This window comes from Cupressus sempervirens, chromosome 10 (assembly GCF_028749045.1).
Source record: "Cupressus sempervirens isolate cs-2001-9-10 chromosome 10, ASM2874904v1, whole genome shotgun sequence".
Lineage (NCBI taxonomy): Eukaryota > Viridiplantae > Streptophyta > Pinopsida > Cupressales > Cupressaceae > Cupressus > Cupressus sempervirens.
The window spans coordinates 679928651-680000739 of record NC_143127.1 but is presented as its reverse complement, the minus strand read 5'-3'; the positions used below and the strand labels follow the sequence as shown (position 1 = coordinate 680000739).

At 33.8% G+C, this 72089-nt stretch overlaps 1 protein-coding gene and 1 pseudogene across 1 annotated transcript; one reads left to right on the top strand and one right to left on the bottom strand.

Annotated features, from left to right (window-relative positions):
* Nucleotides 1-30683: 30683 nt before the first annotated feature.
* Nucleotides 30684-33385, bottom strand: LOC149535640 (GDSL esterase/lipase At2g42990-like; annotated as a pseudogene).
* Nucleotides 33386-36413: 3028 nt separating this feature from the next.
* LOC149535639 (uncharacterized) lies at nt 36414-37399 on the top strand. The gene is made up of 2 exons (XM_089806164.1): nt 36414-36789; nt 36891-37399. The coding sequence occupies exons 1-2, from the start codon at nt 36414-36416 to the stop codon at nt 37397-37399; spliced, it is 885 nt and encodes a 294-aa protein (XP_089662290.1).
* The last annotated feature ends 34690 nt before the right edge of the window (nt 37400-72089 follow it).

Below are 72089 nucleotides of genomic sequence, written 5' to 3'. Positions count from 1 at the left end.
ACAACTCCATAGGTATGTAGGTCTGTAGCTCTACAATTCAAAGGTGTGCCAATAGTTAACTGCCAGTTCGAAAAATAACACTTTCCATGCATCAGGAGCGCATTCTAACGGTAGTTTAACTCTGACACATGCCTAGTGAAGGGCCAACTTCTATTTTTGGCACATCCACGCACTTCCACTTTGACTGATGGCTTCCTCCTACTTTCTCTCTCATGCTTCCTTATTTTTTGACATGTAAAGGGCTCATGCATCCAATTAATGAATAAAATATGGATGGAGTCCCTCTAAGCACCAGATTACTTGTTAATCTGTATATATTTAGTTTGTTTTAATGTTTTAAAAGCATTTTATTGCATGAAGATATCTCTCACTCTGAACACAAATTGAGGAGATGATTTCTTTTAAATACCCTACTATAAAATGTAAAAAGGGTCGCTGTTATTAGGCAATAAAATTATGCTTTTGGTGCTTTCATTTGGAATGTAGTCATTCTTGCCTGAATGTGTCATATTTTTATGAATTGTGTTCATGAGATTGTGATTGAGCCAAAGGTTTATTGCATTGTTTCCGTTTATGCAATTTTTTAGTTCTGGTGTTTGCTATAGATTTATGAATTCCACTAACATAATGAGCTTGAGAATAAATCATCAAACTATGCCTTCATAGCCTTTCGTTTCACATGAGTGCACTTTTTTGTGGCCTTCCAATTTGATAAAAGGTCAAATATCATACGATTGTTAAAGTTTCTCATCGATGATTGCATCTGTGGATTCTAGGAAGTGCTGCTACTATTTTCATTGGTTTCCTACTGATCTATTTGAAAGCTTAACTCGCAACATGTTGTTTTTTGTAGCTTATGTCCATCTAGGATTTCAATTATTTCAATTTCATGTTATTTACTTTCAGTTTTGTTATTTTCTTTACCAATCCCTTGTTAGAATATGAACTCATTTTAGTTGCACTGTTAGATTGCATTCATTAAAAAATCCAAAAAATACAAAAATATTGTTCTTTTGTGTGTGATTTTGAGACAACAAATAAGTTTACTTCATTTCGAGATCATAATAGAACCAGCAAAGACCTCCTCGTGAACAATCACATTTATCTTCAACTGAGCAGATTTTGGTATGTCACAAGACAAATACTAAACCTTGGAGTTGATCCCAAAAGATTAGCTTTTCAAGAGAGGAATTGCATAATGGATTCCTGCCATTGACCATGTGTAAAATGGCCACCCAACAGTTAGACAACCTAATTTTCATCCAATTCTAGAGGTTACATACAAGAACAACCTAGCATGAGCCCTTTCCATAATATCTCCAAAGTTTGTGATGGTTCAAGACATAAGGAAATGTTATAACTGTAAAATTGGAGCTATAGGTGACATGGAAATGAGGGAGGCATATGCAAAATTGTGTGATAATGGAATATTGAAGGAAGAGTACAAAATTGTTGAGAGGAAGGGTTTAACGTGTGCCCTAGAATTCTCTACCATGTTCAAGACAGAATGGATTCGACTACTGTTGAGCCAAATGCATGATGGTAGTTGATGGTTGGAGGATGGCCCCATCAAAATCACTAAGAGAATTTTACATAGATTAATCAAGTACCTAACCCTAGATCATCCAAAGACCCTTAGAAGTGATTCTAAGGAAGCAATTGAGATAAACACAGGTGCAAAATGGAATACGAGGGATGACAATTGAAAAAATCCAAGACCCTCTAGTTGACTTTTCTATTAGGGTCATTGCACACAAATTATATTAGTCCAGCAGACTCAACAATGTTCCTTGTATTTTAATACATGTTGGATACAAACTGGTGAAGAAGGATCATACATATGATCTTGCAGAGCTGCAACTACAATAGATCAATGAAAATCTAGCAACCATCAAAAGAACAAAGGAAGCCCAATGCAAATTTGGTACAATTTATATATGTATTCTCTTTTATGTTTAGAATGAATTCCCTTCTTTTGGTAAAGCGGTATGGAAGAATAATAGGTCAATCATAGCTCAAGTCAATGAATACATGGAGTCGATGGGAGCTAATTTGGAGACCTTGATGACTAGTTATTCTGAGGATTTTAAGAAATTAATGAAGTAGAGGCTCATAATTCCAGTTTCCTTAAGAGAAAAACATGTAAATGAATTTTTTTTTCTTGTAGATATATACTATACATACATACATACAAGTGGCCATACCAAGAGTGAGATGGTTGAGACCTCTTGGGTATGAAATAAACATAAATGAAGCATTAGCTGCAATAACTACTTTATTAGTAGAAGAAATTGACAAGGATGCACCACATTTTGGAACATATGAAATGGTGAGATCCAAGGTGGATATGGAGTTGAAAATTACCTCCACTTTGAAGAAGAAGGAAAAGCTTGTAAAGAAGTTGAAAGCCAAATTTGGGGAAGGAACTGCAGAAGTAGAGGAAGAAGATGAAGATGCTGAGGGTGATGAAGAGGAAAAAGATCAAGGGCCACTTGCCCTAACCAAAGGTATGGGGGACGATGTAGATGAAGAAGAAGATGCTGAGTAGGAAGCACCAAAGGCTGAGCCAAAGAAAAGGAAAGCTTAGAAGTAGCTAGTTGCACAACCTAAAGGGAAGAAGAAGAAACCTACAAAGCCAAGCCCATCCAAGCCAACTGCAAGAGCTGACATGAGGGCTATGACACAAGGGGCAAAGGAGCTGAAAAAAAAAAATTCAATAGAACAAGGAGGACTTGCAGAGCAGAAAAAGAGAAGAAAGTATGTTGCACCTCCAGAATCAGATGAGGAAAGAACATAGTCTGATGAGGAACAATTCAAATTGGTAAGACACTCTACCACATCTAAATTGGAAACTATTTGCAATAATATTAAAGATAATGCAAATTTATCTGGTCTAAAGACCATAGAATTTAAGAAGTTGTCAAAGGAAAAACAAAGCATAGTGGAAGAGTCCATCTACACTATGATGGCTAAGTTCAAGACCACCCCACTTGAACTAGACAATTCAATGCCTAAGGAGCTAAGCTCATTAGTTGATAATAAATGACATTATTGTCTCAAAATGGAGAAAGAAATAAAAGAGTCTACATTGGCTCATATAATGCCAAACCTTACTAAAGGTCAAATAGCAAAGGCTAGTAAGATGCATGGGGCAAAATTTGCACCCAAATACAGAGCCTTCAATATTTTCCAAAATCAAATTGAAGATGTTGTCCAAAAGTCCACACAAATGTGGAAACTAATATATGGTTTGACAACTATAAAGGAAGGGCAAGAAGACCCATTTGAGGGTAAATGATGGAGAAGAAGAAGAGAATGAGAAAGAAGAAGAAAGAGAGAAAGAAAAAGATGAAGAAGAGGAAGAAAGAGATGAGGTAGAAGAAAAAGAGACAGAAGAGAAGACAGTGGATGAAACACATGGTGAAGAGGCAACAACTGAGGGATAGTACGAAGAACAAAGTGTCCAAGACACCCAACTACCACCACCAAGTCCTGCACATACAACACCTATAGATACAGTAACTATACAGGATGTTCTTGACACTTCATCTCAAAGCATCAATCCTTATACTATAGAGGATCTCAAGAAGATCCTTCACTAATCGACATTACAAGCACAACTTTGCACAGATCCAATTTTGGTGAGTGTTGATGAGTTACAAAAAGCTATAGCAGAAATAATTAGGGAGAAAGAAAGAACACAAGATCAATCTACACAACATCCTATAGCTACAGTAGATCAACCCAAAGAGAAAGAAGTACAAGACAAAATTGCTAAGGTTGATTCTACAATAAAGGTAACAACAACTGTCAAGGAGCCACCAAAGGAACAAATAGGACAAGATTTTCCTACTGCACAAAGTTAAGGTGCACTTCCACAAATTTTTATCATTGATCAAGGCAGTAGAGGAGAGGAGCAAGAAGTAGAGAAAACCCCTAAGGAGCAAGAGGCAATACAAACATTGGTAAACTTACCTACCTTGGGGACTCCTAATAAGAAACCAAGAACTAATGCAGTACCATTATAGATTTCAGCACCAGGCTCGAGCACTACCAAGGTTGTAAGGGTACTTCACTATGGAGACCCTACACTTGATGAAGAAATAGTCATACCAAGATATGACTCAAGGACTATGAACCTGCAACAAATCAATGAAGTGCAAGAGGCACTAGAGAGGAGGAAGAGACAGGAGATACTCAAGAATGAGTATAGGAAAAAGCAAGCACTAGTGGAAATCAATGACATATTTCTTGATGCATTCAGCTTGCAAGTACCTAATGAAACCTAGCCCATCATGGAGAAATTGTCCAACATTTTAGACTAGGTACAAAATGAATACCTAGAAACTAATGTCAAATTATTAGAATGGTTGGAAAAGAAGTTTTAGATGAAAGTAAATGAAAAAATATCAAGTGAAATAACACTTTCACAAGTTGAACTGGCGAAGAAGATTGAAAAAGTGAAGAAAGTACTTGAGAATGTATTCTCGTTGTACACCAAGTTGTGTGATTCCTCATATTTCATAAAGGAAATAAGCCAAAGGATACTAAGCTTGGAGAAAAATCTAAAGATTTCTAGCACTTAGCTACTAAAAGATCTAGCTCAGAGTGAGAAGCATTTTGCAGCTACGCTTCACACACAAAAAGAACTAGCTATATTGACAGCTGAAGAGGCTAATATTAAGGCCAAATTGATGCAAATTCAATCCTCCATAACTCCACATCTGGAAGTACTCCATAAGGAGTAGGCCTATGTAGAAAATTTTCTAAAGAAAGATCCAAATCTTTCTACTTTAGAAGGTCTTGTTCATCTTGCAGGAGATACAACAATCCAACACAAGTCATTGGAGATAGCTTTAGATAATTGGGATGCTTCTCTCAAGATGATTATGGAGGTAAATAAATTTTTTTTGGCAAATTATTCTATTCATCCTTAGGACCCTTTGACATAAGTGTCAAAAAAGGGGGAGAATAAGAATATTCAATTCATTATTTATTACATCTAATAGAAAGGGGGAGATATAATGTTTTGAGGGAGATGTGAATAAGAATGGTTACATAATACATTCTTTGATGGAAGCAATAAAGAATATCCAAAGGGGGAGATATTCAAATTCACATTTTTAAGTAAGTAATAAAGCCAAAAGGATGCAAAATTGCAAGGAGATGTGATAGGAAATAGGGTAAACAAATATAGATAAAGGTAGATAAGGCAAAGAGTATCAGGTATATCAGCATGAGACATATTCAACACAAGAATTTTGGTTACAGGAATGGAAATGACACATTAGCTTAGGGGGAGTTACAAGATTTTGAGGTATACAAAATTTTGAATAATTTTTTGAAGTCTTGTATATATGCTGAATAGAATGTGTAGTATACTCATAAAGATCAAATTTATAATGTCTAGTTAAGTGTTTTTGCCACTCATGTCAGAGGGGGAGATTGTTGGTCTTAGAATAGTTTTGACATTTGAGTATCAGTACACTTCACCAATTCTCAAGACAGTGCTGAGTATAATACAGAAGCCGAGCTATAGTGTGTGCTGAGTCAAAAAATTCAATAGGTGCCAAGTGAACTTTAGGTGCCAAGCAATCTTTAGGTGCCAAGCAAAGTTTAAGTGCCAAGTAACTATAGATGCCAAGTAAAAAAAAATTACTATAGGAGCCGAGTGAGCCAATTTTTCTATATTTGCCAAGCATCAACAACTAGTATGTGCCGAGTAACACAAAATCAACATATGAGTTTGTACCTTCACAAAATTAGATGTAAACCATTTTTGGAGCGAACATGGGATGAATATCAAAGGATCTTGAGGATAAGATCAAATCTTTCACATTACCTATGCAATCAACATGCAACCAATAAGAAAAATGGAGAAGGCATGCAACCAATAGGAAAAGTGCAAGAAATGAGCGAGAAATGAAGATTTAATATTGATCATAGATTCATACCTAATCCTAAGTCTTTGAAATATTTAAAAGGAGGATGAAACCCCATTGTATGTGTGGATGAGAGAAGTCTATGGGTAAACTATAGTGAAATTTAGAGGGGAGTTTAAAAGACTTAGTGAAGAACAAAGCAGCAGTGCAAAATCTAGTTGATGAAGAACAAAGTATTAGAATTTCAAAGAGTGACATATAAAATCAATCAAGGATTAGAGTGACAGAGTAGAAAAATGATTTGGAATCAGAAATTGAAGATTGCAAAGCTCTTAGGTCAAAATTTTCTAATACTCTCTCACAATTGTATTAGATATGGAAATACTATGGACTTAGGTTGGCCTAGCATCCATTTGTAAATCCTTTAACAAGGTGCCATTCCAAGTGAATGTACAAAAGTCCTTTAATGAGGCCTAATTTTAGTAGGGTATTGAAATCCTTTAACCAGATCACTTTTAATAGAGTTTAAAGTCTTTAATAAGATAGGCCTTTCATAGAAAAAACCATTGAAGTGGTCAAAAATTGTAACCTTGAATAGTTACACATTGTTGCAGTGATATTTTGTGGGTGTCATCCCCACCCCAATTTTACCTTTTCATTTTGGAGGGTTTATGGGATACCAAATTTGTGTGTTTTCTATTTTCATGCATGTCTTTACTTTCATGTTTATTAGATAAGTTAGATGCATGAGAATGGTTTCAGTTAAAATAATTTGGAAAGGTTAAAGTTAGTTACTTCTGATTCACCCCCCCCCCCCCCCCCCCATAGAAGTAAATCTTCCCACTTGTTAATTCCAACAAGGGAGGGGAATTTATTTTTCATACCAGGATTGTAAGACCTTTGACACACAATCCAAGGTAGAGAAAATTAAAAAATTACAAAAAAAGAGTTTTGTGAAGTTTTTAAAACCATTGTGGTCATAAAAAGCATGCAATAGTTAAGTGCAAATTGTAACAGTCTCCAATCCACCATGGTAACCCTCAATAGTTAAAACAACCACCTTATAGACCACCACTTTGGTGCCACCCCATTGTCACTCTACACCAGTTTGATTCCATCCACACACCTCTACCATCGACTGTGCCACCCGCCCTCCACAAGTGATCCACTCTGCCTCTAGCTCGTGGTCATATGGGGGGCTACAGTCCAGTGTCTTTTTTTCATTTTTAGTCTTCTGGAGGCCCTAATAGTCTTTTCACTCTAACTTGAGCATACAAAGGTTATTTTTTGATAAAAAAGAAGAATGGAAAACATGATTTAAAGACAAAGATGATGGTGAAGTTATTTTTTAGATTTTTTTTAGCTTTAGTACCTAGCTTTTTGCTCGAAGTTAGATGATGCCTTTGATCTTTTAGGGGGTGTAACTTTCTTGTTTAGCTTCATTGTTTAATCAAAAAGAAGTACCATAAAGAAATTCTTGATAAATTTCCAGAATCTCTGATTTTTCACAAGTATTTTTACTAGGTATTTGTGATACTCAATTGAGGCATTTTTTCTCTATTCTTGTATACACATTCCTTTTGTAATTTTGGGTTTAGTCTTTTGCATTGTGGAGGGTGTTTTATTCATTATTTTATGTAAAAATATTAGTATATCCAAAAAATTCATTTTTTTTAAAACAATGGCTGAGACCTCTTCTTGTCTAATACTTCTAAACTCACATAACTATCACACATGTAAATCTTCTATGCAATGGATTCTCCATTTGAAGGGTTTGTGACCATGTTTAGATATAGTGCAATTAGTATTTCAAAGTCAATATTAGACTTTGTAGCACATGAATAAGATGGATGAAGCCATGGTTCTAATTTATTTAAGTATTTTAGACAACTTATAGTTCTATCTTGACGAGCATTCTACTCCTCAAGAAATGTGGGACAAGTTCAAGGACTTTTTTGGCATCATCAATAAGTTTAGAGTACTTTAGATTGAGGTAGAGATTACTTCTCTTGCACAATATTCTTTTCCCTCTAATGAAGACTTTCTCATGAGGTTCAAACAACATGGAAATTTTTTTATAGGGATGCATGAAAGAGAATACTGATAAGGAGTGCATCTATTTTATTCTATCAAATCTTTGAGGAAAATTTCAAATTTTCTCTTTGACCTTCCATTCCACTATGGATGCTTTGGGTCCCAAATTTACCATGCCCAACTTTGAGGTTTTTACTGATCATTTGACTCAAGAGAAAGCTAATCTCTCTCAGTTGGATTCTCTCATAGGCTCATATTCTTATGCATTAGTAGGTCGACCATCTCTTAGGATAAAGGAGAAGAAACAAAAGTCACATGCTACAAAGTCTTAGATTGATTCTATCCCTCACATCACATCAAGCCCACCTCCTCCTAAGTAAGATAAAGCAAAGCCAGAAAGACCAAAGTGTTCTTATTGTAATAAGCCCAACCATGATGAGTCATGTTTCTATGGGAACAAGTTATATGGCTATGCCAAATAGGTTTCAAATTTCATAGCTCTCCTTTAGAAGAGAGACATTAACATTCCTTCTACTTCTTGTAGATCTTCTTCATCATCATCATTTCAGTCAGATTGTAAAGATATAGGAAAGGGTCATCCACTATGTGCAACTACTACTCCACATTCTTCTAGATGGTTACTGGATTTAGGTGCTTCATAGAATATGGTATCTTCTTAGGATTTATTCTTTTCTTTGGAGGCTTCTCCTACTCTACACATTTTAATGGGGAATAATACTATTATGATAGTATGTGGAAACGTTTATACTAACATTGATGATGGTACATTTCATGATGTACTATGTGTTCCATCTTTATCCTCTAACCTTCTCTCTATTTATCAGATTAGACATGGTGGGAGGGGGAAGATAGCTGAGTTTGCACAAGATTTAGTAAACATTAGAGAGTGTGAGATAAAAAAATATTTTTTCTATAGGGACTGTTGATCATTCTTCCCTCTTATACTCTTTCTCTCATTTTGGTCTACCATCTCCATTATAAGAGACTCACCCTCCTTATTCACGAGAGGCTATTGAGGTGAAGTCAAGTTACTTGAACTTATGTGTTGTTCCTGAGACCAATATTGTGACTTCTACACCTCAAACTCTTGTTCAAATTACATCTATTATACAAGGTTACTCTTCAACATTTCCTACCATTATAGCTCTAGTCATTGAGCCACCTACTGTAACTATTAAGGATATATCACTGGACACACATCTCCTCTTAGATGATAGATTCAACACACCTATTATCCTAACTCCATTGAAGACTCCATTTTAAGATCATTATGCATTCTTCTTTGAGAATTAGCTAGGACTTCCAACTTCACCTTACATTTAGGGATTTCACCCTCCTTGTCCACTACATTTTCTTTCTTTTAGATTGGAGCCACATTGGTATATTCATAAAAATTAAGATTCTACTACTCAAGGGGGGCTATGGAGTTGCAAGCTTCTATCAAGGGGGATTTCATTGTACTCATGGTTTTGAGAGAGTCTCTTGAGACATATCATTTTTACCTTTTTATTTTTTGTCTCTTTTTGGAGTAGGTTTTTTCCCACATAGTTTTCCCTATTTCTTTGTTTATAGAGATTTGATTATGGGGTACCTCATTAGGCCTTATTGTTGGGACCTAAGTACTCTTTCAACACTGTAGTTCCCTTACTTTTTTTGCATTGTTTGTAGCTGTATTGTTTCCCTTTTTTTTTTGGGGGGTGGGGGGTGGGGGTGGGGGGGGTTGGGTTGTTAAAGTGAAGTGTTAATTTAATTTAATTCATTAAATTACCTTTACTCCCTTCTTAAAATTTCCCATTATGCACTTGTGTTTCTATTTAATAATTAATAATTATTAAATATCATTTACCTGTTAGGGACCTCTGTTTAGGTTTTTTGATCTCCTTATATAAAAAATGATCTTTTGTAAATATCTCTCATTCTTTTAGTCTGATAATAATTGCATATTCTCAAAGAAAAATTTTCACCTCTTCTTTATCTTTTTTTCTTTGTGACCGATTCTTACATGTAGGTATTCTTTGGGTTTTGTGAATTTTCTCAAATGCTTCATTTACTAGTAGAGGTCGATTGGGGGTTAGTATCTGAACCATTCTTATCAATTCCATGTTGATGTAAAGGGGAGGTGATGGTATCACTTTGTTTTTTATTAGGAGTTGATTCTTGAAAGTGTTAGATACATGGGATGGAATAGGGCTTAAGTGGCTAATTGTAGGGATAATCTCCTTCCCTTTTCATCAATAGTAGTGTCTTCATCATCATCCTCAATACATATTTTTCTATTGGCCATTTTTTTCCTTTTCTAAGGTGGTTTGGTCTTTCCACTACTAGTGGAACCTGAAGTAATAGGGTGGTTATACTTGGTAGTGGGATCTTTTTGTATCTGCTTCTTCTTATTATCAAAGGACCTCCTTCTCCCACCCTCATCCTCCACATTAGAGTCAGCAATCTATATTTACTTCTCTATTTTGATTTGTTTGAGGATTTGAGGTGGGGAGGACACAACCTCGATAGAAACTTAAGGAGTTGAAGTGGAAATAGTTGGGTTCCAAAATATAACTTGAACATTAATATACTAGGGAGGGAAAATGAATTTATGGAATTTGTAAAGTTTAGACACAAAATCTTGATGAAGGGAATCATAAGGTTTAAATATAGCTTCATATTTTTCTTAACGTTAAGGATATTATCCTCCATAGAATGCAAAATTAGGTAAGGGAATGAAATGAGGTCATAATTTCTAAAATGGTTTAGGATCAGGAAATGGTAATAATAAAAAAGTTGAAACCTTCCCTCCAAAGTAATATAGTGCATAATGACCTAACAAACCTCTTTTGAGAGATCTTATAGGGCCATTCTCATGAAACCACCATGGTCGTGAATCAAGTTCTCATTAGGGTAGAAGAACTAGTTGAGACTGGCTTTATCAAAGATTAGTTTTCTTTCTCCAATTTCAACCATCAATGGATAGAACACCCACCTTTGCAATGAATTCTTCATTAATCTTGAATGAGATCTGTTGTTCCAAGAATTGATAAACCACGTAGACATAACCTTTCTATATCCTTCAATGCACTACATATAAGGAAGTAGGGGTAAACGTATAAAGTTGTGTCACCTTTTAGGCTGACTTATCAGAATGACTGAATTTGAGTATTTCTATCTAAAAATCAATTTTGTTCAAACATATGATCTAGATAAATTCATTCTAGCTAAGTTATATATGGTCTCACACTTTTCCAATTGGAAATGTCTATTATATGCATGTTTTGTACTAGTTGGTATCCAATTACTAAAGAAATAAAATTATTTCAAAAAATGGCATTTCAATAACTCTTTCTATTTTTTAATGATTTTTTTAATAATATATAAACACCATTTTATAGAGCTCAAAGTCAAAAATATTTTCATATAGAGTTTATAGTGTCTTAATTAGATATAATATATTATAATTAAATAATTCTCCAAGCACATATTTTAACACTCCAAAAGATGCCGATTTTGAGAAAGAAAAAATATTAAATCATATTATTTAAAAAATAAAAAATTATATGAGGTTCTAGAGGAGAGAGTGCTCTTCTAGAATGCATAATTTTTCTTCCAGATAGAATAGATTTGTTTGGAAAAATGTGATGGGAGATAAAAACTATTGATTTTAGGTGAGTTAAAATTTAAAACATAATAAAAGAGAAAATATAGGTCTAAAGCTGATTTTTATTTTTGATTATTTTAGCTATATATGTTATCTATTACATAGTATGAGATCAAAGAGAAATAATTTTATTGCCATATAGTTTTTTTGGGGGAACTAAATCCCTAATTTTTAGCATTTTTATAAAGCTAAAATATTATCTATAAAGGTGAGGGAAATATATCAATTCTCATTCCAAATAATTATTAAAAATTATAATCCTAAAAGTCATCCATTTTTACACATTTTATTAGTTTACTTCATTTTCAACTTCAAAATAATAATGCCAGTTTCATGTCATTGAAAGTGAATAGTTATACTTTTGTTAGCCTTTTCCTTAACAAAAGGGTGGCATAGGTTTGTGCTTTTACCTGTAGAATGCCTTCTTTTAGGTAAGTCCATGCAACTTCATTGTATTGTTCAATATTATTTGGTTCAATGTGCATATGATTCATGACCATAACTTTTTCTTCTCTCAAATCCTCAATGAAATCCTTAGAAGAATCCAACATAGCCACACCTTCCTCAAAAAGTAGTTTGAAAATGGTAAGAGAAATTATAGAGAAACTTGTGATAAACCAACTCAAGAAACAAGTAGACAAATGATAATTTTCCAAGTAAAAATATTGAATCATAATATGAAATGACCAAAATTAATAATAAATTTGAGTACATACCCTACAAGGCCATCTACATATTCTCCTGCTAGTGATGATCATACCACTATTATTTAAAACTCCCATATTCTCATATTTGATATGATCCCACCAAATATTTCCTAAGGCAATGTTCATTTCTATGCAAAAGTCCTTTAGAAATTAATCACCATCGGTAATGCCTATCATGGTCTTTCTAAAATTATGGGAATTAATATGGTTCATGCCATCCTTTAAAAGGCCACCTATAGTAAAGATTACCCCAAAGATGACACAAAAGTAAAATAAATGATTAGTCCCATAAAAAATATTTATTTATTTCAAAACAAGGGAATGTATATTAGCTGGTAGGCTGTCAATATTAAGTCAATTACATGTGTCAACCATCTCGTACCTAATCATCACCATCACATAAGCCATCTAGTTTTCTTTCATGGTAAGTATTCTAAATGACCACTTTCGAAAACCTCATTATGAAGGTGTGGACATCATTGATTTTTGGGGAAACCTTCCAATTAATTTTATTCAACCCATTAGCCACCTCACTAATGAGTTCTGAGTCACCCTCAAGAAATATTTTTGAATTTCATGCTAGCTAACATATTTGATCCCCCCAAAATAGTCCTATAACTTCCACAAAGTTGCTAGTCTTTTCACCATAGTTACTAGAGTATACCATCACTATATTATCTTTCTCATCTAGAATAATACTTCTTGTAGTGAAAAGACCATTCCATGATGAACCATCAAAATTGAGTTTAAACTAGAATGTGAGCGGTGGCTTCCATTTCACTTTCTACCTAGAAAGGGCTTTGGAATTGACAAATTTATAGACTAGATCAACTATTCCCCAATTTCCAAAAATAGTACTCTAATTTAGAGTAGGGAGGATGTGAGGGGTCTTCCATATCCAGAGGGTGATGCATTCCCTTAAGAGATTAATGGTAATTTTCATAGTAACTAAGGGAGGAGAGGGCTTGTCTCTAAAAATGTAGTTGTTTCTTTCCTTTTATAGGTGCCAATACACATATGGGGGTACCACCTTCCACAGATTCTTAATATGGGGGTGAGTTGATGGGGCCTCCTATCCAGTGATAAATTTATGAAGAACACTTCTAAAAACTTACTAGACTCCAAATCTATAAAATATTCCCCTCCAAATCTCACTAGCATAGCTACAATGAATGAGAAGACAAACAATGAATTCCTCCTCCTTGTAGCATAGAACACATTGATTACCAAAATGGAAACACCTTCTTTTTATATTTTCAACCATGAGTATGCTTCCATGTAAGACCGCCCACCAAAATAAGTGAATCTTTGGGATAATGCATGGGTTCCAAACATGTTTCCAATCCATGTCATCCACTTAGTCAATAATAGTATTGTAGGTAGATTTGACACTAAACTCACTAGAGTCATTCTAGTCCCAAACTATAAAATCCTCAATAGGGAAGGCTGAAATCTGAGTTCATTTTATAATTCTTTGGAGCTCCTAGATAAGATTCTAGTTTTGAATGATCCGGTCTAGCCCTTTCCATTTCCTATTGCTATAGACATAGTTATTTATCCATATACTAAGCTAATTTATACAAGAATCCCTCAGTAAATTATATTTGGTTTGACATAAGGGAATTCCACTCCAATTGTCTTCTTAGAATCTAATGGTGCTCCCATTCTCAATCATCCATCTGACCCCCTTCTTTAGGATTTTCTTACTATTAACAATCTTGTACTATATTCTCAATCTAGTTAGGAGGTCAACACTAGATAAATGATACGAGAAGGGTGAGCCCCTAAGATATTTGGCCTTCATAACTCTACACCATCCCACCCTATTATTCATCAATCTCCAACCCACTTTAGCCATAAGATCCTAATTAATCAAGAATTCTTCTCAAGTTTAACCCCCCTTGAGAATTGATATTGTAGACCTTCTCTCAGTGAACAAGGTTCATCCTAGATTTCTCCTCTATTTTGGACCATAATTTCTAGAAGTATTGAACAAGGATAAGAAATAAACTATAATATCTTGTAAAAAGGAAAATAATAATTGAATTTTTTTTGCACTAGGGTGATCCCACAATACAGGGTGTCACTTTTGTGGCATGAATAGAATAAAAAATGGATGGAAATTTCTAATTTTCAATTTCCAATGTTCGCACAAACATTCCTTGCATTTATGTTTGTGTGAACATAAATAAATATAAATAGAAATGTTCACGTGAACATAAGCACTATAAATATTCATGCAAACATACAAAACTTACTATTTTCATTGTAAAATTTCTATTTTTTGAAAACATATGTTTGTGTGAACATATGTTTTTTTTTAAAACTTCGCTATTTTCTCTAAAAAAAAGAAACAAAAATAGTGTTTTGACCCTCAAAATTGGGATCAAATGATCTCCTACTATATATCAATAAATGCCAAATTGTGCCTCTTGGAGCAAGCTTTCCAATGACTACAATTTTAATAGGTATTATATTCATTAAGAATTTCAAAATGAGTTAAAGTCATTATGGGTTTATTAATTATTGAACATCAACTTTGACACTTTGGGAAATTTTTTGAATTAGGTCAATTTTTTTTAAAAAATATCTAAGAAATAGGTTACTAAGATAGCTTTCTATAAAAAAATAAAAATTTGATCTATGATAATTGAGTTCAAGTTTCCACGTCAAAATGAATTTATGTCTAAATTACGATTGATGTCACTTCAAAACTTCATAAACTATACAATATTCAACCAAATTGAATCAAACCAAATGCATCCTCTAATTATTGATGTTACCAATCCAACATCTAAAGAATTACCTCATTATCATTCTAGAAAAAAAGTTATGCTAGTCAAAATCACTGTCACTCTTTTAAAATATTGATTTTTCATATGTACCACTTTTTAGAGGAGAAGAGAAATTTGACTTCAATAATTTTTTTAAAAAAAATTAAAGAATATGGTTACAAAGTAGGAATAGATTACTAGAAATCATTAGTTTATGTCATCTTTAAATTATTCATAGTTTTAGAGATATAGTCACTCAAATGTTAGGTTTGTTTCAAAAATATTGATTTTAGTGTCAAATTTGGTCAAAAAGTGGCACCCACTATTGTGGGATCACCCAATAATAAGCACCTTCCTGTTTCATCCCACCAACTTCCTTTTCATATTTTCAACTATCAAATTCCAAAATTGGAGAGTGAACTCCTTGACAGCAAGGGACAATTCAAGACAAGTGTCTATAAGGTTAGCCATTTGGAAATTTAACTCCCTTATAATATGGCCTTGAAGACCTCTCTCAATATTTAAGAAATAGATCTTTCTCTTATGAAAGTTAATATGATAACTCGAAGCCTCAACATAAAAATCAAGGAGATCCTTCTAGAACCTAGCCACCCTAATTGTAGTAATTCGACAATGGCCTGTTTGGCTACAAGAATTGCTAAATGTGACATTCATCTATGTTGTAATAAGCTTTCTTCTAGTATTGATGCATTCTTAAAATAAGTTTTGGAATATCTTTTGGACCTATTTGATTTACCTGGAAGACAAGTTGAAATATGCATATTTAATATTTGGTTGCAACAATTGAAATAGGAATTGGAATAAGTTTTGTTTTAATTTTTTAATAATTAAATTATTATTTTTAGTTTGTTAATATTTTAAATAAATAAGATTTTTTCTTTATAAAAACTGGTTTTTAATTAATTTTTAAAAAGCCAAATTATTTAAATTAGCCTTTATTTTAATATTTTAAATTGACTTTAAAAGTGAAAGATATACCCCAACCTTTGAAATTCATTAAAATTCAAAGGACTTATTATATTGTATATTATGAATTTAATTTGTAATTAAAACAAATTATTTTAATGAGTATAAAATCAAAACTAAAATTATTTTATTTAGAAACATATTGAAGAAAATAAAAATACAAATAAGTTGAGATCATTAATATGATATTTAAATAATCTATTAACATAGGTTTAATTATAAGACTAAACACAAGATTTATTTGTAAAGATAATTTTATAAAAAATTAGAAAAGATATCAAATCTAATATTAGTCTTTTTTGTCATTTAAAAAAAATACATATTAAACATTAAATAATGTTGAACTAGTTTATATAATATGATGAACAGAGAAAATAATCCAAAAATGCATTTGAGTGACAAAATACAATCAAATAGCAATGTCACAGACCCGACAACCCATCAAATTGGGTCCATAAAAAATTGGAATAAGAATAAGTTATTCTTATTCCATCTTCTTTTAGGAATTCCACTATGCTAGTTTTGGGGTCAAATTAGGATAGATGAATTCTAATTCTAATTTTGTATTTTACAAACAAATGTCAAATTGGCGAATGTAGGTATTTAGATTTTCCTATTCTCGCCCAATTCCTACAACCATACGGGCCCTAAAAGAAAGTATCATCAACAAAGTACTAAAGAACCTCTAGGGGAAGGGCCTGATAGGTTTGATGCCTTTTATCTAACTCTATTGATCCATATCCTTGAAATTTCTCCCAAGAACCTCAACAAAAATGATATATAAGTAGGGGAAATGGAGTCTCCTTGTCTAAACCCTCTAGAGGAATCAAAGAACTTCCAAGGAATCCCAGTAAGTAGAATAGAGATTTGGAAAGAATTGATAATCTCCTTTAGCAAGAGAATAAATTTCTCCCTGAATCCAAGTCTAGCCATGATTTCAAATAGGAAGTCATATGCATTTGAAATATCTAGTTCTATTTCTATGCCCATGTTCTTACTCATCTTCATGAAGCACAAGACTTCATGAGAAGTAATAGTTGCATCCAAAATCTAGCACCCATGGACAAAGTCATTTTGAGATGGGCTAATGAACATGTCTAAAGCAGTTTCAATTGATTGACAAGGATTTCAGAAAGGAATTTGTAAACTATATTGCAGAGGCTGATAGGTCTAAAGTCCTCCATCCTAGTGAGCTCACCAACTTTGGGAACTAGAACAATATAAGTCTAATTAATCTCCTTAAGGAATCTCCCTTTATTTATAAAGTCTCTGGCTGCATGAATCGAGTCATATTTTATGATTTTCCAAAATTCCTAGAAGGAAGGGGGGAACCTATCTAGGCTCAGGGCCTTGAATTATCCCATTGAGAAAACCAATTTCTCCACCTCACTCTCACTCACTTTCTTGATCAAATTTTGATTCATATCCTCATCCACCACTAGGATGATGATTCATAAAAATTCCTTTCTCATGTTCTAATTAGATGGAAGGGTAGGTTGCTTGTAGATTTCTTGAAAGTATTTTGTATCCAAGTCTCCTAAATCAACTTCCTCAGTAAGCTCCCCATGGTTAACATCTAGTAGCTTGGTAATAGTGTTCCTCCTTTTATGTTTAGAGGTAAACCTATGAAAAAAGGTAGTATTGATATCCCCCTTAGTACTTCATTGGATATGGGATATTTTCTTATAGAAGATTTCCTCCCTCCCAATAAATTATTTACTCTTATTTCTTAATTCCATTTCTTCCTTTTTCAAATCCTCAGAGTAGTCCCCATCAACCATGACAATCTAAGTATTTTGAAGCTTCTTCTCAATATCTTTTTATCTAATAAAAAATATCCTAAAAATGGATTTCTTCCAACTACCCACCTCTCTTATAACATTATCTAATTTTATAGCTATTCTATACATAGATGTATATTCCACTCTAATGTTCTTCCACTTATTGATGCAATCCTTGAACTAAGGGTGCATGTGCCACATAATATCATATCTAAAAGGTTTTTAACCTGAAGAATACTGACTGGCCTAGCTAAATCGGATCATGGAAAGGTTAGAAAATCATCCTTGGGAACACATGGAGGGAGGAAAGAGGGAGGATATCCCAACCCATTGAGATAATAACTTTGTCCAATCTAAGCTAAATAAGATTATTGCCTAGCCTATCACTAGACCAGGTGTAATGAGTACTTATGAGGTTGATATCCAAGATATCATTATGCTTAAGGAATGCATCGAGATCACACCTAGTCCTCTATTCCACCCAATTTATCAAAGGGATAAAGAGGAGTTTTAGAGTCTCTAACATAGATGATATCACTACCCTAATGCAAATCAAATTTCCTAAAGACTTCCTCTCAAACTTGGAGTCAACTAGTCCCAGTGTTGGAGGCATAAAAATTACCTAGACAACATTTATACGATCTATTTTCAAATTCATTTGAGAATATGTCCTTTCCCAACACTGTATCAGGGTCCCACATAGTTGCAATACCTCCTGAAGCACCTGCCACTTCTTGATAAGAAAAAAATGCACCAAACCTGATGTAGGCCACAAAAATTTCAAAACTATTTACACTTATCTTAACTTCTAGAATAAGGAGAAAATCCACCTTATATTCAATAATATTAATATTATTCTTAGTAACATACTATTTTCTAGGGCTATTGAGCCCCATCACATCCTAGAAAATGATATTCATTTCCTACACCTCTAAATGTCCTCCAAGGTAAGTTGTGTATTTTGAGCTATGTATCTTATTGCTGCTTTGGTTCTAAGTGCTCTCTGTGAAGGTGTAACCATTTTATTTTCTTAACCCACATCAACTGTCTATTCTCTATGGGCCTTTCTCCTTGCCATTTTCTATCCCTTAGAATGATTACCCATACTACAAGTAGGGGCTGAGAAGTAATCAAGCTTGGTATGGATGGGAAGAAGACTTCCTTTTTGATTGGTAGAGACACTATCTAGGAGCTTATAGGTGAAGCACTATCTCCCCACATCTTTATGCCTAATTTCCTTCCATTAGGAATACTTAACAAGAAATTTGTCCCATTTTGAAGATTAGTAGCACCCTTTGTTAGGTTAACATCCAAGGGGTTCTATCCAGAGCCATGAGGAACCACTTATTTCTCCTCTATACTCATGGATTGGTTAGTCAAAGATTTCTACAATATAGTCCTTTCTACTATTGAACCCTCCATGCATGGTTCACCCTCCTTAGTGATTTCACCTCCCTCTAACTTAAACTAAGACTCCTCACCCCCTTATTTTATAGGTGAAGAGATAAGCTTGACTAAACCTTTAGTGAATGGGTAATTCTTCATCCCCTTATTAGTATTTGTATCCCCATTATTCTCCATAGGGGGAGGTGTTTGAACACCATCCAAAAGAGCTCCATAGTTTAACCATTCTCACCACTTTATCTTCTCCTTATCTTTCTTTTATTTTTCATTTTCATGGTTCATTAAATAATCATAAATAACATGGCCATATGAAGAGCACTTCCGATAGAAGAGAGAAGAATTCTAATAGACAATGGGTTGTGTTCACATTATCCATATATATATATATTTAGACCAAAACCATGGGTATGGTTTTTTTAATAGCCATGTTAACATAAGATCTTGTAAAAAAAGTGGATTTTCTCAAAGTAACATTATCTATTCTAATGAAATGGCCAAAAGAATCCCAATCCATCTAAAAACCTTCTCATCCCAGAACTCTAGTGGGAGACTATGGAGTCCAACCCAGGCTAGCAACATATAAAGAAAATCCACTGCTAGATTAAAACTAAGTTTCCATTTATCAAGGGTCAAGGTGTGGTTACCTAGTCCCCATGATCTCACCAAAATAGAGAACCTATCCTCTTTCGATGCAAAATTGATTATGAAAAGGCTTCTTAACATTGTTGAGACATTGCGAAAGCCCTCAAGTCTCCATTTTGATGAGCACCATTTATGAACCATTTTGATGGAAGGTTGAAATGTAGTGAAATGACCCATGAAGGATTGAGAAAATCCTAGTGAAATATTGTTGACCATCATGTTAGGAAAACTAATCTTAGGATCATCTTTCCCATGAGAGATCCTAGATGCCTCTTCGAAAGAAACAATAGACTTGAGACAAAGAAGAACATTTTTCCATCCTAGTTTGGGTATCTCCACCCTCCCTAAGTCAACCTATGACCAAGTTTACTTGGGCACCAAAACACCAAGGAAGGATGAAAAATTGTGGGGGGGGGTGGGGTCGCGAGTAGTCCTAGAAGAGGAATCATGAACCCTAGAGCCCGAAGGGATGTGACTAGGTCTGAGGGAGGGAAACCTACAACAAGATCACACACCATGGGTGAGAGTTGTAGTGCACATTCAAAATGACGAAGTCTCTAATTATTCCCTTAGAAATGATTGTTGGTTTCTAATAGTTGATTTTAAAAAAAATTGTTATACCTCTACAAAGACAGATCTAGAATCAAAAAATACATCAAAACAAGCATTCTCAACTCAAAATAATGAAATCATAATAATAGCTTTTAGTTTAACTTAATATGACTAGGAAAAAGGCAATTATGTTGGAAGTGAATGTAGAGGCAACGACTAAAGTCTTAGATGGGTATAAGACCATTGGATGATTATGTTTGGGAAACCAATGACCAAGAAATTAGATAATTTGAGTATTGTAGATTGTTTGTTAAATGATCGATATTCTCTTAAGAGGAGGAAAAAAAAAATTATTTTGGCTATGTTATATATGGCAAAACTAATCAAAATTAAGTGAAAAAGAGATCACTGATTTAGTCACTTTTAGAAAATGGATTATAGACAAAATGATTAGCTCCTTCAACACAATCGAGGAGGGATTCAAATAAAAGAAGAAAAAATGGAGGAAAAGAGGAAAATTTGCATATCTTTTCTTAGAAAATGAAAGAGACTCCTCTAGATTGGCCTAAAATATATGCCAACAAAAGAAGGGGTCTTTCATGGATACCCTTTTAGATCTTAACGAGGAATAGATGGATAATTTTTTTCCATCTATCTAGTTTTGTGTGTCTTTGTTAGTATTTTGTTTGTCATTATTTTTAAGTGTTTTATCATTTTAATTGATTTAAAGTATTGTGAGTTCACTTTGAAGTTCATTTTGGGCTTTATATTATGGGTTTAGGCCCTTTTCTAATTGAATTAATCTTAACAGGGGAGTGATCTAATACTTTTTCTATAGCGATATTGTTTATAATTTATTTCAGATATATACCTTAGGCTTTAATGTGAATCTAGATCTTGTATTGCATAGTTTCTAATCATTTAAATTTATATTTTTTTACTCGATACTTATAATGAATCACTATGTGTGAACTTTGTGAAATTAGTGGCAAACACATATGAATGTTGGTGATTACACACTTCACATATATACACACATATACATAAGTATGCATGGATATGCACACATGTATTTGGTACTATCATAGATCTAAACATTTGATGCAATTCTTTGTACATGGAAATATTTATTTAATAAATGTTTCTTTATATATTTTAGGAAATAATAGATATCTTAAAAAAACAATTGCTAGTTTTCTAATTAGTAGTCCACTATAATTGATAACTCTACCCCTCTTGGAATTTCTTCCAATAAATAGATGTTGTAGAACTAGTGAAAAACTATACATTTAAGGATGATTTTATCTCTATCTTGATGATAATTGTAAATTTTAAAGGTACTTATACTATTGCATTCACTTCCACCAATTACTCAATTAATTTCTATCAATTATATAATTTTATTTTTTTATTTTATATAATTAAATGGTTATAGTCATTGTTCAAATTTTTAATTTTATGTATTTTAATAAAAAATACTATTTATTTTAAATCTATTTGTTAAAAAATATTGTGCTATAGGACCCATTTTTTTGGGGCTCCATCCATAATAAAATATGCATGCATGGTAATTGTCAATGTAAATTTGTACATTTTATCAATCATTAGCTTTACATTAGATAGAGGTGTTTAAGGAAAATATTTATATGTATCCATGTTTATAGTCTATATAAATATATTCCTTTCACAATTGTTTAGTCTTTAACCATGAAATTGGTGTTTGACAAAAAGTTTTATAAATGCTATTGGCTATTCGAAATGCAAATTTGTCTCTTTTATCAATTATATGCTTCGTGTAATAAAGAGGTGTTGAAAACAACCTTTATATGTTTCAATGGTTATTCTCAATGTAAATTTATCCTTTTTATCAACGATTTGCTCCACCTAAGAAAAAGCAGTTTGAAAGTTTGAAAGTGCATCTTTATAATAAAATACATTAATTAGAATTTAAGAAGATTTATTTCCCCAAAAAATAAATATTAGATCGATGTTGATTGAAGGTTAGCTCCACCTTAAAGAAATGTTTAAATAAAATTATTTTCATAAATTCCATCTAATACAAAGTTGTTGAAAACAAAAAATGATTTATCTACCCTAAATGAAAAGATAGGTTGATGCTGACTAAAGATATGGAGGTTTCAAAAACACAGAGTGGTAACTGCATATAGATTCGCCAACTAATTATTTTGAATAGAGAATACAAATGATATATCACTGCATATAAGAACATACATTGGTGCTGGTAAAAAATATGGAGATTTTGGGAGCACCCCGGTGAGTGTGTATATGTGGAGTGGATTGGATACATTGGAATGTAGATGAAGTGGAGGGAGGCACTGAGATACATTGTCCACCAAGAATATAATTACAACCTAAAAAAATTTATTGCTAGATGAGAACTCTATTCAGTTTGAGGGCCAACATCTCAAAAGTAGATTAAGCTTTCCCTTAGAGCAGCTTTGGTATGTTCTGCTGAAGCACAAGGTCAACAACTATCTTATATGTGGCTTCCGTAGGATGAACTGAATCCCAAAAAATGCTGGTTGATGTATTTCTCCAAGTAAATGTAGTTTTTGCATTACAAATGGGCCCGACCTCTATTAATTTTGTTCCACAGAAACCCTTATTTGTTATCTCCATTTCTACAGTAGGAGATATTTTAAGTGCAAAGCATTATTTATGCAAATATGATAAGTAGGAGATATTTTTTATGCAAAGCGTTATCTAGATTTAACTACATAGTTTTTAAGTAGTTTCCTAGTCCACCCAATTTATCAAAGGGATAAAGAGGAGTGTTAGAGTCTCTAACATAGATGATGTCACTACCCTAATTCAAATCAATTTTCGTAGACACTTCCTCTCAAACTTGGAGTCAACCATTTCTAGTGTTGGAGGCATAAAAATTACCTAGACACCATTTATACAATCTATTTTCAAATTCATTTGAGAATACCTCCATTCCCAACACCTTATCAGGGTCCCACATAGCTACAATACCTCCTGAAGCACCCACCACTTCTTGATGAGAAAAATTTGCACCAAACTTGATGTAGACTACAGAAATTTCAAAATTATTTACACTTATCTTAACTTCTCGAATAAGGAGAATATCCACCTTATATTCAATAATATTATGCTTAATGTCATACTATTTTCTATGGATATTGAACCCTATCACATCCTAGAAAATGATCTTTATTTCTTACATATCTAAGTGTCCACCAAGGTAAGTTGTGTATCTTAAGCTATGTCCCTTGTTGCTGCTTTGGTCCTATGTGTTCTCTTTGAAGGCCTACCAATTTTATTGTCTTAACCCACATCAACCTTCTCTTCTCTATAGGCCTTTCTCCTCACCATTTTACATCCCTCAAAATGATCCCCCATGGTACAAGTGGGGGCTGAGAAGTAATCCTAGCTTAGCATGGATGGGAAGAAGCCTTCTTTTCTAATTGGTAGAGACATTGTTTAGGACCTTATAGGTGAAGCACTATCTCCCCACATCTTTATGCATGATTCCCTTCCATTAGGAATACTTAACAAGAAATTTGTCCCATTTTGAATAGCAATAGCACCCTTTGTCAGGTTAACATCCAAGGGATTTTACCCAGAATCATGGAGAACCACTTATTTCTCCTCTATACTCATGGAGTGGTCAGTCAAAGATTTCTACAATAAAGTCCTTTCTACAGTTGAACCCTCCATGTGTAATTCACCCTTTAGTGATTTCACTTCCCTCTAACTTAAACTGAGATTCCTCACCCCCTTTATTTTATAGGTGAAGAGACAAGCTTGAATAAACCTTTAGTGAATGGGTAATCCTCCATCCCCTTATTAGTATTTGTGTCCCCATTATTATCCCATAGGGGGAGGTGTTCAAACACTCTCCAAAAGAGCTCCACAATTCAACCATTCTCACCACTTTACTTTCTCCTTATCTTTCTTTTATTTTTCATTTTCAAGGCTTATTAAACAATCATAAATAACATGGCCATATGAAGAGCACTTTTGATAGAAGAGAGAAGTATTCTCATAGAAAATGGGTTGTGTGCACATTATCCAGATAGATTTTTAGACCACCACCATGGTTAGGGTTTTGTTTATAGCAACGTTAACACAAGATCTCATAAAAAAAGTGGATTTTCTCAAAGTAATATTATCCATTCTAATGAAATGGCTAAAAGAATCCCCAAGGTTAGACTTTTGGATTTTCTATAGTGGTATCTCACTGATGACTTGTGCCCCCCTAGAAGAAGGCCTTCTTTGCCTTCCACCTGAGTTGTGCAACAAGAGCCCAAAGTCAATCCCAGGGAATAGTAAAGGTTCATAGGGTCTTTTTGTCCAGGTGTCAGTAGTCCGCATCTTCATAGACATGTCTATTTCACTGAGTCTCTCTCCAAGATAGTGCCCAGATTGTTACACCTTTTGGGCAGGTCAAAACTTACCTAACAAGGAATTTCACTACCTTAGGACCGTTATAGTTACGACTGCCATTCACTGGGGCTTTGGTCACTGGCTTCCCTATCATTAGGTAACCAACTTCCTTAACCTGCTGGCACTAGGTAGGTATCAGCCCCCATAAAATGTCTTACAACTTTGCAGAGACTTGTGTTTTTGGTAAATAGTCACCCAGGCCTGGTCACTACTACCTCCTTTGAGGAGGCACTCCTTTTGCCAAAGTTATAGAGCTATTTTTTTGAGTTCCTTAGAGAGTGTTATCTCATACCCCTAGGTATTCTCTACCTACCTACCTATGTTGGTTTCAGGTAGAGGTACCCATTTGTTGAAGGTTTTTTGAGCTTTTCATAGGAGTATGACATGGGTTGCCTAGTGTGTTGTCTATCTTTTTACTTTTTTGATGCCACACTAGAATTTGGACATTGGCTCTAGGTATTTTCTCTACCACATTCTAACCCCACTTTTTTAGGGTCACCTTCTAAGCTTAAACTGTAAAACCATAATTAAGGTGGCTAAGTTAGTCTACTCCATCCGTTGGGACCAACAAAGGGTAGTACATGAATATTAGCTTGTTGTCCATCAACTACGCCTTTCAACTTGATCTTAGGCCCCGACTCACCCTTCATGGATGAACCTTGTGAAGGAATCCTTAGGCTTTCAAGGCATTGGATTCTCACCAATGTTTGCGTTACTCAAGCTGACATTCTTGCTTCTGCTTCATCCAACTCTACTCACACAGATACTTCTCTTTGAGGCAGAATGCTCCCCTATCGATGTATTTTTTATTACATCCCATACCTTCAAAAAATTGCTTAGTCCTGATCATCATCAATGCAAGAGTGCTCAAGCAGTAAGCTATTACACACTCTTTCAAGGATCACTGCTTCTAGGTGAACTTGCTGACCGTCTTTGCACTCCTACCTCCTTCATCACTCAACGATCATTTAGGGGCCTTAGCTAGTGATCTGGGTTATTTCCCTCTTGATGATGAAGCTTATCCCCTATCATGTCACTAAATGACCCCTTTTTATCTCTGGTATTCATAGTTTGTCTCCATTTGGTATCGCTCATGCAGCCCACATCAAAACAATGCTTTACCCCTAGAAGATCCAGTCAACCACTGTACCTCAATGCATTTCGGGGAGAACTAGCTAGCTTTGGGTTTGAGTGGGATTTCACCCCTAACCAAAACTCATCTGTTAATTTTTCAACATCAGTCAGTTTGGACCTCTACTTAGCTTCACCTAAGCTTCATCCCGGTCATGGATAGATCACTCAGGTTTAGGTCCATAAGTAGTGACAATTCAATTTCCCTACGAAGACTCACTCTTGCTATGGTTCCAGTGGGTTCCCTTAACCAAGCCACTACTTATAAGTCATCGACTCATTCTTCAATAGGCATGCAATCAACTCTTGCTTGATTCATTTGATTTTTGTCAAACAAAATAATTTTTTGCATTTCATGTTCGTTGTTTCTACCAAACAAGTGCATTCATTTTTTATTTTTTTGTTTCTGTCATAATAAGGAATCAAAGTAGGTCAACTCCTCCCACTACTTGAAAGTATTATGGTTTAATATTCTATTTCAATCCCTGTCGGAGGTTCTTTTCACCTTTCTCTTATAGTACTATTTTTCTATTGGTCACCCAAGAGTATTTAGCCTTGCAAGGTGGTCCTTGCTGATTCACAAGGGATTCCATGTGCCCCATGCTACTCGAGTTAGAGCATAAACTGTCACGATGCTTTCAACTACTAGATTTTCACCATCTAGGGTGTTGTATTCCACTATTTCAAATGGACTTCGCCTAGCAACATGGTGCTTAGATTTCTCTCCCACAACCCCATTTTAATAGTTTAGGCTGATCCCATTTCACTCGCCGCTACTATAGGAATCACTTTTGCTTTCTCTTCCTCTAGCTACTAAGATGTTTTAGTTCACCGGGTTGTCCCTTGTCTACCAATGGATTCAACAAATAGTTAAAAAGGTTAACCTATTTGGGAATCTCTAGATCTATGCTCAATTTCCACTCCCCGAAGCATTTTATCAATTAACATGACCTTCTTTGTCTCTAGGTGCCTAGGCATCCATCGTACACCCTTAGTTTTTTGAACCTTGCTGCTCAAGGCCATCTTAAGGAGCTACTAATATTAAAGACATGAAATTATCTTATCAATGTCCATGAACAATAAAATAAATCATAGATAAAACTATCGATTATGACTGATCCGCTCTGCAGAATCATCATGGGGTGGAGATAAGCAGACTCAAACCATTGGCATCCACCATAGGGTCAACCACTATTTATCAAACTGTCTTGATTAAGTCTACCATAGAAGGTCAACAATTGACAATAGCCTTCCCCTCAAACATAGCTCACAATTTTCATTGTATTGTGCTCTCCAAAGAGCAAGTCCTCCCAAAAGCAATAAGTTGTTGACCCTAGGAATTCTTGAAGTTCTTAAGAATTAAAACTTTGGAAGAACCAACAACAAAAAGATCTTCTTTTTTCCACCGACTCTTTGGTCTTATCTTAAAAAGATTGCCCTTCTCTGACCCTTCCTACCCAATCAAAAGGGACATCTAATGCATTTGACTTCTCAAATCAGGGTTTGTGGTCGGTCTATGACCAATGGATGATGAAAGCATCCTTGGAGCGATCTCGTAGTTCTATGGGGTGGAGATGATGGGGTCACATATAAAAACCTTCTCATCCTAGAACTCCAAAGGGAGACTATGAAGTCAAACTCAAACTGGCACAAAATGAAGCAAATCCACTACTAGAATAAACTAGGTTTACATTTAGCAAGGGTCAAGGTGTGTGTACCTAGTCCCCAAGATCTCACCAAAATAGAGAACCTATCCTCTTTCAATGTAAAATTGATTAAGAAAAGGCCTCTTGACATTGTTGAGACATTAAGCAAGCCCTTAAGTCTCCATTTTGGTTGAAATGTAGTGAAATGATCCACAAGGTTTGAGGAAATCCTAGTGAAATATTCTTGATCATCATGTTAGGAAACCTAATTTTAGGATCATCTTTTTCATGAGAGATCCCAAACACCTCTTCCGAAGAAACAATAGACTTGAAACCAAGAAGAATATTTTTCCATCTTGGTATGGGGATCTCCACCCTCCCTAAGTCAACCTATGACCAAGTTTACTTGGGCATCAAAACACCAAGGAAGGATAAACCATTGTGGTGGTGGGGGGGAGTAGTTCCAGAAGAGGAGTTGTGAACCCTAGAGCTAGAAGGGATGTTAATGATGGTCGATTGTAAATAAAGGAAAAGGTGTAGTCTAGACATACCTGCACTAGGTTTGGAAGATCACACACCATGGGTGGAAGTTGCAGTGCTCATTCAAAATAACTGAGTCCTTAATTATTCCCTTAGAAAATATTGTTGGTTTCTAATAGTTAAAAATTTTTTTTATTGTCATACCTCTATAAAGACAGACCTAGAATGAAAAAATACATCAAAACATGCATTCTCAACTCAAAAAGAATGAAATCATAAAAAGAGCTTTTAGTTTAACTTAATATGACTAGGAAAAAGACAAGTATGTTGGAAGTGATTGTAGAGGCAACAACTAAAGTCTTAGATGGGTGTAATACCATTGGATGATTGTGTTTGGGAAAATAATGACTAAGAAATTAGCTAATTTGAGTATTGTAGAAGATTTTTTTTTGAAATGATTGATATCCTCTTAAGAGGAGAAAAAAAAATGATTTTGGCTTTGTTCTATATGGAAAAACTAATCAAAATTAAGTGAAAAAAAAGATCGTTGATCTAGTTACTTTTAGAAAATAGATTGCAAACAAAATGACTAGCTCCTTCAACACAATCGAGGAGGGATTCAAATAAAAGAGGAGAATTTTCATATCTCTTCTTTGACAATTAAAGAGGCCCCTCTAGAGCTTTGACTTTGAAAGAGGCCCCTCTAGATTGGCCTAAAATATATGCCAACAAAAGAAGGGATCTTTCATCGATACCTTTTTGGATATTAATTAGGAATAGATGGATAATTTTTTTCCATCCATCTAGTTTTGTGTGTCTTTGTTAGTATTTTGTTTGCTCATTATTTTAAAGTATTTTATCATTTTAATTGATTTAAAGTATTTTGAGTTCACTTTGAGGTGCCTTTTGCACTTGATGTTATGGGTTTAGGTTCTTTTCTAATTGAATTAATCTTAACAAGGAAGTGATCTAATATTTTTTCTATAGTGATATCTTTTATAAATTTATTTCAGATATATACCTTAGGCTTTAATGTGAATCTAGATCTTGTATTGCATAGCTTCTAATTATTTAAATTTATATTTTTTTACTCCATACTTCTAATGAATCACTATGTGTGAACTTTATGAAATTAGTGACAAACATATATGAATGTTGGTGATTACACACTTCACATATATGCAGATATATGTAAGTATGCATGCATATGTACACACTGGGAGTTATATCAATATACTATCATAGATCTAGACATTTGATGCAATTCTTAGTACATGCAAATATTTATTTAATAAATATTTCTTTACATATTTTAGGAAAGAATAGACATCTTAAAAATAATAATTACTAGTTTTCTAGTTAGCAGTCGACTATAATTGGTAACTCTACCCCCCATGGAATCTCTTCCAATAAATAGATGTTGTAGAATGAGTGAAAAACTATGCATTTAAGGATGATCCTATCTCTACCTTGATGATAATTGTAAATTTTAAAGGTACTTATACGATTGCATTCACTTACACCAATTATTCAATTAATTTCTACCAATTCTATAATTTTTAATTTTTAATTTTTATAAATAAAGAATTATAGTTTTTGTTTAAATTTTTAATTATTTTTATGTATTTTACTAAAAATAGTATTTATTTTAAATCTATTTGTTAAAAATATTTTTTGTTATAGGACCCATTTTTTTGGGGCTCCATCCATAATAAAATATGCATGCATTGTAATTGTCAATGTAAATTTGTACATTTTATCGATCATTAGCTTTACATTAGATATTAGTGTTTAAGAACAATCTCTATATGTTCCATGTTTATAGTCTATATAAATATATTCCTTTCATAATTGTTTAATCTTTAACCAGGAAATTGGTGTTTGACAATTTTCTCTTTTATCAATTATATGCTTCATGTAATAAAGAGGTGTTGAAAGAAACCTTTATATGTGTCAATGATTATTCTCAATGGAATTTTTCCTTTTTATCAATGATTTGCTCCAACTAAGGAAAAGTAGTTTGAAATTGCATCTTTATAATAAAATACATTAAGTAGAATTTAAGAAGATTTATTTTCCCAACCATAAAATATAACATTTATATTAATTGAATGTTAGCTCTACCTAAAAGAAATGTTTGAATACAATTATTTTCATAAATTCTATCTAATAAAAAGTTTTTGAAAACAACAAAAATAATTTAATGAAAAAGATTTATCTACCCTAAATGAAAAGATAGGTTGATGCTGACTAAAGATATGGAGGTTTCAGAAACACAGAGTGGTAACTGCATATAGATTCACCAACTAATTATTTTGATATATCAGCCGCATATAAAAACATACATTGGTGCTAGTGAAAAATGTGGAGATTTTTGGGAGCACTCTGGTGAGTGTGTATATGTGGAGTAGACTTGATTCATTGGGATGTAGACGAAGTGGAGGGAGGCGTTGAGATACATTGTCCGCCAATAATATAATTGCAACCTAAACCAATTTATGCATACTATGTGAGAACTCGATTCAGTTTGAAGGCCAACATCTCAAAAGTGGATTAAGCTTTCCCTTAGAGCAGCTTTGGTATGTTCTGCTGAAGGACAAGGTCAGCAACTATCTTATATGCGGCTTCCGTAGGATGAACTGAATCCCAGAAAACGCTGGTTGATGTATTTTTACAAGTTATTGGAGTTTTTGCATTGCAAATGGGCCCGGCCTCTATCAATCCTGTTCCACAGCAACCCCTATCTGTTATCTCCATACCTGCAATTACAAATAGAAATTAAATGACTTCAACTGTCTCTAAGCCAAAACAAATAGGATAAGTAGGAAATATTTGTTACAGCAAGTGTTATCAGGATATAACTGTGTAGTTTTAAAGTGGAATTCATCAAAGTGAAGTATTCAGATTTCTGGAGAAGTCACCTAACCCACTACTATTAAAAGCGTTCGAGCTGGAGTAGTATTCGATGAGTGACCTCCCCAGAAGTTCTGGTGCTTCACCTCTGTGAACATCACCTATATCGAAGGAATGCTAAGTGTTCCATTTATTCTCATGAGAAATAGATTAATATGTAGAACACATCATAAATTTGATTACTACACATTTGAATTCTGATAGTAATATCAAATATGTTTGGATTTCCCAAATCTTACCAAATCTTACCGTATAATGAAGGATTATTTATGATGTCTAAGAGATAGTTATAGATATCAGCGTACTCCACTGTAATGCTTGGAAGACGAGCTTGCAATCCATTGAGGATTTTCTTATATTTCTCATTGTAGGAAGATGAAATATAATTGAATTCCTCAATACATCCTTTTATTTCTGGTTCCCCATGGAATGTTTTCTCTGCCGGCACGCATCCCAAGGGAGGGAGGCCAGCCACGCCCAGTTTACGTACCCCGAGTTTGTAGATCTCCTGTTTAAAAAATTTAGGGTTTTCCTTAAAGTTGTGTTGCGGGAAAATCTGTTCTATATATGGAAATGGAATTAGTTTTTAGTTTTACCTCAATGAAGTTGCTGCAGATCTGAAGTAAAAATTCCTGGTACTGTTGGACGGTAAACTGATTTCTTCTATTGGGAATATAAAAATAATTGAGTATAAAGTCGTTGGAACCTGCAACTAGTAGAAATATGGCTTCCTCAATAATGTTGGATGAATTCTCTACTCCCACCATATTTTCGAGGCGCGTCTTGTATGCCTTGAATAACTCAACTTGTTTCCACATTGGTATCGCACTCTGCAGGAAGAGCATACATTTTCTTCAAAACTGCTGTAAATAACTAGAGAGGAATGTAGATGTTGAAAATTAAATATTGGGATTAAAGTCGTTCTCTCAATTGCACTTGTGGCCACTTTGTCCTTATCTGGAAAGTTATAATTAATATATTGTATAACTAGATATTATGTTAAACATATAATACATCTCATTTTGAATCATAAAAAAAAATTATTTGAAAATCTAAGTTAACAATTTTTTTTTTATTCATTTAATGTTACAAAAACATATTATTGTTTTCAAAATTTGATATTTTATAGTTGAAACTAATATATTGATGTGGAGTGCATTTTTATAATTGATTTCATATTTAGTTTTTTCAACCCTTCATATATGATGTATTTATACAAAATCAATAATAATTATTTTAAAATAATCATATTATGAAATGAGTTAAAATAATTAATTTAGCATTAATCTAGCTAAAAAATTTGGAATATAAAAATCCTTGGAAGAAAGCTCTTATAAATTAAATTAATTCAGCCAATCTATATAGAGTATAAAATTTATAAATAAATAAATGAACCTTAGAAATATTTGAGTTACTAAAAAATTATTGTTTTTGATTGGCGAGAATTAATTAAATTTTTAGAGATAGTGAATGCAATACTTAATAATAATTAATAGTAATATTAAACTAGCATTCAATCTTTAAGTTTTAGACACACCATAGTCATAAATAATTGTGAAGACATACAATATTTTATTGATATTAATTAAAAGACTATCTAAATAATTTCATTTAAAAGTTTCTCCATAAAATGCAAAGACTGATATTACCTTATAAACTTTTAAATTTATAAATAATAAGAATACTTTTTCATTAGTTTTTATAGGAAAAAATGTAAGGAACGAAAAAAAATAGCAGAACCTAAACGACTAGGATTTCTTAATAGCTTCCCAATTATTGACTAGATTGTGTTAATAGCGTTATTATATTCATTATTATTTAAGCTCAAAAAGAAATTCAACTTCACCAAGAGAATAGAAGAGAAGATGTGATAACATGCAACAAGCTCGGAGGTGAGGTGGTCGAATCCAGTCCCTGCGGAAGCAAAACTTACGCCTGTGAGGAGATCTTGACTGCTGAGACTAGCATCCAAAAATGGTGGAATTGTTTCCTTCAACCCAAGACCAGAAGCTGCAACCACAAATTAAGTTGATCGATTTTACATCTAAAGATAATAATTTTGATAAAAATGATAGAAATAGATAATGGTGCAAAAGTTAACCAATAAAATCTGTTGCAAGTTTGCCATTAGAAAAGCGGCCATTTTGTTGGTGAGCAATGAAATCTTGGCCATATGGGGCGTGGTTGCCTTTGAAGATGGTGGGAATGAAGTTGTTGTTGCCAGGATCAACAAGCGAGTCTCCGAATGTGAAGAGAGCAGGGATTTTGGCATTACTACCATCAATGCCTGCACAGAATGAAAGCAGAATAAAGAGGAGCGTGCAAATGCATCAGTGAGAATTCAAGAGCCTCATCTTTCATCTATTGTGTTGAATTGCGTTGATGCTTGCTTTGCCTTTAAATTGCATGCGCTAATGTTTCCTATGGTTAGAGGAGATAATAAATGCATGTCTCAGAGCATAGCTTATACTTTGATTTTGATATTTCGATTAAATAAATTATTGTGGTCATAATTATTGAAGTATCGTGTTGTCTTTGTTCTTCACTAATTTTCTTCTTGTTCTTGTGCAATAAATTAGAATGTGGGACTCGCTTGGTCACCATGACATTAATGAGACCCGTCCAATATGTTTAAAGTGCGTCAAGTATATGGATTAATAAGATATGGCAAATGATTTTTTAATGTCAAAGAGGCATTCTACAATAGTAGTAGATGCACGAGTGTGTGAGGTGAATGGATGAAATGTAATGAAGTAGCATTCTAGAAATATCACCTTATAGTTACACACATATAAAAATAAACTTAAAAAACATTTTATGAAATTCTTTAAATGGAGAAGATCTTAACTTAGATCGGATGGTGGTGATGAAGAGAGGAGTAGAGAGTGTATGCAAGCAAGGAGTAATATGTGATTGATGAAGCGAAAGATAAAGAGCATATTAGAAGTTAGAGGAAGTTTCTGTTATCTCTGAACAGAGCAAGTGACCTATTCAGAGTAGTGAAGGGAAATAACTTTTTTATCTAATCAGAAGAGAGGATCAGTTTACAAGAAGAGGACTCAAAATCAGCTTACAGAGCATACCGAGAGTCAGGTACTGAATCAGTTCTAACTAACAAGGTGAGACCTATCAGTCTCAAACACTGTTAACAAGGTAGACCCCTCATAGGGTAGATCATTTATTGTGATCAAACATTGTAAGCCTAATAGGTTAACTTTATTAGTATAGTAGTGATGATTTGTGGGTGTCATCCCCACCCCACTTTTACCTTCACCTTGGAGGGTTTCTAGGTAACAAATATTGTATTATGTGTTTATTTTCATGCATGTGATAGATTAGATTTATAAGTTAAAACAAGTTTATTTTTACAAGTTTTACATGCACAAGATAACTAGTGAATGTGTGAATGAATGGTTGAAATGAAATAGTTCTTAAGATTTTGATTCACTCCCCCTCCCCCCCCCCCCCCTCAATATCTTGTTATCCTATTTATAATTCCATCAATCAATAATTGGTATCAAAACATTGGTTCTCTTAGAAAAATATTAATCACTTGAAGATTAGATCTTAGAGATGGAAGCTTCCAGACTAGACAACGTTATTGAGAATCAGGTGATTGTTATCCAACTCATACTATAGAAACTTGATAAAGAAAGACAAGATTTGAAGAAATCCCTAAAAAGAAGAAAAAATTTAACATGCTAACAAATTTTTGGATTTGATTGTGTATAGTTTTTTTACATCAACATTTCCGATCATACTACATGATCCATCATCAGGATGCTAGACAGAAAAGAACATAAAAAAGTTAGAATGTAGATCCAACAAGCTTTAAAAAGGGGGGAAGGGGAAAGGGAGGAGAGAGAGTTGATGCAAGATAACCCCAAACACAAATAAAAATAATAAATCTAGTGGGGGATACAAAAGCAAAAGTGAAAAAAGATAGACACACTAACAAATTAAGAAAGCTAGTGAGTCAAAATTTAAGTAAAGAGAAAGCATAAGGATAAAAGAAGAATAATTTTTTTTTGAAAGCTAACATAATCACACAGATGAATTAAAAGAGTTAAAAATAAATATAAAAGACGAAATGAGTAAAAATAAAGAAGCTAAAAAAATGTAAAAATAATAATAGAAAAAGAAAGCATCTTTGGATATGAGACTATGTAATATATATAGTAACATATATATACATATCCAACATATACATTTTATGTATATATTATATATATATATATATATATATACACACACACACACACACACTAGAAAATAAATAAATAAATATATATGTTATATACATACTAGAAAAATATATATATTATATACTTATGTATCAATGCCTAAATATGTACATATGTATATATATATATCCATATATAATGAGGAAGAGCAAATAGAGAAAATGTCTAACATATTTATATACCTATATGAGAAGTGGCCAAGTGAATGAATATGTGTGTGTGTGTGTGCGTGTGCATGTGCGTGTGTGTAAATGAGTATATATGAATAAATAATTACAAGTATGAGAATATATGTGCGTATATATAACCATATATATACAGCTTGTATATATAAAGAAGATGAGGGTGATAAGTGGTCTATGCAGCTCCAGCAAGGTCCAACCTCACCATCCATTCCATTCATCTTCTAGCCCTTGCTACTCACCAAAGTCAACCACGACATCTCCAATTTTGCTATGTATGAATGGCCCCCTTCACTGTGGATCTTTTTGGATGCAATCCTCCTCCAAACAATCAACTACAATATGGACACCCTAGTGTCTCATGTGTAGACCCCAGCCCATTGCAGATCATTAATGGTCTCCTTTTGTATCTAGGTGCATCCTCTTTAGTTTCACATTCTTTTAATGATTACGGCAGCATTTATGAGTCTGAGCTTGTTTCAATGCCTTCTATTAGTGTATGCAACACTCTTGTTAACCCTCAACCACCCCCCTCTATGAATACCTTTTTATGCACTAATTTTGATCTGACAAGCAGTTCCTAGAGCCAATCCCCACTCGTTTCTCTCCAATCGTCCCCCCCCCCCCAATGTCCCACATAACCTATCCTTGATGCTTTCTCAAGCTCAAGCTTGGATACACCATTGATCTTGGTCCCTTCTCATACAACTCCCCCTCGCCAGCCAATTTTCCCATCCTCATCTAAGCGTGGCCCCATTGAGAATTGGGAGTCCAAATTAGTGGTTAACGTATCCAGTGCCAACATTGACCTTCTCACTTTCAAGTTTGTCAAGTGTAGCCTTAATTTCTCTCTCTTGACTCGTACCATCCCACACATTAATTTTTTGGTGGATATTCAAAATGCTCTTCATTCTCTTCCAACCATTATCTTCAAAGAGACTAGATTGGATTGTGCCATGGCCCTTAGGAGGGCCAAGCCCCCTAAAGGAAACATTCCCTCACAAGAGTTCAAAGCCTTTAAAAATCTTGTTCGTAATTATGATCTTATTATTATCAAGGCTAACAAAAGTAATGCCATGGTGATTATGAACAAGTCTGACTATCTCTCCAAGATGTTGGACTTTCTCTCAGACTCTAGTAGCTACAAAGCTGTGGCTTTTAACCCTTGCGCTAAGATCATGAGGAAGGTCAAAGCAGCTATTAGTGGATCCTCCTTTGATGTTGCCACTAAGAAGCACTTGCTGCCCACTAAGGAGCTTACCCCCCACATTTATGGAGTTCCCAAAATTCACAAGGCTGATATTTTGCTGAGGCTCATTGTGGATGCTCATTGTGGATACAATAGGCTCCCAACCCACAATCTTGCAACCTTCCTTGCCAAATTATTATCCCCCCTTGTTGGAAATTCTGAAATTCTGATTCTTTTTTCAAAGATTCCAACCATTTTGTCCAATTCATCAAAGACTCTACATGTGATAGCAATGACATCTTAGTCAGTTTTGATGCTGTCTCTCTTTTTACCAAGGTTCCCATACCTGATTCCATTGAAATTGCTAAGAAGAAGGTTAGTGCTGAGGTAGTCTCTCTTATGGAGTTATGCTTGAGATCCACTTTCTTCTCCTTCAATGGTGTCGTCTATGAACAAGTTGACAATGTAGCCATGGGTTCCCCTCTTTCACTGGTCATTGCCAACTTATATATGGAAGAGTTTAAGGCAATGGCTTTACACTCTTTCTGCCTTAAACGCAAGTGGTGGAAACACTACGTAGATGACACCAATGTCTATTGGTCATATGGCCTTGACAAGTTGGAAGAGTTTCATGCCCATATCAACAATTTAGTTCCTAGCATCTCTTTCACCAAGGAGATGGAAGCTGATAACTACTTACCTTTCCTTGATGTCTTAATCCTCAAAAAACCTGATGGTACCCTTGGCCATTGATTTTTTTGAAAATCCACCAATATTGACCTTTATCTCCGTGCTGCCTCTCATCACCACCCCTTTCAAAAGGTCAAGATCCTAAAATGCCTAGCCTTAAGAGTGTTTAACATTTGTGACAAAGACAACTTGGACCAAGAGCTCTTGCATCTTCATCAAGTCTTCAACTGGAATGGATACTCAGACAAGAAAATCTCTACAACTTTCTACTTGGCCAAATCCTTCTTTCTTTCTTGCTCTTGTCCTCATCCCTCTATACTCAATTTGTCCCCTTTCATTTTGATTCCTTATATCGTGGATATTTCGAAAAGATCTCTAAGATTTTGGGCAAAAAAGGCATTTGAGTTGCCTTCAAGCCCTCATCCACACTCATAGGTTGTGTTCCCCCCATTGAAGACCCCAGAGATACCTTCTCAGATTCTAGGGTCTATAAGGTCATGTGCTCTTATGGGACCCCATACATAGGTGAAACCAGTCGATCCTTCAACACCAGAATGAAAGAGCATGCCACCGACATCAAGCATGAGCATGTCCTTAAGTCTATGTTAGCAGATCATTCTTCCTCTACTAAGCATCATATATGCTTAGAGAAGATGCAAATTGTCTTTAGGGAAGACAACTTTGCCAAAAGAAAGCTCAAGAAAGCCATTGTCATCAACGATAACTCTTCTAACCTCAATCATGATAAAGGATGGAGCTTAAGCAGTTCTTGGCAACCATTGTTATCCTCCCTATGCAAACCCCCCATCTCTTGACTCTCTTTCCTTGTCTCGTCTATTCTATGTTGTGCCTTTCATAGTTTTCCCGTTCCACTCTTTTTGCACCCCCCTCTCCTAGCTCACCTCTCCCTCACCTTGTACTTCTCCCTCTTTTACTACTTTCTTGGTTCTTTGGCCTTGTGAGCTTGTTGTCTTCCACACACACACACACACACACACACACACACACACACACACACATGCTTATGCACATATACATATATGTGTATTTCTTTATTTATTCACACACAAACACACATGGTTTTTTCCTTTTTATTCATTTATTTTTATAGATGTGCATTCTTATGTTTTTTATTTTTTCTTTTGCCACACTTGCTAGTTTATTGTTTTGCATGGGTGTTGACTTTTTCTTTGTTTTTTAATTTGTGGTTTTTCTTGTTTTAAGTGACCTCCTTTCTCCTATATATACATATGTATATATGTATATATATACATATATATGCATATATACTTACATACATACACACACACACATATATACATATAAATATACATACATTTATATATATACACATATATAGATGTATATATGTTTTATTCATAGACTCATGCATACATGTATACATGTTCATATATATATTCAAGTTCACTCATGTTCTTTTTACTCTCATCTTCTTTAGATATACACATTGGTATATATATGTACACACACACACACACACATATACGGGTTGCACATATATACATATCACCCTCATCTTCTTTATATATACAAGTTGTATATCTATGCTTATATATACACACATATATTCTCATACTCGCAATTATTTATTCATATATACATACATACATACACTTGTCCACTTTTCATATAGGTATAAAAATATGTTAGACATTTTCTCTGTTTGCTCCTCCTCATTATATATGGATACACACACACACACACACACACACACACACACACACACACACACACACACACACACACACACACACACACATATTTACATATTTAGGCATTGATACATAAGTATGTATATATATTTTTCTAGTATGTATATATAAATATAATGTATATCTATTTACACACAAACACACACATATTATACATATATACATAATATGTATATGTTGGATTTGTATATATATGTTACTATATATGTTACATAGTCTCATATGCAAAGACGTTTTCTTTTTTTCTTATTATTTTTACATTTTTTCAGCTTCTTTTTTTTTTACTAATTTCATCTTTTTTATTTATTTTTAACTCTTTTAATTCGTCTTTGTGATTATGTTAGCTTTCAAAAAAAAAATATTCTTCTTTTATCCTTTTTCTTTCTCTTTACTTAAATTTTGACTCACTAGCTTTCTTGATTTGTTAGTGTGTCTATCTTTTTCCACTTCTTCTTTTGTATCCCCCCTTAGGTTGATTATTTTTATTTGTGTTTGGGGTTATGTCGCATTAACTCTCTCTCCTCCCTTTCCCCTTCCCCACTTCCCCCCCTTTAAAGCTTGTTGGATCTGCATTCTACCTTTTTTATGTTCTTTTCTCTCTAGCATCCTGATGATGGATCATGTAGTATGATCTGAAACATTGATGTAAAAAAGCTATACACAATCAAATCCAGAAATTTGTTAGCACATTAGCATGGATTGTAGAAATCTAATAGATCTCAAGAATTAACTATCTAGGATAAACAATTTTCCTATGAAGAAGTTGGGATTAAAGGACTGTTTGAATAAATCAATCCAAATATCAAAGCATTTATAGATCTACATGAAAAGAAAAAACTCCTGAATGAAGAAATAAGAGGACTAGAAAGAGACCATGAAATTTAATTAGTAAGCTTATGTGAAGTGATTGAATAAAAGAATAAAGTAAAAGATGATAGGACTATTGCTGAGGAAGACAAAAGACTAATGGCTACTAGACTTGAAAGTGAATCAAATGTGTAGAAGCTCACAAACACACAAGTGGACATGATGAATCAATTGATACTTCCAAATAAGGAATTGAATCTAAAGGATGTGGAAATAAAAAATATCAAATCATAGGACATATTGAAGAATGAACTAAAAACTGAGAAAGAATCTATGGAGAGATTCATCAAACCAAAAGAAGTAATGAAGTACTTTGAAGAACTTATGAAGTCATTTAGCAGTACTGATGGATCAGGAAATTCATACACTAAGCAAGGAGAATCATCCAAGAATGGAGAGCTGAGGAGTACAAAGTCAAAGGACAAACCAACATGCTATCACTATGGAAAACTTGGTCATAATATAAACATTTATCAAAACAACCATGGTATGCAAAATCTTAAACCTAAGTTTACTGATTACTATTTTTACTACAAGAAACAAGGACATCAAATACATGAGTGTAGGTCAAGAATGATGAATGCATCTACTACACTTAGATTTGAGGGATACCACTATAATAGTCAAAAGTATGGACACAGAGAATATGAATGCAAATCTAAGACAAAACCTTATTGGACAAATCAAAGGCAGAATTATGTACCTAACAATGCATGTTCGAAATGTCACAAGTTGGACATATAAACAAGATTTGTAGGACTCAAGTGCATTCAACAAATCAAACAAAGAAATTGAGTGGATTGGAGGATTTTTTGGATAGTATGCAAGACTTGGAGGATTTTTTGAGAAGAAATGATCTGATAGATATTAATCTTTAGGTTTTTGCCTTCACCTAGTCTAATAACAGACTTGGGAAAAACTTGATTCAAGTTAGGCTTGACATGGCTCTAATCTCTTTTGGATGAGACATTCTCCAGCACATCTCCCTAATGACATATTTGAGCACCATTTTAGACCATTCTATGTTGCTTCTCTCTTGGACACAAAGTCCCACTAGATGAAGGCCTTTTAGGTATGAGATCATGTGGCACATGGATAATGAATTCAGATACTATATTGCATGGTGGTGGATGGATCTGATGGAAGGCATGACTATGTTCCATATTGCTAGAAAACTGGATAGAATCAGAAGGGAGGTGAGAGAATTGAGAAAATCCTCAATTGGGAATTTATCCAAACAAAAGAAGGCATTGAAAAGAAGTTGGAAGCTCTCCAAAATCAACTTACATAAAGCAATGCACAGATTGAGCAGCAATAAGAGGAGAGGGAGTGTAGAGACAAATGGAAAACCCTCCTAAATAGGGAGGAAGTTTTCTAGAAACAAAAGATCTAGGGTCTAATGGTTGAAGGAGGGACATAGAAACACGATGTTCTTTCATAGATCGGCCTCAAAAAGGAAAAGAGAAACACTATCAACATGTTGATGGATGATAATGATCATGAGGTCACTGCAATGGAACATATAGAAGATAAAGTCAATTCCTATTTCTAGGAAATATACAACCCTCGACTACCTAGGTTAATAGAAACTTACAAAGTGATATCCTAAGGTTGTTCCAAATAGTGACTAATGACTAGATGAATGAGAAAATGACATGCAAGGTTAAAGAAGAGTAAGTTAGAATGGTTGTTTTTAGTATGGATCAATATAAATCCCTCGATCTTGATGGGTTTCCTCCTGCTTTCTTCCAAGAATTCTATGACATTGTTAAGTATGACATCATCCATACTTCTCATGAATTTTTTTAGGATCGGAAAGTTGCTAAAGCAACTTAACCAGACCTGGGAAATGTACAAAGTTGTGTCACCTTTCAGGCTGACATATCAGAATGACTAAATTTGAGTATTTTTATCTAAAAATCAATTTTGTTGAAACATCTGATCTAGATAAATTCATTCTAGCTAAGTTATATATCGTCTTACACTTTTCCAATTGGAAATGCATATTAAATGCATGTTTTATACTAGTTTATATTCAAGTACTAAATAAATAAAATTATTTTAGAAATGTGGCATTCCAATAACTCTTACTATTTTTTAAGATAGTTTTTTAATAACATGTAAATACCATTTTATAGAGCTTAGAGTCAAGAATATTCTCTTATAGAGTTTATAGTGTTTTAATTAGATATAGTATATTGTAGTTAAAATATTCTACAAGCACATATGTTAACACTTGAAAAAATGTCGAATTTGAGAAAGAAAGAAATATTAAATCATATCAATTTTTAAAAAAAATTATATGGCATTCTAGAGAACAGAGTCCTCTTCTAGAATGTATAGTTTTTCTCTAGGTTAGAATAGATTTGTTTTGAAAAATGTGGTGGGAGATGAAAACGATCAATTGCAAGTGAGGTTAAATTTGAATCATTATAAAAGAGAAAATATAGGTGTAAAGCTGATTTTTATTTTTGATTGTTCTAGCTATATATGTTATCTATAACATAGTTTGGGATCAAATTGGAAATAATTTTATTTCCATATAGTTTTATGGTGTGAACTAGACTCCTAATTTTTAGTTTTTTGCAATAGCTAAAAAATTATCTATAAAAATTAGGAACATATACCAATTCTTATTCCAAATAAATATTAAAAATTATAATCCTAAACTTCATCCATTTCTACACATTTCATTAGTTTATTTCATTTTCAAATTCAAAATAATAATACCAATTTTATGTCATTGAAGGCGAACAATTATACTTTTTAAAGTCTTTTCCTTTACAAAAGGGTGACATAAGTTTGTGTTTTTACCCACCTTCATTGTTCTCATCCCTAAGACTGAGGACCCATTAGCCTTTGTAACACAATTTGTAAGGTTCTTGCTAAGGTTATGGTGAATCATATCAAGCCCCTCTTGGACAAATTCATTGGCCCCTATCAGAATGGCTTTGTGTTTGGGAGGCTGATTCTTGATGCAGTTATAGCAACCCATGAGGTAATACACTCTATGGAAAGGTCTAAAAACCCAGGTATGGCACTTAAACTAGATATTTCCAAAACCTATGATAAGGTCATGTGTGACTTCCTCTTTGCTATTCTTTCCAAACTTGGCTTTAATGAGAAGGTTAACATTGTTACCTCTGTTAATTTCTTGGTGCTCATTAATGGAGCCCACGAAAATTTCTTCTTTTCCTCCCAAGGTCTTCATTAAGGTGACCCCCTATCTCCCTACCTTTTTATTATTGTAGTGGAATTTTTAACTAGAAATTTAGTTTCTTTGACCAACTCTTGCAAAATTAAGGGCATTAAACCTACCTCTTGGTGCCCCCCACAAATCATTCAGTAGTTTGTGGCTAACATGTTCTTATTTGGTATCTCCTCCATCCATGAAGCTAGAGAATGGAAAGATACCATGAATCAGTATGTGCTAGTCTTTGGTCAATGCATAAATTACTAGAAAAGAAATTTTTTTTCTTTAACACCATTACCAATTTGAGAGAAAAGGTGACAGGTATTCTTGGTTTCTAGGGTGTGTCCCTCCTAGATACTTATCTTGATATACTACTTATAATAAAGTAAGTTTCCAATCAATATTGCAATGGTCTGGTTGAACGCTTCTAAAAAAAGCTGGTGGGTTGGAAAGGAAAAACCTTGAGTAATGATGGGAAACTCTAGCTTCTCTCTACCTCCTTATAGGGCATCCAACTTTATTTCCTCTTTATTTTCAAAATCCTATGTAGATTTAGAGATATTATTCAAAAAATCTAGTGAAACTTCTTATGGTTTGACACTGAAGAGAAGTTTAGAATGAATTTGGTTAGTTGGGAGAAATTCTGTCAACTGAAAGCTCTTGGAGGTCTAAATTTAAGAGGAATATGACACTTAAATAAGGCCCTTTTAACCAAAATTGGCTAGAAATTGGCAAACTCCTAGGGTACTTGGTGTAACATTATAAAGGCTAAATATCTTTGAAGATTATCTCCCCACCAATTCTCTTGGGTATGAGGGTGTTATCACCCTAGATAGACAATGAATTGCTTTCTAGAAACTTGAGCCAATGGAGTTGGGGCTTTCTTGGGAGCTATAGAACCTTCTCCATACCTATAGGATTCCCCTCACCTTGGTTGAGGACTCCTTAGGGTGGAAACTCACACCCTTGGGAGAGTTCACAGTTAAGTTTTCTTATCTTTGTTGTATGGGGGGGAGGTGGCCTAGGTTGATTGCAAAAAATCTTGGCACCCTTGGATCCTACCAGAGATAAAATTCTTTTGGTTGATGGATTTGTATGGGTCAATCTTCACTATTGATAACCTCCAGTGCAGAGGTTGTCAACTTGCTAACTACTACAGTTTATGTCTCTAAGATACAAAATTTATTCCACACCTTCTTATCCACTGCCCCTTTACAAATGTTTGGAGGGAAGTGCTTGCCTTATGGGAGGTCTAGTGGTGTATGGAGAGTGAGTTGAAGCAATTTATTCATTGGGATGGTCCACCTACTCACCCATACCTCATAAACCTATGGTCAATTATCTATGGTTGGAAAGAATTGCCAGAGGCAGGCCAAGGTTAATGAGGAAGCCAGTTTGCGAAAAAATTTCAAATTCAAGGAGGAACCGATGAAAATGTATAGAGGGTTTTCTTAAGACGCCATTCCTAAGCCTTGGGATGCCATCTACTATGAAATTATGTGGTATATCACCTTAGAGGACCACTTTTAGGTACTCTATTATTACCACTTCCCTATTTCGAATCACTTCAGGAATCTAGATCACATTTCCTTCCTACTTCTATTATTGCATCCATTAGAATATTGTATTTATAAGGCTTGAAGAAAACATGGGGAGGGTAAAAATTTATACCTTATCCATCAAGGGCTTATGAACAAACTATATATCCAACATCTAGCCCAAAACCTATTGCTCTTGGTTAACCCTCTAGCCTCTATCACCCCCAAGTCTCCTTGGACCCTGGCCCAGGCCCTAGCCACATGAAATTTAAGAAAACCCCTTGCCCGGAGGTCAAAATTGACCCTCAAGTTAAAATTAGCCTCTAGAGTCAGATTAAAAAACTAGGAAGGGTACATAGAGTGCTAGGAGATTCTTCCAAAAGTGATGTCAAACCTGCAAGAAAGAAGAGACTACCTTAGGATATCCTGCCTCCAACCCTCTTAGCCCTTTTCATATCCATGACACTCTCAAGTAGGGGAGGGGAGATATTACATCCCCAAGGAAAGAAAAAACCAAAGATGTTGGGAAGAAAGGAAAGCATAACCACAATAAGGTGAGACTTTAAAGGCTTTAGTAGTCTATGAGGGACCCAACAAACAATCAAATTGGTATCTGCCAGAGATTCAAAACTTTGGTTGAGTTTTCCACCAAGTTAATGAACTCCATGGCCAAAACCCTCTACTTTTTGTAGGTGAATAAAAAAGAGAAGGTCCTGGGAAAAGTTACTAAGAAAATCCAATCCATTTATGGATTTCTTGTGGAGGGCTGGCTAAAGACCATCCTGGACAAACTGGTTAAGGTAGATAGGGAGGATATGGATAAGGATGTGTCCAAGGAAAAGGAGGAAAAAAATGGTCAAAAAGAGGGTAGCTAGCCTTGGATTTAGTTTTTTTATGTTTTTTTTATGCTCATACCTATGAAATTTTTACCCCACATGGTTTTACATTTTATTCTTATTCTGATTAATGGGGCTAATAGCAGCAATTTTTTTAGGTGTTTTTTTGTCTATTTTATAGTTTTTTTTAATTTTAGTTTAAGGACTAATAGTATTGTTAATTATGCTATGGATATATCTTGTTTTTTGAAGTTTAAAGTTGGCATACGTTAGATGATTGGGAGGTAACCTCCGACTGATTCTTTAACCATTTTATACTTTGGGGTCATCCCCCCATCTTTTTGGCTACTATCTAATACTTGAAAAATAAATCAAACAAGAGACAAAGGTAAAGGAAAAGTATACATTGAACAAATAAAGAGGGAGATGAATAAAATAGGGAAAAAGAAAGAAGAAGATGAAAATAGTGGGGAAAATGGAGTTGAGGTCACCCAATCCAATGGAGAAGGTGATCATGTCATCTCAAACAAAGAAAAAAAGGTATGTATGGAACTATATACTCAATTGATATATCATACATTAGTTCCTTATGTAAAATGTGCCAAAGTTCATATCTGCATATATGAAGATGCATAAGAATAGATTTATGAAGGGTTTCCAAATATCAGTAAAAATTGTCTATGTTGACAAGCATTACAACATGGACTAAGTACTTCAGAAGTGAAATGGTAGAGACCGAGTGATATGGAAGAGATCGAGCTGAAAGGTAAAGACCTTCTTCAAAGACACCAATATCGACTGAGATAGCTAGCTTCCACCTACTTGAGTACATAACATTAATGGAGACCCTAAATCGATCAAGAGAAGGTACATATCAAAAATTTTAGACATTTATCATAACTTTCATACAAACTTTAAGAGCATAGAGCGATTTGGTGATTTGAGCAATTAGCAATAGATTTCAAGAGAAATTTGGATGGGAAGCATGAACAAGCGAAGATCTAAACCATGCTATGTAATTCCAAAGAAGAAAGAAGAGACTTCAAATGCCATCAAAGGATATGGAAGCTTCATCTACTATTGGAATGAGCCAAGAGGTTAGTAAAATCCAACTGGTGAAGAGTGATGCATGTCCTCTACCAAAGTTTTGTGCTATTCCAGAAACTACAATAAAAGGAGATTCAATGGGTGTGCTATCTTCGATGCCACGCAAAGTGATTATGATCCATGATGTGAGGAGCTATTATATGTGTAATATCTAAGAAGTAAGAGATTATGAGATCAGAGAAGCATATGAGAAGTTATGTAATGAATAGATCTTGAAGGATGAATTTAAAGTTTTTGGGAGGAAAGGTTTAACTAATTCCCTAGAATTTCCAAGTAATTTCAAAATCCAATGGATTAATATTATTTTGAGAAGAATCCATGATATGAATTTTTGGTTATAGAATGGACCCATGAGAATCACAAAGAAAATGATTCACAGAGTTACATGTTATCCAACCCTAGATAAGAAGAAAACCATATGATGTGTGAGTCAAGAGGAAATTGAGGCAAATCAAGGTGTCGAGTGGAATGGATGAGGTATGTCCATTACAAAATTTTTTGATCCACTAATTGAATTTTCTATGAGTGTTATTACTCAAAAATTTTACTAGTCAAGAAGATTGAACAGTGTGTCGTGTATGGTAGTGGATCAAGCATGGAAGATAGTGATGAAATATCATTAATATGATCTTGCTGAGCTTCAAAGAATGCAATTAGTAGAGAATCTATCATCTATTTGGAAAAGAAGAGAATTCAATGCATAATTTTAGATCCCTTGTTTTATGTATTTTATTTAATATCCAACAATATTTTCTTGGTTTTGGTGATGTTTTTCGGGAACAAAAAAAACCAGTGACAAGATAGATAAGTGAATACATTACTCAATTAGGAGAAAATTTTGAGAATGTTATGGATGCTTATTTTGAGAAACTCAAGAAAAGAATGAAGATTATGATGAGAATACTCAAGGAATTGATTATGAGGTATTATAATGACATATATTTTCTTGTAGATACAAATAGTACATTTATAGAGGTATTAAAGTCGAGGAAGGCTTGGTTACAAAGTTTTGATTATGAAATGGATAATGATTTAGTGAGTGCAAACATTGTTGTACTATTGAAAGAAGAAAAAAATAGTGAGACTAAATCTTTTGGAAGATATAAGAAAGCAAATGCCATAATAATTGTGAATATAAAGATAGCTTCCAAGGAGAAGAAAAGGAAAATAATGACTTCAGACCTAGAAGCAAAACAAGGCACCCAAGGAAAGGGAAAGGAACCATTACAAATTACACAAGTTCTTGGAGATGATGAAGAAAAAATAGTGGTGATAAGGAAGAGGACGAAGAAGAAGGAGACAAGGGTAAATCCATAGTTGTTGTTAATCCATTGAGTAAGAAGGGTAAAGAAACTAAGAAGAAGCTAGTGGCGACACCCCTCTCTCCTCCACCACCAAATAAGACAAGAACTAGGGCAACTATTAGTGCCAAGAAGTTTGTAAAGAAGAGAGTAGTAGAGACGACTGAGCCTAGTGCATCTAAACCAAAGAGAAGTAGATTGGTTAGAGGACCACCTAAAGGGAAAATAAAGTTTATTGATGAGGTATGTGCAGATCTAAGAAGATTTTAAGGATTAGTTTTAGATTTGTAAAATATGATACATTGGATAACACTAAAAGAACCAAAATTGAGGAGGCTATGGTAGAAATGGCTGCAAATAATAAGCTAGCTCCTAGTGAAATTGAGAAGAAAATACCCAAGGAATCATATGATAGACTTAAAAGAAGATGGAAATAGGTAGAAGAAAAAGAAGAAAAGACAAGGACTAACACTTTAGTCAGAGTTATGCCTAATCTATCCTAGGATCAACAGGAAATATTTTTGTCAAAATACAAGAATAGATTTGTTCTTAAGTATAGAATCTTTTCAATTTTATACAATAAAATGAAAGTTGTAGCATAGCAGGATGAATTTCTTTAGATAAGAATTTATGGATTATCAACCAAGGGAGTAGATACAAAGAAAGAAATTAAAATTGTGACCATCAAAGATGAACACAGTAGTGGAGAAAGTTCAGGTGTGCCGAGTCTATGAGGAAACATGTCACCGATATATGTCAACATTCCTAACACTCTAGAGGCTAAGAAATTAAGGCTCACAAGTACAAAGGCATAAATTGAGTTGAAGGACACAATTATGGTTAATCAAACTACGTAAACACCTCATATTGGGAAAAGTAAAGGGATGAGTAAAGCTCACCTAAGTGCAATTATTGTAGTCTCAAGCACTAAAGTATCAACATGATCAAGTGGTGAAACTCCCTCACCAACTCGTAGAGTAGTGCTGACTAGAAAAAATCCTTTGCTAAGTAGAAGAAACAAACTAAAGAATATCTCACCAGATATAGAAGTGAGTCTAGATGAAGTAATTGAGATGTCATAGGTATATTTAATGAATCTCACATTGGAACAAACAATTTTGTTAGAAGACATTTTGACAAAAAAGAAAAGACAAGAAGAGCTAAGAAGAGAGTACAAACAAAAGAAGGTACTTTATGATGGGAAATTTTTTTTGCTGATACTTTTGATATTCAAAATTTTAATGAAGAAGCCCAAATTATTACCCAACTTGTAAATATTGTTGAACAAGTAAATGATGGTAATATGGAATCCAATGAGAAATTAATGGACTAGTCAACAAGAAGATTCAAGAATAAAGTCATGGATAAATTTTCTATAACAATTATTGAGAAGAAAGTTCAATTGCAGGAGCATGTACAAGTTATGACCAAAGCTTTTATAAAAAGTACAACATTTTTTCAGATGTAACAAGATTCAAAAATGATATTCGGGCACAAATACACTATATTCAAGCTAAGATGAAGAGAACTAGCAATATTATTTCACAATTAGTAGGATCTAGCATTGACCATTACAATAAGTTATTCAATTCTCAAGGCACATTGGCTAAGCTTCAAACAACTAACAACAACATGAAATCTAAATTGATCTCTATTCAAGAAATGTTGATACCTCACTTAGAGGTAATGTTTAAAGGGAGATGCAATTAGCCCAGGATTTTATATAAGAAGATCACAATCTTTCAGTGGCTAATAGCTTGATTGAACTAGTTGCAAGATTATGGTTGTAGAATCACATTTAGGAAGCAACAAGATCCACATGGGATCATGCACTATCCATGATTACCCCAATTCATTAGAAATTTATTGATAAATATGGTTTACTTCTACCTATTCAACCCTAGTAGCCATAACATGCGTGTTCAAAAATAAGGGGAAATTGATTTGTTGAAGGGGGAATGAGGATTTTGTCATAGAGCAGAGTATGTGGATAAGTATCTATTCATTTTTTTGCATAAGTCATAAGACTTAGGGGGAGAGCTCATATCAGATTGCATTTTTAATGATGTAATGATAACAAAGTTTTTTTCCACTAATATCAATGGGGGAGATTGTTGGTATCTCTAACCATTGTTATCTATTAGTGTTAAATACTTAGTCATTCAGAAGGTAGAGTTAGATAGTCATCATTGTAATTGAGCTACTCTATATAGGCCGAGTCATGGACATAAGTATATATGTGCTAGGCTCTATACAAGTCGAGTAAGTGCATGGTCATCGATTATTTTCTATACAAGATGAGCTCAACACCCAATGATCATTTCAAATCATACAAGTGTTGAGTTACATAGTATGTGATGAGCACAATACAAACTGAGAAACAACAATGATGAGTACCAGAAAATAGTAAAGGCTGAACAATACAGAGTATACATAAAAGTTAGGAATGGTACAAATTTTGAGGCAAATCATTTTCAAGCTGACATGGAAGGAATATTTAATATATGTAGAGGTTTTTATAGAGAGTTTTACATATTTATAATGTGGACCAAAGATCCCTATATTTTGTAATCAATGATTTAGATGAAGAGGAAAATAATGGAAGTATCTAGAAAAATCTTTATGAAACTCTTAAAATGGAGAAGATCTTAACCTAGATCATATGGTGGTGATGAAGAGAAGAGAAGAGAGTGCATGTAAATAAGGAGTAACATGCAATTGATATAGTGAAAGGTCAAGATCAGATTAGAAGTTAGAGGAAGTGTTCTGTTATCTCTAAACAAAGAAAGTGACCTATTCAGAGTAGTGGAGGAAAAGAAAAGTTTTATTATATCAGAAGAGAGGATTTGATAAGACTCAAAATAAACTTATAGAGCATACTGAGAGTCAGGCACTGAATCAATTCTAACCAACTTGAGTCAGGCCTGAATCAATTCTAACCAACTTGAGCTAGGCACTGAACCAATTCTAACCAAATTGAGTCAGGCTAAATCTCTTAATAGAGTGGTTTTAAAAGATCTTTGTAAATATCCTAACAATTTCCTTACTCTATTGTAAGTGTTAAATCCTCTAACAAGGTGAGACCTAGTAGTCTCAAATGCTTTTCATAAGGTAGACCTCTCATAGGGTAGACTAGATATTATTCCATGATCAAACATTGTAACCCTAATGAGTTAACTTTATTACTGTAGTAGTGAATATTTGTGGGTGTCATCCCCACCCCAGTTTTACATTCAGCTTAGAGGGTTTCTGGGTAATAAATATTTTTTTATGTATTTATGTTCATACATGTGATAGATCACATTTACAAGTTACAACAAGTTTATTATTACAATTTTAACATGCACACGATAATTGGTGAATGTGTGAATGAATGGTTGAAAATAAGTACTTAAGATTATGATTCACCCCCCCTCTTAGTATCTTGTTATCCTGTTTATATTTCTATCAATCAACAATAGTAACATCAAAGTAACAAAAATGTAACATCATGTCCAAGGGATAGAGGAAAATGGTTTATGAGATGTAATACCTTACAAAAGTAGAAGGCAAAAAAAACTTAAACTTTAACCGAAAAGAAGATAACAATCAACCAACAAACCTTAAACCATTGACTCTACGTCTCACCAAAAATCTAACAAAAATGACCAACATAGATCCTGTCAATAAAAATGCCAAGAAACCTAGGTATCTCTCCAACTCCTTGAGCTTATATAGGGAAGAGGGTTGTTTGGTTGGACTAGAAAAAGTAGTATCACTTGACCTAATGACCTATTTAGAAGCCATATGACAAGCATAATATTTACTCTAAGCATCCTTCATCCTCTTTTTTTTGAGATTACTTTCTTTGAGCTCTCCTTAATCCCATAAATGGTAGACTCCATCCTCTTTTGTAAAACATTATGTTGAGGCACAATTAGTTTGAGTTGTTCCCATAGCTTATCTTAGAACTCCTTTATAGAGCCCAAAGCATCAATGATCTCATTCTTCTCCTCTTTGGAAGGGACCATTATGTGAATCTCAGAGACCTACTCTTCTAACAACTCCCAATTATGTATCTTATCCCCTAGGTCTCTTCCCACCTCCCACCAAGATCCATCTCATTTACCATTGGTTGAGTTCTCTTCCTTTAGTTCAACCTCTTCCAGGGATTCTAATTTATTATTTTTTTTGTAGTTTGTGTTTAAATAGAATAAGAGCCACTTGATAACTACCTTCCTCCTATTATAGAAACTAGAAATCTCATCCCAGTGTAAAGCTAGAGCCTTGATACAAATCAACACCTCTATCCTCCTTTCTAGGAAAAAGGGAAGGGGAGACAAAGTGAAGAATTTGTGAGTCTGAAAAAATAATTTAGATTAATATTGGGGGGGGGGGGGGGAGTAGTAATATGGAGGGAGTTAGGAGTAGAGAAATGAACATCATTTGTAATCTCCTAATTATCTCCCTTGGCCCTAGAAACAACTTAAATGCCTCATTGAAGGACAACTTGGTATTATGGGGGATTTACAAGTCCTCCATACATAAACTAGTTATAACTATGGTAATATCTCTATGTTGGGGTAATCACAAATTACACACTCCCCAAAATGACCTTCTCTTCTTTCCAAGAACCCAGAATTATCTGAGAAATGCTAGGGTTATAAACTTTCATGCCTTAAGAAAAGGACACCATTTTACCTTATTCAATAATATCCCAAACCTCGGGATCATTTTTATAATCTTCTCAAGTATCTAGTCCAATCTAATAGAGAACCCCAACCATCCTTTCTCCCAAATTGTTAAACCTATTTATGAAAACCCTGAACCTTCTTATCCAAGGAATCCACAAGGAATGAAAGTTACTTAACATAAAAAACCTTAAATTATTTTTTGAAACTTTTCCTGTTAGTCACTTGACATTGTGGTAAAGAGATGACATTTTCAACCATTCAGACTATTTCTAATTCCAAATTACCCACATAAGAAGCTGAGACCTCCCCCTTGGGTGAAAGCATATATCTGTATCACCTTTGGGGCTAACTTTAAGGTTTTGGTAGGACAAAATCTAGCTAGATGGGTTCCAGGTGGATCAAATCTAACTGAAACCATGTGGTACTAACTAGATGCCAAGTGGTGTGCACACATCTATAGGGATCCAACCATATTGGATCTGACTAGAACTGGTCTGGCCATATCAAATCTAGCCAAAATGACAAAAAATATATAAGCTACAAAAAGAGAAATGTGCTAGTCATTTGCATCATACAAGCTTGCTAGAATTATAGAGCAAGAGCTTTAGGAGTCATTCAGCTAGATCAAACATGTCAACAATTTCCCCTAATTTTTAATATGTTTTTGTTGGTAATCTGATTTCAAAAATCATTATTGAAGAAGAGAGACTATTGCAAAGAGGGAGGTTGTTGATAACGAATGTTTTCAATCATTGTTTTGTCACTGATGTCAAACTTGCTATTTGCTGGAATGACAATTGCTTATAAAATCCAAGTACTATCACTTAGGTGATTTATGAAGAGGATTTAATTAACAAGATGTTAAAAAAGAACCTAAGGGAAAGGTTGAGTTATGGTTTTGTAATGAAGTACATGGATTAATTAAGACAATGATAAAATGATGTATTGATAGTATGCTTGAAGATACAGAGGTTGGCCACACTTAGAAATATTGGAAGAACAAGTTGTAACAATATTGTCAACAAAGCTTGACTAAGTTCATTAGTGGGTGTCGAGCAAGCTAGTTCATGCCGAGTAGATTTTCTGTTAGAGCCAAGAAAATGCAAAATCTAGTATGTGCCAAGTGATATAGAAGGAGTTGAGCAAGTAATAGGTGCCAAGCATCAAAACAATTAGTGGATGTCGAGTGAATCCATAGCAGGTGTCGAGCATCAATAAAATGTAGTTGGTGTCGAGTAACATAGTATGTGCTGAGCACCAGAATTTCAATAGTGCCGAGCTGCTATATTATTTGAAAAGTCAAAGATTTGCTAGATTTGAGCTGACAAGTTGTTACCCTAAATTTTTTGAACCAGATGGAGGATAAGGATGATGAGCTGGTGGCACAAAATTTTAGATAAACTATTTTTGGACGAATTTAGTAGGATTCTTCATGATTTTTCTAGAAGGAACAAGATATGGGTTAGATTCATTGAATCCTACCTAATCCATTCGAACTAAAATTAAAAGTGGGAAGATTCAAGAGGGAAAAGGATTATAGACTTTTATTTAAGGAGTTACAGGTCAAGAAGCAAGAGTTGTTGTGGTGCCAAGTTGTAAAGTTGTTGAAGGGTGTTAAGGAGAAGGCATCAAGGAGGAAGGAACAATGTACAAAGACTCTACTTTGATAAGTGGCCATATAGGAGATTGCACTAGTACATCGAGTATGGAGACTCAAGGAGACAAAGCTTGAAAGGAGGACAAGCTGTCAGAACTGTAGAGGCGAAAAGCTAGGCAATCTTATGAGTTGAACATAGATCTAAAATCTATAAGTTAAGTTGTGAGTTATATAAGGTCAAAATTTCTTGTTGTTACTTTCTAAAAATTGTATTAGTTGGGGTAAAATCCTATGGACTTAGGTTGGTTTAATAGCCATTTTCAAATCCTTTAACAGGGTGGCACTCCAAGTGAATGTTCTAAAGTCTTCTAACCAGGCCCACTTCTAACAAGGTGGTTAAATCCTTTAACCAGGTCACATTTAACAGTGTGTTGTAGCCTTTAACAGGGCATCACTTTAGAAGAGTGAGAATTGAGTAGCATGTTACTGGTGGTTTTTCCCAAATTGGGTTTCAACATAAATCACTGTGTTATGTGTTGATCTTTCATGTGTTATTCTTGCATGTTGATTTTCAATAACTTGCTAAGTAAGAAAGTTTAAGCTTGGATGCATAAATAGTATAATGGGCTCACTTTACTTGGTGAAAAGTTTTATTAAGACATTTGGACCTTGAATAACTAATTCACCCCCCTCTTAGTTATTCTAAAGTATTTCTAACAATTGATATCAATGCCATCTACTGATTTAGTTTAAAGGTACTAGAAGCAAGAAGATTAAGATGTCTAAGAGAGAAGTTTCCAAGCTCAACAGAGATAACTTCATTGCATGACAAAGTCTAATGAAGATGTACCTTGGATAAATATGTGATCATGCACAAACTTCAATTGAAGTAGAACATGTTGATCTAGCTATACCCATTGTAGAAGATATGAAGAAAAAGGAGCACAATCAAGAAATGCTAGAGATTGCCTCTACCCTCAACTATGTTGAATTTGATGACATAAAGGGATGTGACTCTGCATTCAAAATGTGGAAAGCCTTGACTAATATTTATGGAGGAGATTAGAATGTTCAAAGAGAAAAAAGAGAAAGCCTCAAAGGAAAGTTTGATGACATGAAAATAGAGGAAGGTGAAAATGCTACTCAATATGCCTCTAGAATGAAAGAAGTAGTAAGTGCAATAAGAAGTTTGGGTGGTCATTTAGAGGATGACACTATTAATAGAAAATTCTTAAGAACCTTTCTTCCCATCTATGCTGTTAGAGTTTCAGCCATCCAAGAGTTAAGATGTGTACCAGGAAACACACTAAGTTTTGAAGGTATAGTGGGAAGACTCACTGCATTTGAGTTGTCCAACTTTGACAACTACAAATTTGAGAATCTTGAATTTGCTTTCAAAGCCAAGCTAGTATTGAAAGACACTGAAGAGGTGAAATCAAAGATGAAGAAAAAGGGAAAATATGCATCCAATGATAGCAGTATAGATGAAGAAGATGTGGAACAACTAGAACAATTGCTAGCTGGAAGATTTCATAGAGGAAAAGGTAAATTCAAAGGTAAGCTACCTATCATTTGCTTTAATTGTAATGAATTAGATCATATTGCTGCAAGGTTTACATAGAAGAGGAACTAAAAAGAAGGAAACAAGTACAAGAACAAAAATGAAGATGATAGTAGATATTACAAGGACAAAGGCAAAAGATGCTACATTGTTGAAAAGGATTTTGATGAAGATGATGATGAGGTAGTCTATGTAGCTATGAAGGATGAATCCGAAGAAGATGAGGTAACAACACTAGTAACCTGTGTGAACAAAAATGACAGGTGGATCATAGATAGTGGATGCTCGCATCACATGATAGGAGGATAAAGTAAGTTTATTACCTTTACTCAATATGATGGAAATAGAGTTAGATTTGGAAATGACGAGCCATGTCTAATCAAAGGAAAATGTTCTATTAAACTTATAGATAAAATTTCATTTGATAATGTATATTAAGTTGAAGGATTGAACTACAATCTAGTAAGTGTGTCACAGTAAGGCAATATAGGTTGCAAAGTAGAATTTGAGAACAAAACTACCAAAATCTATGACATTGATGGAAATCTAATAGGAAAAGGAGACCAAACTAGGAGTAATCTATTTTACCTAGATATGGAAGATGCAACCTATCTTATTGTAAAACTTGATGATGTATGGCTATGTCATAAAACGCTATGTCATGTCAACTTTGATAATCTAATTAGTATCAGCAAAATGAAGAAAGTTAGAGGTTTTCCAAAACTAAAGAAGCCTAAAAATAAAATTTGTAAACAATGTTAACTAGGAAAGATGACCAAGTCAAGTTTCAAAACAAAAGCCTACACCTCCAAAGAAGCATTAGAATTAGTCCATACAGCTTTATGTGGCCCAATAGAAGTACAAAGCTACCAAGGATATATATACATAATGCTATTTGTGGATGAATACTCTAGGATGATGATTGCCATGTTCTTAAAACAAAAATTTGATGCATTTCAAATGTTTAAGTGGTATTTGGCTAGGGTTGAGAAAGAAACTAGAAAGATTCTGAAGTGCCTAAGATCAAAAAGAGGTGGAGAGTTCACATCAAAAGATTTTGAGACATTTTGCAATGACAAAGGAATCAAAAGAAAAACATTAGCACCTAGAACTCCCGCACAGAATGGCATTGTAGAGAGAAGGAATAGATTAATGATAGACTATGCTAGAACATTAATGATGGAGAAGAATGTTGCAATAAAGTACTGGAGAGAAGTTATAAGCACAACTGTCCACACCCTGAATCAAGTTCAAGTCAAGAAAGGTACAAATGTAACACCTTTTGAATTATGGTATGGTCACTCACCCAATGTAAAAAATTTCAAAGAATTTGGTTTTAAATGCTATATTCTTAAAGATACTAGAAATGACAAGTTTGATTCAAAGAGTGACAAAGGCATATTCCTTGGATACTCCACTAGAAGTAAAGAATATAAGTGTCTGAATACTAACACTAACAAGATTGTGGAGAGTGCAAATATAAATTTTGATGAGCATGCAGAAGCTCAAGTTAATGAATCAAAGAAACTAGAGGAATATAGATACTTTGTATACTTCTATGAAGGAATGCCTATTGAAGAAGAAGCTGCCAATCAGGATGGGAATCAACAACAAGTTTCAATATTAGCCAAGTTACAACTAGTGGATGCTAAGATGCATTTAAAAGTTGAGTTATAGAATGATGATAATGAACATTCTGATTCTAAAATTAGTTCACATGAAAGAGATGATGAAATACCACAAGAGATGTGTACAGTGACTCTAAAGCTGAAAGATAAAACATGGAAAGAAGGATAGAACCAAGACTATCCAAGTATGTGAGAATACACCACCCTATAGAAAAAATCATTGGAGATAAGGAAACTAGACCAATGAAAAGGAATAGACTAAGGAATGAATCATGTTTGGTAAGCAAGATTGAGCCCAAAATAGTGAAAGATGTACTACAAGATGATAATTGGCATAAAGCTATGGAAGAAGAGATAGATCATATAGAGAAGAACAAAACCTAGACCTGAGTTCCAAGACCAACTGATAAGAATGTAATTGCTACAAAATGGGTATTTAGAAACAAGGTTGATGAGAGTGGTGAGACCACAAGAAATAAGGCCAAACTAGTCTGCAAAGGTTATGCACAAGAAGAAGAACTGGACCATGGGGAAACATTTTCCCCTTTTGCAAGAATGGAAGGAGTAAGAACACTACTTGCACATGCTGCCTAAAAAGGTTTCAAAGTCTACCAAATGGATGTAAAGTCTACTTTTCTGAATGGTATACTAGAAGAGGAAGTCTACATAGAACAACTAGAGGGATTTGTTGATGAAAATAACAAAGATATGGTTTGCAAATTGCATAAAGCACTCTATGGTTTGAAGCAAGTACCTAGAGCATGGTATGAGAGACTTCATAAATATCTAGTGAAGATTGGATTTGAGAGAACAGATGACAACAACAACTTGTATATCAAGGCAGAAAAAGGTAAAACATGTTGATATCTGAAATCTTTGTTGATGATATAATATTTGGAGGAAACGATGCCCTATGCAAAGATTTTGATGATCAGATGAAACATGAGTTTGAGATGTCAATTTTTGGAGAAATCAAATTCTTTATTGGATTGTAGTACATCAACTAAACTATGGTATTTTTGTCGGCCAATCAAAATATATCAAGGACATACTCAAGACATTTGGCTTAGAAGATTCAAAGCCAGTTAGTACACCAATGGTAATAGGACATAAGCTATCCAAGAATGATGAATCGGCTAAAGTAAATCAGACATTGTATAGAGCAATGATTGAAAAGTTGTAGTATGTTGTGCATAGTAGACTAGACATTGCATTAGTTATTGGAATAGTGGCAAGATTTTTTGGAAATCCAAGAGAAAATCATTTTATGGCAGTAAAAAGAATATTGAGGTACCTAAAAGGAAAAAATGACTTTGGCTTATATTACAAGAGGGGTGAAAATTTTGAGCTAAAAGCCTACACCGATGTAGATTGGGAAGGTAATATCGATGATAGAAAAAGCACCAATGGAGGAGCACTTTTCTTAGGTAAAATATCAGTCACTTGGACTAGAAAAAAGAAAAGTTGTACCTCATAGTCTATGGTAGAAGCTGAGTATGTTGCTATTGCCATTAACTGCACCAATATTGTATGGATCAAACATTTGTTGCAAGGTATGAAGGAAGAAGTAACCGAACCTATGATACTTTATTGTGATAACACTAGTGCCATCAACATATCAAAGAATCCTACGATGCATGCCAGAAAACAACATATTGTAATTAAGTATCACTAGGTAAGAGAGTTGGTGGAAGACAAGCAAGTGAGAATGGAATATGTTAGTTCACAAATTGCTGATATCTTCACAAAATAATTACCTAAATATGCATTTGAGTATCTTAGAGGTAAGTTAGGGGTGATACCCCTATCCAAGGCTATTTAAGAAATAGTAAGATTGCCTTGCATCAAATGAGTTGAATAATGAAATGTCACAAATTGGTACAGAGGATACTTACTTTAGGTTTTTGCCTTAAGTAATCAAAGTGCTGAAGTTCCAAATCAGTCACAAGAAAAGTGATAGAGGGAGAAATTGGAAAGTTCCAGAAGATGCTATATTTGCATGATGAGATGCTAAAATAGTACGTCTTTGGCATTGTTGTCAAAGAGGGAGAAATAATAAAAATTGATCAAATGTACAGAATCAAATGGAGAGAGGGAGAAGTAGCTGTTACTAGAATAGTAGAAACTAATCAATACATATAGAGGAAGAAACAATGTGCAAAAGGAGAAATGTCACATTTAAAGAACTAAAATGTAAGAGGGACAAATAGTAGTTAAGAAGGGCAGAATTGATCAAAGTGGTAAGCTACAGAAAAGAGGGAGTAATACAAAAATTAATTAGAAATGTAAAGGGAAAATGTAGAAAACAAGAAGAGAAAGGAAACAATAGCTAATAGGGAGAAAACAGTGAAGACAACAATCAATCAGAAGGAGAGCAAAACAAAGAGGAGAAGATAGTTTATTAGCAAAAGTAGTTACTTATAGAGTTGCTGATAGAATGAATAGTTTTGAATAAATTTTTCTTTTTAGCATTTGATTTATTGTTCTAACTTAGTTAGCATTTTGATAACTTAGTGGATCAATATGGTTTACCATCAATGCCAAAGAGGGAGATTGTTGGTAATCTGATTGAAAAGATCATTATTCAAGAAGAGAGAGTGTTACAAAGAGGGAGACTGTGGTAAAGAATTTTTTCAATCATTTTTTTATCACTGATGTCAAACCTACTAATTGCTAGAATGAAAATTCCTTATAAGATCCAAGTACTATCACTTCGTTGATTGATGAAGAGGATTTAATTAACAAGATGTAACAAAAGCACCTAAGGGAAAGGTTGAGTTATGGTTTTTTAATGAAGTACAAGGATTAGTTAAGACAATGATAAAATTATGTATTGATAATATACTTGAAGATACAGATGTTGGCCACACTTAGAAATACTGAAAGAATAAGTTGTAACAAGGTTGTCTGCAAAGCTAAGGGAAAGGTTGAGTTATGGCTTTTTAATGAAGTACAAGAATCAGTTAAGACAATGATAAAATGATGTATTGATAGTATACTTGAATATACAGAGGTTGGTCACACTTAGAAATACTAGAAGAATAAGTTGTAACAAGGTTGTTTGCAAAGCTTACTAAGTTCATTAGTGGGTGTCAAGAAAGCTAGTTCATGCTGAGTAGATTTTTAGTTAGTGTCAAGCAAATGCAAAATCTACTATGTGCTAAGTGATACAGAAGGAGCTAAGTGAGTAATAGGTTCTGAGCATCAGAAAACTTAGTGGATGTTGAGTGAATCCATAGTAGGTGTTGAGAATCAGTAAAATGTAGTTGGTGCTGATTAACACAGTATGTGTCGAGCACTAGGATTTCAATAGTGTGGAGCTGTTGCATTATTTTGAAAGTGAAAGATTCACCAGATCTGAGCTGACAAGTTTTCTACCTTGAATTTTGTGAACTAGATGGAGGATAAGGATGATAAGATGGTGGCACATAATTTTAGATAAACCATTTTTGGGTGAATTTAGGAGTATTCTTCATGATGTTTCTATAAGGAACAAGATATGGGTTGGATTCATTGAATCCTACCTAATCTAGTTGAACTAAAATTATAAGTGAGAAGATTTGAGAGGGAAAAGGATTCCAGACTTCTATTTAAGGAGTTACAGGCCAATAAGCAAGAGTTTTTGGGATGCCAAGTTGTGAAGTTGTTGAAGGGTGTCAAGGAGAATGCATCAAGGAGGAAGGAATAGAGTACATAGACTCCACTTTGATAAGTGGCCGTATAGGAAATTGCACTAGTACATCGAGCATGGAGACTCAAGGAGACAAAGCTTGAAAGGAGGACAAGCTATTAGAACTGGAGAGACTTAAAGCAATGCAATGTTATGAGTTGAATAGAGATCTAAAATCTTCAAGTTAAATTGTGAGTTGTATCAGGTCAAAGGCCCTTGTTGTTACTCTTTAACAATTGTAATAGTTAGGGTAAAATCCTATGGACTTAGGTTAGTTTAACAAGCATTTGTAAATCCTTTAACAAGGTGGCATTCCAAGTGAATGTTCTAAATTCCTCTAACCAGGCCCACTTTTAACAGGGTGGTTAAATCCTTTAACCAGGTCAAAACTCATAGTCTGTTGTAGCCTTTAATAGGGCAAGACTTTCACAGGGCATCACTTTAGAAGAGTGAGAATTGAGTAGCATGTTACTGGTGGTTTTCCCCAAATTGGGTTTCCACATAAATCATTGTGTTATGTGTTGATCTTTCATTTGTTATTCTTGCATGTTGATTTTTAGTAACTTGCTAAGTAGGAAAGTTTAAGCTTGGATGAATGAACAGTTTAATGGGCTCACTTTACTTGGTGAAAAAGTCTTATCAGGACATTTGGACCTTGAATAACTGATTCAACCCCCTCTTAATTATTCTAAAGTATTTCTAATAGTCTTAAGTTTTATTTTATGTTTTCTTAGGTAGAAATATGATTTTTAATGTGTATTTTTAATGCAGATTGTTTTAAAGAGTTCAATTTTTTTAATATTATTATATATTTAAATTTTAAATTACTCTTATATTAGATAAAGTTTAGAAAAAGTATTGAATTTTAGTAAAACCTAGAAATTATTATAGAAATTAGATTAATTGTAAAATATTATTTATAGAAAATAGTAGAAAATTATGTAGATAATTATATAGAAAATTTAGAAAAGATTATAACAGTTAGAAAATTTTGAAACTTTATAAAATATTAGAAAATTTAGGAAATATTAGAAAAATTAAAACTTTTTAAAATATTAGAAAATTTTGAAAATACTACAATAATTAGAAACTTTTGAAAACAATAGAAAAAAAATATTTAATATAGACAATTAGTTAGATGTAAATTAGAGAATTTATTTAAATTTATTTTGTTTTTTATTAAAAATCATTAGAAATTGTTCTAAAGGTAAAAGTTTAGAAACACCTGTAAACTGGTAACTAAAACCATCAGATTGAAGTAAATCAGACTTTACATCTTACCCTAAACACAAATAAATTCTAATTGAAACCTTAACATTGAACCTTATAAATTATAGGTAGGAGTAGAACTTAACATTGAATGTAATTAAATCACAACATTAAACCTAATTAAATTTGAACTAAAACTCTCACATTGAACCAGTTTAGACTCTAACTCCTATATTGAACATTAAATCCAAATATGTTGACCTAAACTACTCTCTAAACCCTAAACTACTCTATAACCATATAATCTTAAAACCTCTCTCTCTCTCTCTCTCTCTCTCTCTCTCTCTCTCTCTCTCTCTCTCTCTCTCTCTCTCTCTCTCTCTCTCTCTCTAACTTACATAACTGCATCATTCCCAACCCTAAACTCCTCTCTCTCTCTCTCTCTAGATCTCAAACTTTTAACTCTCTATCCCTCTCAAACTTATTTAAACTCTACATATCTCTCCAAACCCTAAACTACTCTCTAACCCCAGTTAATCCCTAATGTAACTTCATCTCTCCCATCTCATCTCTCTCTATCTTACATAACCTTGTCTCTCCCAACCCTAACCTACTCTCTCTCTCTCTCTCTCTCAGATAATGTCATCTCTCTCACTCCTAAACCCCATCTCTCTAAACCCTAAACCACTCTTTAACCCCTAAACCCCATCTCTCTAAATACTAAACTACTCTGTAACTCCTAAACCCCATCTTTGTAAACCCTAAACTAGTCTCTTACTCCTAAACCCCATCTCTCCAAACCCTAAACTACTCTCTAACCCCTAAACCCAATCTTTGTAAATAATAAACCGCTTTGTAACTCCTAAACCCCAGGTTTGTAAGCCCTAAACCACTCTCTAACTCCTAAACCCTAAACCACTCTCTAACCCAATTTAATTCCTAACATAACTTCATCTCTCCCATCTCATCTATCTCTTTCTCTTACATAACTTCATCTCTCTCTCTCTCTCTCTCTCTCTCTCTCTCTCTCTCTCTCACACACACACACACACACACACACACACACACACACACACAAAACCTCATATTTCTTAACCCTAACATAACTTCATCTCTCCCCTCTATCTCTCTCTAACCCCTAAACCCCATTGCTCTAAACCCTAAACCACTCTCTAACTCCTAAACCCCATCTCTTTAAACCCTAAATCACTCTCTAACTCCTAAACCCCATCTCTTTAAACCCTAAACTACTCTCTAACTTCTAAACCCCATCTCTTTAAACCCTAAACCACTCTCTAAGTCCTAAAATATATCTCTCTAAACCCTAAACCACTCTCTAACCTAGTAAACCCTCTGTATCTCTCTAACTCCTAAAGCTCATATCTCTAAACCCTAAACTACTCTATAACTTGTAAACTAATTCCTAAACCCCATCTCTTTAAACCCTAAACCGTTATCTAAGTCTTAAACCACATATCTCTAAACCCTAAACCGCTCTCAAATCCAATAATTCCTAAACTTCTCTCTCTCTAGAATTTACATAACTTATCTCTCCCAACCCTAGCTTTAACTCTCTCTTTCTAGATCTCAAACTTTTAACCCTTTGTCTCTTTCTAACTCCTAGACCCCATCTCTTTAAACCCTAAACCACTTTGTAATTCGTAAAACCAATCTCTCTAAACTCTAAACTTCTCTCTAACTCCTAAACCCTAAACTGCTCTCAAACCCCATTATCCCTAAACTTTTTATCTAAATTTGATTTGTACCTATTAGTGAAAAAAAAGTAATGTAGTTAACATTTCTTTAAATGTTGTACAATAGGTTTGTTTAGCAAGATTCATTTAGTGTGTTTTGATTCAATTAGTCTATATAATAATCTGTGTATATATGTATATGTATGCATGTGTAGATCTCTATTATAATCTATCTAGTTTTGTTTGTTTATATCTTTCATCATTACATCATGGGGTAGTGATTCTAGAGAGGCTAGTGTACATGGTTGTCCCCATAGTGGTTCATACCATAGATCAACTACTAGTACCTAGGATAGGGAGACATTATTCAGTAATATTGTTTAGCACTTATAGAGCGCACTTGATACTATTGATCAGAGTCTATAGGCTCCACCTACCCTACAACATAGGGATCATGTTATTGTGATTAGAGATGAACTAATTAACATGATGTGCACTATTGAGGGTTTTAACCCTTATGATAGTGTTAGTTTGGATACTGTTTTATAGAACTCTATCTGGTATTGTCAATAGTGGTTTGCGATGGAGGGAGATAGATGAGATGGTATCAATTGAGAGTGTAAAGAATATGTTCCCACATTATTGACCTTTGAAAAAGGTCAAAGGGTACCTTGCTACGAGATGTACTAATCCATTGGTGGTACCTTGCATATATCCTTGTTGGCTGGTTGCATATCAGATGTGGTCCCAAAAGGATGAGTTCCCCTTGTATTTATACAAACAATTGTTTGCAAAATTTCATCTACATTGAGATGTTGATTACACTAATATCCATGGGCATACTAGAAAGGGTCATGGTAGGTTCTCAGATAAATTCAAACACCTAGATGCTCCTGCACCCATTAATAAATGAGCATTTATTGGTCCATTACCTTTTGGTGATGCCAAAATATTTGGAGTTAGTTGCAACTAGAGATAGAGTGGTAGATGATACACATGGAGATGTGTATGAGAGGATTGCCACTATTACTACCCAAGTGCATGAGATTTCTTCTAATCAAGTGCACATATACATGACACAGTCACGATCTACATCTATAGGTGGTCACATAGCTACATCATCTTCAAGTGATGATATGTATCATGAGGTTGACATCCCATCTTTAGTAGATATCTCTGCAGAGTCTTTAGTAGACCACTTGAGGGCTATCAGTACATGTTTGTCCACTAATCTACTTTTAGCCTATCAAGCTATTCGGTTGTTGATCGAACAACCAATTAGTGTGGTGCCATCATATGTGAGTGGTATCATCAGAGGTACATTGGAGACATAGGGTGGTTAGGGGTAGGAGGGAATACATGTTGTAGCTATAACTCCACCATAGACCACAGTTGAGGAGGATGCAACCCTCTCTACCGAGGTAGGTTCTTACCCACTACGATGTTCATTATTCATAGATATGCTCATAGATCCTACACTTGACATCAGAGATATGACCTTCAATCATACAAACTTGAGTGAGATAGGTAGGCATATATTTGCAACAATGATGGCATATGGGGACTTGTAGACATCTATGCACCCTGTGTAGCAGGAGACATAGGTAAAACTTTATAAACATGTCTATTTAATTGCACCTACAAATCTTATATTTAATACTTTAGTAAATTATAACTTGTGACATATTTGTTTCTTCTATTGCATATAGACTACATCTACAACTCGTGAGGGTGGACATGGAGAGACGACTATCAACCCTAGTCATTCTAAGTCACAGGTAAATTTAATTGTACTTACGTTATGATTTATTGAATTTATGCACATGCTCATTATACATTTGTTCTTATATTGGACATAGGTTTCACGATCTCATCTTAGTCGATCGCATCATGGAGAATGATGTGATCATGTTTGATATTCATATATGTCACATACATGATGTCTAATATTGATTTATGATGATATTATTTAGATTTATAGCTATGGGATATTTTACATTTACAACATGCTCATATTTGACATATTTCATATTAGCATGAGTTATCTGACCATTTGCACTTATAGTAGACATTTATGATATTTTGATGAGTTATGTGACCATTTACATTTATAGTTGACATATTTGATTTTCATGAGTTATGTGACCATTTACATTTATTGTTGACATATTAGATACTTTCATGAGTTATGTGAACATTTACATTTATAGTTGACACATATGATGTTTTCATGAGTTATGTGACCATATTTATATGTAGTTGATATATTTGATATTTACATTTGTAGAACATCTTTTACATAAATGTGGAAACATATTTTTGAAATATGTCATACATTTTTATTTAGATAATTGTTAATCTGTAATAAATTTATGTGTTCTATAAATTAATGGAAATATGTGTTACATAAAAATCTAAGTGTGTTGTAAACATGTATAGAAAATGTAAATGTAAATAGATTTATAAATATATTATTTTTTAGATAATTTTTAATGTGTAATAAATTTACATGTTCTATAAATTAATGAAAATACATCTTACATCATTTTCCAGGTGTTTTCTAAAAGTTTATAAATATTGAAAAAACAAAAGCATGTATAACTATTGAAATTTTTTTTATGTATACATAAATTTGAAATATTTTTATGAATCATGAAACCTATCTATCAATCAGGAAGTTGCTGATACATATGGTCTGGATCCTCTTTATCTTTAACAATCTCCAACAACTTATCATGCTTCTTGGTATCTAACCTCCACTTTGGTTTGCTACATCCTTTTTTTAGCATAATGTCAAACTGAATCTTTGTGGCTAAAACCAAGTGGCTGTAATCCAAAACTTTTTGGCTAGGCATGTATTCAATAAATTGAACACCACTGTGGTCAATTTTCATTTGCTAATAATAGGTGCCTACAAATAATATTAAATTGAGTCATTTACTATTCTTAATAATATAGAAAAAAAAATATTATTTACAATTAATCTCTCACTCTCTAATTAGTTCTATACATCTCATAAGAGAATAATCTATACCTTCTGTAACAACTGAACGAGTTGGATATGACTATTTATCATCATCTGTACATGGTTTAGTCAACCTGATTTTTTCTTTTGTGCATCTAAGTAAATAATAATCCACACCTTCCACATTTTGAGGATCCACATTCACAACAAAGATGTCACCTACAAATGTAAAAAAATAAAGGAAACTTTAAATAAATAAATATGAAGACAAATAAATATAAAAATGAAACATGTTTGTAGAAACTCACCTAGAACAACTAAATTAGAAACACATTCATAATCAGCTGAATACATAGGATTATGAATTTCTATGTCATTGTCATCTTCTTCATAAGGGATAATTTTGATTATGTTTATCCATGTCCATTAAGAGACATGGCTAGTCAAAATATTCTTGCATTGACCCATTGCAATGTTTTGAATGTAGACATCACAAAAATATGATTTTTATCTTACTTGAATTACTTGAGGTTTGTGTTGTTTGGTATTCATTAGTTGATGCAATCTTCTAATTCAAACAATGGGTTGACAATTGTAAGGATTTGATTGATCAATATCTGTAACACATTAAATTGGCAAGTATCTATGTCAATAATCAAAACATTAAAGTAATCATGTCAAAGAAAAATGGAAAGCTTACCTTTCACTTCCAAAAAAATGTTTATTATATGTTGTATCATGAGGAGAAAAATGAGATTTGCACCATTCAACAACTTGGTTTGCTTTGTCTATCTTTGCACCTATATAGGAAAGAAAATTGTAGATCAATTTTAACAAAATATAAAATAACTATCTAGTAGATGGTCATATATGTCAAATTTTAATTACTACCTAACAATATTATACCTAAAAGTTTATGTTGGCACAGTGAACTTTTTGTACATGCTCCTACTCCATCATGCTTTCCTTTTCCAAAGAAACTTAACATTTCATCTCGCATGTTGTGTTGCAAGCCAATTGAATGCTTTTGTAGACTTAAATTTTCCTAGGAAAACATTTAAAATAAATTTATGAGTAATCAAATCTATATAACTAATTTTTCAACTGATTAAATATGTTCATGAAATTGTAAAGTTAAACTTTCAAATACATGTACCAACACAACCATCAGACCAAATCTAATGTTCAACACCGAGAGACACCCCCCCTTTTCACTTAATGAAGAAACCCCCCACCCCCCCCCCAAATGAAAGATTTTGGTACTTTATACTTAGTGCGATTACAATAGCCATTGGCCAATTTAGGCCTTGGAAGACTTCTAATTTACTTTTTACAACATCCTCTTGGAGTTCAAAACTAGTACTTTATAATGTAGCTTAGAAACAAAACAATTTTGAAGCAATATAATGCAAAGAAAGGACCTATTTCTAAAAAAGGTATTTTTGTCCACACAAGCCTATAACCTAATTACAAATCTAGAAAGTAAACAAAAAATTATTCACTATCAAAAAAATGGAACCTGATTTGGAGTCTAGATGAGCTTGTACAAAGTGTTTGAAGTTGTAAAAGGTGGGATTGGATAGGTATAGTCACCAAAAACTAAAATTTTTGACAAATCCATGCACCAAAATAAGAAAATAATAGCACCACTAAAAAGATTAGGAAATTCTAGCCAAAATCAAAAGAAATTACACTTGATTTGGAGTTTGGATGATTGAGATATGGCCTCTTGAAGTCAGACTATTAAATCAAAACTAAATCTAGAGAGGGTCTAAAGAGAAAACTACAACTTTAAATTTAATGTCCAAATGGCTTGTGCAATAGTTGAATATATCTTTCTAGTGACAGTCAAATGATCATAAAATTTAAGATAGTGGCCAACTGGCATCAGCAAAAAAAATTCTCCCTAGGTGATGTAATAGTAACATCAATGTATGGATGATGACATTAGTTGTATAGACATTGATGTTAGTAGTATAGAAATTTGCATGGCCTACTAACTTGTTGAGGTGACTAAGTAAGATCCATGTCAGATGTTGAGCTATCAAAATGTTGATGTGTCAAATGGTTGCTATGTTATCTAGGCTGACTATGATAGTTGTACTATCTACATGGTGTTGAATAGCATTTTGAGGCCGACACGTGGTGTGGCATGGCATGGAAGCTTTGCCAGAGGTTTTGTTTGATGATGGGCTAGAAGTTTAGTTGGCACCAAAGTTTTTGTATGGTGCCAGTGGAAGGAAGGCATCATTGGGTAGAGAAAGGACACTGGTGGGGAGAACCTCAGTGGCTGAGCAATTGGAATTAATGTTGGTAGTGGGTGCTGGGCTAGATTTTAAGTTGTTTCCAATCGAGAGTACAAAACACAATGTCGGAGGGAGGAAATTTGGTTGACAAGAGATGGCTGGTGGGACTTTTATTCCTACATGCCATCAGAAACAAAGCAAAGCTTTGTTTAAAAAATAATAATTGCCTTCATTCAAACAAATATGGCCACTAGTATTGAGGAGCTTGCCATGAATGTGACCATTGGTTGGGTTTCGCTAGATCTGTATGGTGGCTGACTGTATTTGATGTCACTAGAAATGATTGATAAGCACTGCGATTATATGGAAATGTAAAGACCATCAGTTTTTTTGTTGTGTATAAATGGAATATTATAGAGAATATTCTACAGCTATAGGAGTCAAGATTTGATCACAGGTTCCTTAAAAAAAAATTCTCTGCAGGAAAATTATTTTTTGAACAAAATAGGAAAATTGTAGATCTAAATGTTTGAAAAAATAATTGTAGATTGAGATAAAATAAACAGATCCAAAAATTAAATTCAGAGATCTAAAATGACCATACCAATTCTATAAATTGGGCCTTCGGGTGTCAGTTCACAAAAAAAAATTACCTTAATTTTGACTATTGCCCAATATAGGAAAATCTATAGTCAAAATTCACCGAATTGATCCTTTGAATGCAATGGTGAGGTCTAATTTGTCTTTAGAACTCCCAATAGTTGTGGATACTTCAGATATGTCAGTTCACACAAATTTTTTACCTTAATTTTGACTATTGCCCAATATAGGAAAATTTATAATCAAAATTCATCTAATTGATGCTTTGAATGCAATGGTAAGGTCTGCTTTTGCTTTAGATGCTCCCAATAGCTGTGGATACTTTGGATATGAATCGATGGCCCTTCGAGAGGTGAAGGAAGAATAGTCTCCAATGGCTATGAAATGATGCTCCTATGGCACTAATACCATGTAAGAATTTGCCTTATGAAAAAATTATGTCAAGATCAAGAAGCACTAGACTAGTACAATATTAACCAAATGATGTATGATCATAATAAAAATATGAAAATGAATAATGTAAATACACACTAGGAGTGCTTGAATATAAAGGCCTCTAAATTGACTAAGAGTTAGCACACTAATAAGTCTCACAACTAAGCACATGTCCACTAAGAGTTGATTATCCTCCATTAAGCACAAAAGTTAGTGCGATGATGAGAGGATAACCTAACATGGGTGTGTCTCATAAAATTATGTTGTAGACACCATATGCTTAATTAAGAGTGTGAATAACTATGTTTTCTACATGACAACTCAGTTAATGATGCAAACTCTAGTGTTGTAGACACCATGTGCTAAATTAGAGTTTCTTACTCCTATGTTGTCAACATGAAAATTCATGTGAGTAAGCAAACTCCTAGGTGTCTAGCCTAATAAATATAAAAATAATGCATTTATCCTAAGTAAACTTATGTAAAGTGTAATAAATAATTATTTACACTAACAATTAGTTCTAAAAACATATAAACAAAACAAATTTCTATGAATAAATCAATGCCTCTTATATTTCATTGATTATGCCATTGATCATCTTCTTCATTCATCTCATCCTCATGACCATCATCATCATCATGACCATCATCATCATCATCAACAGTAGCATCATCATCATCACCAACATTTCCATCATCATCATCATCTTCACCACTATGATCATCATCACCATCATCATGATCATTGCTATCATCACCAAAATTATCATCATCATCTTTCTCTTCTTCATCATCATTGTCTAATAGTCGTTCGTTATCATCATCTACATTGTCTTCTACTTCTTTTGTATATTCATCTTCCTTCATATCATACTTTACTAACCTTCCTCCTGGATCATTTCAAACAAAAAATGACTAACTTGGTTTATGTGGAATTTAAAAGTAAGAAAAAAATATCACATTATCTTGGAAGAACGTAGGGCTCATCTCCAACTAGTTCAAATGACTTTGTATTAATAATTGTAAATCCATTATAATGTTCAATAACCATCCTATCAAGATCATTTTCATAGCCTATATCATTTGATGACAAATATAACTAATTTTAAATTTACCTTCAACACTGAAATTATCCCAAAATCACAAGTTTTCTTTGTGTTGTCCAACTTTTTTATGAAAAATTTATGACCATGGTAGTACATAACTTTGTGGTGATTAACCTGCAAATTTTGAAACATGCCATGATTATTTGCATCAATCCATGAGTTGATAGTAACATATGGGTCATGATTAATAAACTTATACATACATTTCTACCTCTTAAATCATATAATATATTAATTACCATTGGCATAACATTTGAATCTCTATTAAAATTTCCTTCTTTAACCAATGATGACACACCTTTACATGTTAATGAGTGACCTTTTTGTTGAGATCATTTAATCCATACCATCATCTAATCAATATTGTTTACAATATACAAATATAGTGCATCCCACTCATGAGCATCTATAAAAACAAATAGACCACTTAGAAACAACTTATATTGAATATTTATAAGAATTAATTAACTACCATAATATTTTATAAGTACCTCTCATTGTCAGCTATGTGCACCAACATGGTATATAATTTAGTCGACACCACACAAAAAAACCCAAAAAAGTGAATAACCCTGTCGGGATGTTTAAAATTTCAAAAAGTGGCCAAGCTTGGTTACTAGGCCTGGCCAAAATAAATTTAAAAAAAAACTTGATTGGGTTCCAAGGAAAAAAATCCTCATCAAAATTTGATTAGGTTATTCAAAACCTGAATAGGTTATTCAAAACCTTATCGAGTTTTGAAGAAATAAAAATAGGGTTTACTCCAAAAGCCATAACTTTTAGTTCTGGAGTCCT

Bases quoted from the DNA above. Each gene is read 5' to 3' on its own strand.
- LOC149535639 (XM_089806164.1), top strand. From the start codon at position 36,414: ATGGCCCTTAGGAGGGCCAAGCCCCCTAAAGGAAACATTCCCTCACAA. The intron at 36,790-36,890 runs GTGGATACAATA...CTTTTTTCAAAG, and splicing joins GCTCATTGTGGATGCTCATT to ATTCCAACCATTTTGTCCAA.